The following is a 54133-nucleotide window of genomic DNA, read 5'->3' as shown; positions in this document are numbered from 1 at the left end:
TAGGGTAATGATGGCCTTCCCTGTGACGTGGCGGGTCCGAGCCCGAGGTCGGGCGAGGCGGAGGCTCCTCCGAGGTCGAGGTCGAGTCTGAGCCCTAGGGTCGGGCGAGGCGATGACCGTCTTCCGAGGCCGAGGCTCAGTCCGAGCCCTGGGGTCGGGCGAGGCGGAGTCCGTCTTCCGGGGTCGAGGCTGAGTCCGAGCCCTGGGTCGGGCGAGGCGGAGCTTCCCATGGCGCCCGAGGCTGGACTTAGCTGCTGTCAGCCTCACTCTGTCGAGTGGCACAGCAGTCGGAGCGGGGCAGGCGACGCTGTTTTCCTGTCAGGTCGGTCAGTGGAGCGGCAAAGTGACTGCGGTCACTTCGGCTCTGTCGACTGAGGAGCGCGCGTCAGGATAAGGTGTCAGTCGATCCTTGCATTAAATGCTCCTGCGATACGGTCGGTTGGCGTGGCGATCTGGTCAAGGTTGCTTCTCCGCGAAGACTGGGCCTCGGGCGAGCCGAAGGTGTGTCCGTCGCTTGAGGGGGCCCTCGGGCGAGACGTGAATCCTCCGGGGTCGGCTGCCTTTGCCCGAGGCTAGGCTCGGGCGAGGCGATATCGTGTCCCTTGAGTGGACTGAGCCTTGACCTTAATCGCGCCCATCAGGCCTTTGCAGCTTTGTGCTGATGGGGGTTACCAGCTGAGATTAGGAGTCTTGGGGGTACCCCTAATTATGGTCCCCGACAGTTACAATCCTAAATATTCTAACTAGAAAGGAGAGATTGAAACTTAAGTACTTAATGTAAATGCGGAAGGTAACAGAAAAGGTAGAGATGCAAACTCTCGTGGACGACACCGGTATTTTTATCGAGGTATCTGGAACCACGCATGGTCCCGACTAATCCTCATTGGTGCTTCTACGCAAAGGGTAGCCACACAAGGTCCAAGCACTACGGATGAGTAACTCCGTCGAGAGTCGTGGCCCTTCTCCACGTGCAAGTGGTGCTCTGCTTCTAGCCTCCTCTCAGATGCTCCCCGCTGTCTTCACTATTGAGATTCCAACCGAAACTCTGTGGGCCTCGTTCCCTCCAGTACATGGTGGTGGTCGCACCACAAACTCGGTTGACGTAGTCTCGCAGGACTCTCACCCCACTCGGTACAATTACAATGGCTCACACAAGAGCCGTGGGGTTTTGTGTGTTTTTAAACTCCCTGAACTAACTAGGGATCACCTAGAGCAAGTGCAATAGCAGTCTAACTAACCTAAGAACTTTGCAACACACCTAAGCTAATCATGGACTAATTCTATTAAGCACTTGGAAATGTCTATAATATGTGTTGGTATGTTGCTTGGGCTCCCACACCTTCAAATGGCCAGTTGGGTGAAGTATATAGTCGTTGGAGGAAAGTTGTCGCTCTTTGCGGCACATCGGATCGTCTGGTAGTTGGCACCGTACAGTCCGGTGCACCTACAGTTGGAGTTAGCCATTGGGATTTGATTGTTGGCGTGCTGCAGCATCCACATCGAACTATACGGTCCGATCACCGGACTGTCCGGTGGCTCTCCATCGAATACCACCAGAAACTAGTCGTTGGCGCGCTAGTCGTTGGTGTATCAGATAGTCCGCTAAGTGGCACCAGACTATCCTGTGAGACACTGGACTATCCGCCTAGTGAAGGCAGACTGTCCACGAGTGACTGCACTTTCTTCATGTCTTAGACTTTGCTTGATACTTGGAGATCTTCAATAATTGTCTTCATAAAGTCTTCCTTTAGGCCCCCTTTGGCATCCTAGGATCCCAGGAGGATCCCGGCAATTTCCCTAGGCCTAAAAGTCACGGGCCCAATTACCCCCAGAGATTTTTTTTGGTTTGTTTGGTGACCACGCACCCCGGCCCGATCCGCGGGGCAGCACGAGGTTTTCGGTCCCGGGATCACACAGTCGGGAAGGGTTTCCCTGTCTAAGCCGTCGTCGCCTCGTCTCCCTCTCGAAGCCGCTGCCGCCTCGTCTCCCTCTCCAACCCACAGGTGCCCACCACCTCAGCTCACGCACGACGACCTCCTCTTCCTCACGCATCAGCTCGCGCACGACGACCTCCTCTTCCTCACGCTTCAGCTCGGGCACAGTCAGGAAGGGTTTCCCTGCCTAAGCCGCCGCCTCGTTTCCCTCTCGAAACCGCCACCGACCACCACCTCAGCTCGCGCACGGCGGGCCTCCTCTTCCTCGCGCACGACGGCCTCCTCTTCCTCACCCTTTGCTTTGTTGTTCATTTGTGTGTGTTAGTGTTAGTGAATCTCTTTTTATCTTCTTGCCTTACTGATTTTGTTTACATTCTTGCCTTACTGATTCATTATATTTTTGGGATATATTTACTGTGGTAATTGGTATGATCATGTTTCATACCCCTTTGCAGTAACTTGCTCTTATGATATGTATATTTAAGTTGCATTAGAGTATGTTTACTCCAGCTGAATCTGAATCTGAAACTGCATAATCCTCCAGCTCAAAGTTTGAATTAGAGGATATGAAACTGGCCATAATCTAAATCTGAAATCTGAAACTGCATAGAGTATGTCAACTCTGTTTTTCGTTGGAAGGATTAGAGGATACAATTTTTTTATATTGGGCGTATTGCTGTTGTAAACAGGCCAAGACTGTTACTTCGTAGGCAATATTACATGTAGTAAATGATGAAATTATACTTTGTGATGAGTAGCAAAGATGTAGGCAAGTACAATATTGTTGTTGCTGCTGGCAGCTACAACATTGCTATTTCTAAATTTATGTTGTTGATGACAGCATTTAAACCCCTGAGTATGGTTCCTCATTTTGTTGGCTACAATTGAATGACTGAAAGTAGCGTGTGCTGGTCAAGAGAGACTGCAAACAACGCCTGCACTGCACCCTTCTTGTTTCTTCTACATTTTCTTGTTTCTTCTTGCCTAATTTCTTTGTGCACTACACTACACTACAACCATTTGTAGTTTACTTCTTGTTTCTTCCTATACTGCACTACCTAGTTTCTTATTGTTTCTTCTGCAGTGCACTACAACCATTTATAATTTCCTTATCCCACTTTTCTTGTTTCTTCTTGCCTAATTTCTCGGTCAAGTTACTACTGCACGCAGTTTCTTGGTGTTCAATTAAGCATTGTGCCCTTATTCTGGTCAGGAATTTGCGAGTTGATGTCCTCTTATGTTTATAGTTTCTTGTTTTGTTTATATATATCATGACCAGCTAATTTCTGATTTGGTTAATAGTATATATATCTTCTGTTGTTGCAGGGAGGCAACAGATGGAGCTCTGCAACATAAATACAAGATGTTCAAAAGAAAGTCATTGTTGTGTTAACGTTTTGGGCATACCAAGTACTATTTTTTCTGTTATGAGTCTATCAAACATATGTTAAATTCGTCGCTAATTTCTTATGAGCTATTTCTATGGTCAAAGAAATTTGTTTATTTAAGTGGCATGAATCAAAAAATCTTAGCAGACTTATGTTTGATTTTGTTGATTTTTAAAAGAAAGTTGCTTCAGCGTACAAATTTTGAGGGGCATATTTCTGTTTTTGCGTACAAATTTCTGTTTGATTTTGTTGATATTTTTTTTACTTGTGATTTGATGATGATCACACTTCTAGCAACAGCCCATGTGTGGCTCCAAAGGGCAGCACGACAGCTCATCTGTGGTGCTCCAAAGGGCGTCAGGGCAGCGCAGCCCCGCTGGGCAATGCCCACCCAGGGAATTTGTATGGTAGGAATTTGTCCCCTCCGGTGCTAGGTCCCCTAGGTTTTACTAGCCCCGGTCACCAAATAAGCCCTTAAGGTGTTGCATCCTCGATGCCTCAGTCCAAAACATAATATCATCTCGGGAACTTCGAAACATAGACACTTGGAAGATATTAGTTCACAAAGTTATGTTGGTCATCAACCACCAATATCCTTAATCAAATGGGCTGGGGTCCATTTTCCTTACAATATCCCCTTTTTGGTGATTTATGACAACACAACCAATGCAAGCAAATATAACAACTACTTGATGTAAATATGCAATCTTCTTGCTAGGATGCATGAATGTCCCCACAATATGAGATTATTGACTTAAGCCTCCCCCTAACTCCATAATCCACATACTTTCTATTTCAAACCGAAGCCAACAAGATAACCACTTGATAGGATAAAAAAATTGAAGTTTTAAAATTAGTGGTTTTTGATATTTGATAACTTTGGTTTGCTTTGGTCCATAAAATTCTCCACCTTTAGAATCAAACACCAAAAAGGAAGACATGATAAGCATATAGGAAGCAATTAAATACTTGCCCTCTAAAAAGAATTACTCCCCCTAAAAGAGAGCTCTCCCCTGTGAAATAGTATTCTCCCCCTTTGTATGAAAGAAGACGTACTCCCCTTGTCGGAGACCCTCTATTTAAGAAAAGCTCATGAATACGAGGAATCAGACATGATAGAATAGACTAACTCCCCCTAAAACTATGCATAGGTAAAAGATACATTTTAACTACTTATGCATATATGGTAACACAGGGGCATAAGATAGAAATAACACAATCTATTCAACAATTTGAGAAGACATGAAAGTGATACCGATCATGTAATGGACTACTTGTAGATTTACAGTGGAAGCTTATTGTCTTTCTCCAAGGATTCCATTTTCCTTCAATGAGACTACTACACACATAATAATCTTGAATAGCGGTGTTAGTTTCAAAGACTTAGATTATAGAGTAACCTCCCCCTAAAGATGTGCATACAAGTTTTGAATACTTGTAGGAGACATGCACATTGATTTTGAGATCAAGAGGGGTAAATTATCTATAACCTATACTTTGGCGCATATAATTCAAAATGACGCCAATTGAAAAATATGACTTTAGAAACAAGCAATAGTGACATTTATCTAGGAATTTTAATTAACCTATGGGGATGTGCTTTAAAGCATGTAGGTTTGCTCAACATGTATGAAATTAAAATCAAGCATTCCTACCATATGATATACCTAGCATGAATGCTCATGTAATTGAAAGTAAATACCACATGTAGAACTAGGAATGAAAGGTGAAACTAGATATAAGAAAAAAGGATACACATATCTATATAAATGAAAATACAATAAATCTAGTTACCTTAGTCAAGGGTGGGAAATTTGAGTCCAAAATTTTCATTAACCCACTTGGCAATAGGCTTGATCCAATATGATGCATCCCATGATATACATCCCAATTTGCCAAGTCCCTAAATTCCCCAAAGTCCTTCGGACTTCTCACTTCCCGCTCGAGATCCAAACATTCTTGGTGCTTTTCATGGTTGAGATAATTTCCTTTGGCACCTCGATGCGTCTAACCCCCTTTCCTTTGTTGGCTTGCTTGTTGGCCTTGATGGCTATCACCTTTCCTTTCTTCTTTTTGATTAGATATGGTGTAGCCACCTTTTTATCCACCTTGTTGATATAGGCGTTGGAGACTTTGCTTGTGGGATTTTTCTTTTGCTTTTCTGCGGTCTTCTCCTTGCATTGCTAAGGCTCGTGGCCTTCCTTATGATAGAGCCAGCAAACCATGGTTTCTCCCCCCACAGGCTTGTCCACTCCCGCAGTGGTGTTATACTGAGGAGGTTGGGTTTATTTGGTTTTGCCTTTATTATCATATAAGGCTTTACCAAGGCGAACCGTTTCATGCTTTAATAATTCATTTTCTAAAGCAACCTCATCCAAACATGTTTCTATAACAATATTTTCAACATGGACTTGATTGCAAGAGATAAAATCATCAATTAAATCAAAGCAAGAAGTAGAAGCATCCTTTTTAATTACTTCATGAATTTCAACTAAAGATCCTTCTAGGGTACTACCGATGCATTCTAGCTTAGTAGTTGGCTCATTATTGTGTTTGCTAAGAATTTCCATTTTCTCTAGCAAATTATCAACATCATTTCGAGAGCTAGCTAACTTAGCCTTAAGTTTTTCATTCTTTTTAATCATGCTATCATCGGTAGAGGAGGACGGAGCTTTAGACTCTAATTGCTCAATTTAGTTGTTAGCTCACAAGTCAAATTTGCAAAAGTTTCAAATTTCTCTTGCAAACATTTATAATCATTTTGAGAGCTAAGCAACTTATTTTTTAGAGTTTTAAGTTGACCTTTTGTTTAGTGCAAACATCCGCAAAAAAATTTATGGCTTGCGCATGTTCTTCTAAGGAGGCCTTTCCCCCACCATTACAATCATCTCTATCATCACTAGAGGATGGGATACTTGATTTATCTCTTGCCATAAGGCATTTGTGTGACAAACGTGAAGAGCATGATGAAGAGCGTTCGTCGTGGCTTCTTGGGGGTTCATCTTCGCTTGAAAAATCATCCCAAGTTTTGACGCTTGTAAGCCCCTTTCCTATGCTCCTCATCTTCTTGGGTTCGACCGAACTTGGGCAATTATCCTAGAAATGACCATTCTCCCCACATGTGAAGCATCCTCTCTTTCTTTGCCTTTTCCTGTCAATGCTAAAGAGAAGACCCTCGACCTGCAGGGGCACACCCATTAAATTATTCTTGCAAATCATCCTCGTTACCTTCCTGACGTGTTGGACCATTTCTTCGTGCTTGGAGGATGATGTAGAGGCATGATCATCTTCTTCCTCTTCTTCACTTGAGGAACTTGGACTTAGAGCCTTCTTCTTGCCTATCATATTTTTGCGTTCATCACATGCAAAAGCATATAGCTTTGAAGAAGTTGGCTCCTCTTTACCCATTTTTTGTAACGTCTCAAATGCCACATTTTTCACAATCACAAGGGTTGGGGTTGTTTGACTTAAGTCCTCCAAATTGTCAAGGAATTATGATTTTCCCATATTTTTGTTGAGGTTGAAGGAAATGGGTGACGCCTAAGAGGGGGGTGAATTAGGACTTCTAAAACTTTCACTAAACTAGGCCACAATTAAATCCCTAGGGCAAAACCTATGCAAATAATCAATTCACAATGTGCAAACTAGGTTTTGTCTAGTGTTGCTATCTCTACCGCAAAAGTTGAGTTTCAATCTAAACAATCTAACTAGAAAGACAACATTGAAACTTAAATGCTTAATATAAATGCGGAAGCTAAAGAGAAGGTAGAGATGCATACTCTCATAGATGATAGTATTTTTACTGAGGTATCCGGAACCACGCAAGGTCCCGACTAATCCTCGTTGGTGCCCCTACGCAAAGCGAAGCCCACGCGAGGGCCAAGCACCTCGGTCGAGTAACTCCGTAGAGAGACATGGGCCTTCTCCACGTGCAAGTGGTGCTCCGCTTCTGGCTCCTCTCGGACGCTCCCCGCCGTCTCCACTATCGAGCTTCCGGCTGAAAACACCACGGGTCTCGTTCCCTCCGGTACACAGTGGCGACCGTGACACAAACGCGGTTGTCACGGTCTCACAAGACTCTCGCCCCACTCGGTACAATTACAACGGTTCGCCCAAGAGACGAGGGGTTGTGTGGTTTATCTAAACTCACTCAACTAACTAGGATTCACCTAGAGCAAGCGCTAGAGCGGTCTAACTAACCTAAGCACTTCGCAAAGCACCTACGCTAATCACCGAGTGATTCTATTAAGCACTTGGGTGTATGAGCTCTTGGAAATGTGAACTATGTGCCTTGGTATGTCTCTTGGGCTCCCACACCTCCAAATGGCCGGTTGGCTGAAGTATATATAAGCCCCAACTCAAATATAGCTGTTGGAAAACAGTTCTGTAGCTTTCTACGACGCACCGGATAGGTGCACCGGACATGCCACGTGTACTAGTCGTTAAAGATAGCCGTTGGAGCTTTCAAAGATGGCGCACCGGATAGCCCATGCTCGCTTGTCGTAGTTTGGCCATAACTTTTAGCTCCAAACTCCAATTTCGATGATCTTGTACTTTTTGGAAAGCTTATGAAATTTTCTACATCCCAGAGTTGAAGCCATACCAATTTGAGCAAATTTGGCATATCAGACAGTCCGGTGTGCACCAGACATCCCATATGCTGCTGCAGTTTTATCAGCAATTCTGACTTTGTATTGTGGGCATGACGTTTAACTTTGAACTCCAATTTCGATGATCTTCTACTTTTTGGAAACCTTATGAAATTCTATACATCTTAGAGTTTAAGACATGTTAGTTTGAGTAGATTTGATTTTATGAAACACTTCCAATTCAGTCAGCCCTTCCTCTCAACTTTGTCAACTTCACTTTTGTTTTGTAGCTTTGTATCTCACTTCTACTTCTTGATGTGCTGGACTCTTAGCATGTATAAAGAGTCTTCAATATTACTTTGTAATGTCTTCTATGGGCCTTACAATGTCTTCTTTGAGGTGTTGAATACCCAGAGCCTCAGTCCAATCCACTTCGCATCCTGTGAACTACAACACACAAACACTTGGAAAATACATTAGTCCACAGGTTATGTTGATCATCAAACACCAGAACCTATTGAGCTAATTGGCCCAGGGTCCATTTTTCTTACAATCTCCCCTTTTGGTGATTGATGACAACACAACCAAAGCAAGCAAATATAACAAACATTTGAATGAAATATGCAATCTACTTGCTAGGATCCATGATTGTCTCCATAGAGTGAGATTATGGACTTAAGCCTCCCCCTAACTCCATAATTCACTTACTTCCTATTTTAGACCAAAGAACCAAAACCACTTGAAGAACTAAAATTTTAAATTGGTGGTGTTTGGTGTTTGATAACAATTTATTGCTTTGGTTACTACAACTTCTCCCCTTTGGCATCAACCACCGAAAAGGAAGACATTAAAAGCATGTAAGAAGCAAATAAGACTTGCCCTCAAAGGATTTGTCAATTAATACCAATTTAAGCACCAAATTGTTATCCCCCTAAATGAGTGTTCTCCTTTAGAAAGAATTTTCTCCCCCTTTAGAGACGAAGAAATACCCCCGTGACAGAGATCTTATACTTAGGAAAAAGCATGCGAGAAATGGAGGTGCAAGACATAATTTGAAAAGACTAACTTCCCTTATGCATAGGTAACTAAATATGAGTCAACAATATATGCATTTATAGCAGCATGGGAAGTATGAGATATGAAATATAGTCTATGTATGAGATATGAAATATAGTCTAATCAAATATTGGAGAAGACATGTAAATGATACTAAATGTAGTCTCAAAGATACCAATTGAAAGTCAATGGCAGACCAATGACAGGCTTGTGAGACATAAGAATTCTTGTAGATTTGCAGTGGAAGCTTGTTGTCTATCTCTGGGCACACCATTTTCCTTTCAATGAGACTACTACAAATAATAGACTTGAAAGTGGTATTAGTCTCAAGGACTTAGATTATAGAGTAACCTCCCCACGAAAGTGTGCATACAAGTTTTGAATACTTGTAGGAGACATGCACTTTGATATGATATCAAGAGGGGCAAATTATCTATAATCCAAGCTTTGGCACATATAAGTTAAATGATACCAATTGATGCATTATACCACTTGGAGTATTTCAAAATATGAATTGATGTATCATTTACTTTGGAATGTTAAATAAGCTATGTGCCATGATTTTCATTTTAAACCATGTAGGTTTGCTTAAGAGTATGAATTGAAAGTGAGCAATCCTACCATATGATTTACCTAGTATGCATGCATTTCTAATCAAAAGTAAATACCAATTGTAATATTAGGTATGAAAGGTACAACTAGATATAAGAGAATAGATACGCATATCTAAAAACAGGAAATACAATAAATCAAGTTACCTTAGTCATGGGTGGGGAATTTGGGTCCAAACTATACACTAACCCACTTGACAATACTTGATCCACTATGATTCATCTCATGATATACATCCCAAATTTGCCAAGTCTCCAAATTCCCCGACGTCCTTCGGACTCCTCACTTCCCTTTTGGGATCCAAACCTTCTTGGTGCTTTTCATGGTTGAACTTATTTCCTTTGGCACCCAGATGCGTTTGGCCCCTTTTACTTTGTTGGCTTGCTTGTTGGCCTTGATTGCTATCACCTTTCAATTATTTTTCTTCTTGATCAAATATGGTGTAGCAGCCTTTTTGTCCACCTTGTTGATGTAGGTGTTAGGGATTTTGCTTGTTGGCTTTTGCTTGAGCTTTTGCTTTTGTTTACCCCCAGTCTACGCCTAGCATTGGAAATACTTGTGGCCTTCATTGTGGCATAGCCTACAAATCGTGGTTTCTCCCTCCACAGGCTTGTTCACTCCCACAATTGTGTTATCCTGTGGAGGTCGGATTTGTTTGGCTTTGCCTTTTATGTTGTACAATGCCTTCCCAAGGCGAGCCACCTCTTACTTTAATTGCTCATTCTCCATTGCAACATCATTTGAACATGTTTCTACAACAATATTCTCAACAAGAACTTGGTTGCAGGGGTTAGAATTATCAATTAAATCAAAACAAGAAGTAGAAGCATCTTTCTTAATAATTTCAGGAATTTCAACTAAAGATGCTCCTGGGGTGTTACCAATGTTTTCTAGCTTAGTAGTTAGCTCATTATTGTGTATGCTAAGAATTTCCTTTTTCCCTAGCAAATTTTCAATAGCTTCTTGAGAGCTAGCTAACTTAGCCTTAAGTTTTTCATTCTTTTTAATAAGGCCATCATTGGTAGCTGTGGATGAAGCACTAGACTCTAATTGCTCAAATTTAGTTGATAGCTCACAATTCAAATTTGAAATGTTTCAAATTTTTCTAGCAAACCTTTATAATCATTTTGAGAGATAATCAACTTATTTTTCAAAGTTTTAAGTTGAGCCTTTTGCTTAGTGCAAACATCCTGGAAAAATTTAATGGCTTCCGCAAGATCATCTACGGAGGGATTTCCCTCACCTTCATCATCACTACTACTATCATCAATAGAGGATGGAATAGTCATTATACCTATTGCCATAAGGCACTTGCGTGATGACCGTGATGAATGTGATGAGGACCGGTGGCTGCGCATCCTTGGGGGTTCTTCTTCGCTAGAAGAGTCATCCAAAGTCTTGACACTTGTGGGCGCGTTGCCTTTGCTCCTCTTTGTGGGTTCGGCCATAGTTGAATAATTGTCCTTGAAGTGGCCATTTTCCCCGCAAGTGAAGCATCCTCTCTTTCTTTGCTTTTCTCTGTCAATGTTAAAGAGAAGATCCTCTACCTGCAGTGGCACACCCATTAGATTAATCTTGCGGATCATCACCATTACCTTTCCGACGCGTCGGATTGTTTCTTCGTCCTCGGAGGATGATGGTTGATTATATTCATCATCATCACTTTCTACTTCCTCTTCCTCTTCTTCACTTGAGGAACTTGGAGTGGGAGCCTTCTTCTTGCCTTTTCTTTCATCACATGCAAAAGCATACAGCCTTGAAGAAGTGGGCTCCTCTTCGAGACACATTTTTTGCGACATCTCAAAAGCCACGATTTTCCCAATCACAATTATCGGGGTCATTGTACTCAAGTCCTCCATGTTGTGAAGAATAGTGATTATGCTCCCATATTTTTGTTGTGGTAACAGGGAGATAATTTTCCTCACAATGTCCGCATCACCTAGCTTATTAATGCCAATAGAATTGAGCTCATTGATGATTAGATTCAAACGAGAATACATATCTCTAACAAGCTCATTATCCTTCATAGCAAAAGAATTATACTCATTTAAGACTAGGCAATGTTGTTGCTCATACAACTTTAGTCAAATCTCATTAGCAGTTTTAAATTTAAAAACTTGATTGAAAATATTCATGCTAAGGATTCATACAAGCAATTTTTGGCTCTAGCATTTAAATGAATTTCTTTTTCCTCACTCGTGGTGGGTTTCTCGGGATTCTTGAGTGGTTTCATCCCGTCACGAGTGACTCTCCAAACACCTAGATCAACGACCTCTAGGTAACAAGCCATTCTAGCACTATAATATAGGAAGTTAGTGTCGTCGAAGTGTGGTGTCCTATGGGTATCCATCCCCTTTCTCAAAAAGTGTCAGCTCTTTTAGCGGTGAAACTAAAGCGTTTCAAATGAGCCAAACTAGGCTTTGATATCAATTGAAGGAAACAGGTGACGGCTAAGAGGGGGTGAATTAGGACTTCTAAAACTTTCACTAAACAAGGCAACAATTAAATCCCTAGAGCAAAACCTATGCAAATAATCAATTCACAATGTGCAAACTAGGTTTTGTCTAAGGGTTTGCTATCTCTACCGTGAAAGTTAAGTTTCAATCTAAACAATCTAATTAGAAAGACAAGATTGAAACTTAAATGCTTAATGTAAATGTGGAAGCTAAAGAGAAGGAAGAGATGCAAACTCTCGTGGATGACGCCGGTATTTTTACCGAGGTATCCGGAACCGCGCAAGGTCCCGACTAATCCTCGTTGGTGCCCTTCGCAAAGGAAAGCCCACGCGAGGGCCAAGCACCTTGGTCGAGTAACTCCGTAGAGAGCCACGGGCCTTCTCCACGTGCAAGTGGTGCTCCGCTTTCGGCTTCTCTTAGACGCTCTCCGCCATCTCCACTATTGAGCTTCTAGCTGAAAACGCTGCGGGCCTCGTTCGCTTTGGTACACGGTGGCGACCGTGATACAAACGTGGTTGTCACGGTCTCGCAAGACTCACCCCACTCGGTACAATTACAATGGCTCGCGCAAGATCCGAGGGGTTGTGTGGTTTATCTAAACTCACTCAACTAACTAGGATTTAACTAGAGAAAGCGCTAGAGCGGTCTAACTAACCTAAGCACTTCGCAAAACACCTACGCTAATCACCGAGTGATTCTATTAAGCACTTAGGTGTATGAGCTCTTGGAAATGTGAACTATGTTCCTTAGTATGTCTCTTGGGCTCCCACACCTCCAAATGGCTGGTTGAGTGAAGCATATATAAGCTCCAACTCAAATATAGCCGTTGGAAAGCAGTTCTGCAGCTTTCTGCGGCGCACGGGACAGGTGCACCGGACTGTCCGGTGGTGCACCGGACAACCCATGCTCGCTTGTCGTATTTTGGCCATAACTTTTAGATCCGAACTCCGATTTCGATGATCTTGTACTTTTTGGAAAGATTATGAAATGTCCTACATCCCAGAGTTGAAGGCATAGCGGTTTGAGCAAATTTGGCACACCAGACAGTCCAATGTGCATTGGACATCCCATATGCTGCTGCAGTTTTTTCAGCAATTCCGACTTTGTATTGTGGGCATAACGTTTAGCTCCGAACTCCGATTTCGATGGTCTTGTACTTTTTGGAAAGCTTATGAAATTCTCTACATCTCAGAGTTGAAGCCATGTCAGTTTGAGTAGATTTAATTTTGTGAAACACTTCCAATTCAGTCAGCCCTTCCTCTCAACTTTGGCAACTTCACTTTTGTTTTGTAGCTTTGTTTCTCACTTCTACTTCTTGATGTGTTGGACTCTTAGCATGTATAAAGTTTCTTCAATATGACTTTGTAATGTCTTCTATGAGTATTATAATGTCTTCTTTGAGGTGTTGCATCTTCAGAGCCTCAGTCCAATCCACTTCGCATCTTGTGAACTACAACACATAAACACTTGGGAAATACATTAGTCCACATGTTATGTTGATAATCAAACACCAAAACCTATTGAGCTAATTGGCCTGGGGTCCATTTTCCTTACAGAGGTGATCTTCCTCACAATGTCTGCATCCCCTAGCTTATTAATTCCAATAGAATTGAGCTCATTGATAACTAATTTAATCAAGAGTACGTATCTCTAACACGCTCATTTTCTTTCATTTGAAAAGAATTATATTCATTCGCGACTAGGAAAAGTTTTTTATCACAGACATTGGATGTGTCGTCATGGAGCTCATGCAATTTAAGCCAAATCTCATTCGCATTTTCGAAGTGAATACTTGATTGAAAATAACTATGCTAAGAGATTCATACAAGCATTTTTTTGGCTCTAGCATTCAAATGTATTATTTTTCATCACTCGCGGTGAGCTTCTCAGAATTCTTTGGTGGTTTCATCCCATCGTGAGTAACTCTCCAAACACCTAGATCAATTTCTTCTAAGTAACAAGCCATTCTAGCACCATAATAAGGGAAATTAGTGTCGTCGAAGTGTGGTAGCCTATGGGTATCCATCCTCTTTCTCTAAAAGTGTAGGCTCTATTAGCGGTGAAGCTAAAACGTTCAAAATGAGCCAAACCAGAATCCGATACCACTTATAGGAAAGGTGACGCCTAAGAGGGGGGGTGAATTAGGACTTTTAAAACTTTCTCTAATCTAGGCCACAAATAAATTCCTAGAACAAAACTTATGCAAGTAAGACAACTAGAGAGTGCAAACTAGGTTTTGTCTAAGTGTTGCTATCTCTACCGCAAAAGGAGTTTTGCAACCTAAGTTCCAATCCTAAATATTCTAACTAGAAAGGAGAGATTGAAACTTAAGTACTTAATGTAAATGCGAAAAGTAAAGAGCAAAGGTAGAGATGCAAACTCCCGTGGACGATGCTGGTATTTTTACTGAGGTATCTAGAACCACACAAGTTCCCGACTAATCCTCGTTGGTGCCCCTACGCAAAGGGTAGCCCACACGAGGGCCAAGCACCACGGGCGAGTAACTCCATAGAGAGTCGCGAGCCTTCTCCACGCACAAGTGGTGCTCTGCATCCGGCCTCCTCTCGGGCGCTCCCCGTCTTCTTCACTATCGAGCTTCAGGCCAAAATGTCGTGGGCCTCGTTCCATCTGATACACGGTGGTGGCCACAACACAAACTCAGTTGATGCGGTCTCGCAAGACTCTCACCCCAATAGATACAATTACAACGGCTCGCGCAAAAGCTGAGGTGTTTTGTGGGTTTTTCTAAACTCACGCAATTAACTAGGGATCACCTAGAACAAGCGCAATAGCGGTCTAACTAACCTAAACACTTCGCAAAACATTTAAGCTAATCATGGAGTGATTCTATTAAGCACTTGAGTGTTTGAGCTCTTGGAAATGACTATAATATGTGTTGGTATGTTGCTTGGGTCCCACACCTTCAAATGACCGGTTAGGTGAAGTATATTATAACACCTCTGGTGTTACGATAACTAAAACCTTGGCATGTCATCATTTGCACTTGCATTAACTTGATTGATACACCTAGAATGCATTCACTAGGTCAAAAATTTGCATTGAGTGTGATGTTGTGAGTAAAGTATAGGATTTAGGTTAAGAACTTTGCTTAAGCCATGTGAGGAGGAATCGTCTCTTAAGCAAGTGACAAGTTGGTCGAAAGTATTAAAATGCTAAAGGCAAGACTTAGAACCTAAAGCAACTTTACTTTAAAGGTAGGTCAAGTGGAAGAATCATTTGAGGAACTGGATTAACCTCAAAACCCTAAGTGAGATTTGAAAATCTTGCTTGGAATTGTGGATAAACAAAACAACTCCTAAACCAAGGACACTTTGGACATGAGCTTCATATACTAGAGTTGGATTTGATATTAAGGAGTCACTTGGCTTTTAGGAGGATGGGTTGAGTTGATGAATCTGAGAGCACCTAGACGGGGGGGGTGAATAGGTGATCATGTAAAAACTTGAAACTTAAAGCCACAAAACTTGATTAAGTGTTAGCACAATAAAATCAAGTGGCTAAGGAGAGCTCTTGTGAACCACAATTGACACAGTGAGAACAAGCACAAGAGACACAGAGATTTATCCCGTGGTTCGGCCAAGTACAACACTTGCCTAGTCCACGTTGTGTCATCCCAATGGACGAGAGTTGCACTCAACTCCTTTCAAGTGATCCAATGATCAACTTGAATACCACGGTGTTCTTTTTCCTTTACTCTTTCCCGTTTGCGAGGAATCTCCACAACTTGGAGCCTCTCGCCCTTACAATGAGATGATCACAAAGAAGAACAGATGTAAGAGTGGGAAGAGCAACACACACAAATCCACAGCAATACGCACACACACAGCCAAGACTTGAGCTCAAAAGAATAACACAAGGTTCACCACTAACAAGGAGCTCAAATCACTAAGAATGTCAATCAAGTGCGCAAAGACGGAGTGTGAATGATCAAGAATGCTTAGAGTGTGCTTGGTGTACTCCTTCATGCGCCTAGGGGTCCCTTTTATAGCCCCAAGGCAGCTAGGAGCCGTTGAGAGCAATCCAGGAAGGCAAATCTTGCCTTCTGTCGACTGGTGCACCAGACAGTCCGGTGCACCACCAGACACTGTCTGGTGCAGATCTCTTTCCTATTCTGGCGCAGCTGACCGTTGATGATTTGGAGCTGTTGGCGCACCGGACACTGTCCGGTGCACACCGGACAGTCCGGTGCCCCCATCAGACCGTTGGCCCGGCCACGCGTCACGCGCGGATTGCGCGGCCGACCGTTGGCTCGGCCGACCGTTGGCTCACCGGACAGTCCGGTGATTTATAGCCGTACGCCGTCGGCGAAATCCCGAGAGCAGCCTTTTCACCAGAGTCAGCCTGGCGCACAGGACACTGTCCGGTGCACCCAGATTGAGCAGAGCCTTGGCTGCTCGAGCCAAGTCATTTCCATTTGTCTTTTCTCTGATTCTAGCACTTAGACAAATATGTTAGTACACAAAAACCAATGTACTAAATCTAGAATCATACCTTTGTATTGATTTGCACTTTGTCCACCATTTGGCATAGTTTAACACATAACCATTTGTGTTGGTCACTTAATCACCAAAATACTTAGAAATGGCCCAAGAGCACATTTCCCTTTCAATCTCCCCCTTTTTGGTGATTTATGCCAACACAACAAAAAGCAACATATAGAAGTGCAACATCAATGCAAATGAGAACAAAAATTTGTTTTGATTCAAATTTGGCATATTTGGATCATTCTTCGCCACCACTTGGTTTGTTTTTGCAAATCAAACTCAATTTCCTATCTCTAAGTCAAATTCACTTGTTGAGGCATAGAGAAAGGTATTCCAAGAGAAATTGATCAAAGATTCAAAAACTCCCCCTTTTTCCCATAATCAAACATTCTCCCCACAAGAGACCAATTTTTGACAATAAGAGACATAAGAGTATTTTGACAAAACAAAAACTCTAACTCTACTTATTTCAAAATTCTCAAGTGGTAGCTGATCCATTTCTTGCTTTGGCCTTAACTTCTCCCCCTTTGGCATCAAGCACCAAAACGGGATCATATTTGGCCCTTAAACCCCATTGCCTCACCAAAAATCTTCAAATAAGAATAAAAGGCAATAAGAGTATGGAGATGAACTTGGAGTAAGTTACCCTCTCATCGGAGTGCAGTGGAAGTCTTTCATGGTCCAAGTTCACATTTTCCTTTCAATCCACCTTTGAGACTAAATCTAGTAAACTCAAGCACACAGTTAGTCTCAAAGGGTCAAGTTGTAGCACATCTCCCCCTAAATACGTGCATCACTCACACATGGACTTTTGAGGTCCGGGGAGTGCTTGTACAACTTGAACACCATAAATGAATAACAATATGCATAAAGGAACATGATCAAAGGCATAAAACACATGTATGCTATAAGTCAATCCAAGTTCCGTGAATCTAAGACATTTAGCTCACTACGCAGCCTGCAAAAGGTCTTCTCATCTAGAGGCTTGGTAAAGATATCGGCTAGCTGGTTCTCGGTGCTAACATAAAACACTTCGATATCTCCCTTTTGCTGATGGTCTCTCAAAAGTGATGTCGGATGTCTATGTGCTTTGTGCGGCTGTGTTCAACAGGATTATCCGTCATGCAGATAGCACTCTCATTATCACATAGGAGTGGGACTTTGCTCAGATTGTAGCCAAAGTCCCGGAGGGTTTGCCTCATCCAAAGTAGTTGCGCGCAACGCTGTCCTGCGGCAACATACTCGGCCTCAGCGGTGGATAGGGCAACAGAAGTTTGTTTCTTAGAACTCCAAGACACCAGGGACCTTCCTAAGAATTGGCACGTCCCTGATGTACTCTTCCTATCAACCTTACACCCAGCATAATCGGAGTCTGAATATCCAATTAAGTCAAAGGTAGACCCCTTTGGATACCAGATCCCGAAGCAAGGCGTAGCGACTAAATATCTAAGAATTCGCTTCACGACCACTAAGTGACACTCCGTTGGATCGGATTGAAATCTAGCACACATGCATACACTTAGCATAATATCCAGTCTACTAGCACATAAGTAAAGCAAGGAACCTATCATAGACCGGTATGCTTTTTGATCAACAGACTTACCTCCTTTGTTGAGGTCGACGTGTCCGTCAGTTCCCATCTGTTCCCATTGGAGTCTTTGTGGGCTTGGCATCCTTCATTCCAAACCGCTTGATCAAGTCTTGCGTGTACTTCGTTTGGGAGATTAAAGTGTCGTCCTTGAGTTGCTTCACTTGGAACCCAAGGAAGTAGTTCAACTCGCCCATCATCGACATTTCGAACTTTTGAGTCATCACCCTGCTAAACTCTTCACAAGACTTTTGGTTAGTAGAACCAAATATTATGTCATCGACATAAATATGGCACACAAATAAATCTCCATCACATGTCTTAGTGAATAAAGTTGGATCGGCTTTCCCAACCTTGAAAGCATTAGCAATTAAAAAGTCTCTAAGGCATTCATACCATGCTCTTGGGGCTTGCTTAAGTCCATAGAGCGCCTTAGAGAGCTTACACACGTGGTCGGGGCACCGTTCATCCTCAAAGCTAGGGGTTGCTCTACGTACACCTCCTCCTTGATTGGCCCGTTGAGGAAAGCGCTCTTCACATCCATTTGGAACAACCTGAAAGAATGGTGAGCGGCATAGGCTAACAATATGTGAATTGACTCTAGCCTAGCCACAGGAGCAAAAGTCTCCTCAAAGTCCAAACCTGCGACTTGGGCATAACCTTTTGCCACAAGTCGTGCCTTGTTCCTTGTCACCACCCCGTGCTCGTCCTGTTTGTTGCGGAACACCCACTTGGTTCCCACAACGTTTTGCTTGGGACGTGGCACCAATGTCCAAACTTCATTTCATTTGAAATTGTTGAGCTCCTCCTGCATGGCCAACACCTAGTCCGGATCTAGCAAGGCCTTTTCTACCCTGAAAGGCTCAATAGAAGAGACAAAAGAGTAATGCTCACAAAAAATTACTAATCTAGAGCGAGTAGTTACTCCCTTACTAATATCACCCAATATCTGATCGACGGGATGATTCCTTTGAATCGTCGCTCGAACTTGAGTTGGAGGGGCATGTTGTGCTTCTTCTTCCATAACATGATCATCTTGTGCTCCCCCTTGATCACACGCCTCTTCTTGATGAACTTGTTCATCGTCTTGAGTTGGGGGTTGCACCATTGTTGAGGAAGAAGGTTGATCTTGCTCCTTTTGTTCCTGTGGTCGCACATCTCCAATTGCCATGGTGCGAATGGCGGTCGTTGGAACGTCTTCTTCATCTACATCATCAAGATCAACAACTTGCTCTCTTGGAGAGCCATTAGTCTCATCAAATACAATGTCGCTAGAGACTTCAACCAAACCCGATGATTTGTTGAAGACCCTATACACCTTTGTATTTGAGTCATAACCTAACAAAAACCCTTCTACAGCTTTGGGAGCAAATTTAGAATTCCTACCTTTCTTCACTAGAATGTAGCATTTACTCCCAAATACACGAAAGTATGAAACATTGGGTTTGTTACCGGTTAGAAGCTCATACGAAGTCTTCTTGAGGAGGCGATGAAGGTAGACCCGGTTTATGGCGTGGCAAGCCGTGTTCACGGCTTCCGACCAAAACCTCTTGGGCGTCTTGAACTCTCCAAGCATCGTCCTCGCCATGTCAATGAGTGTCCTGTTCTTCCTCTCTACCACACCGTTTTGCTGTGGTGTGTAGGGAGCGGAGAACTCGTGCTTGATTCCTTCCTCCTCAAGGTACTCCTCCACTTGAAGGTTCTTGAACTCGGACCCGTTGTCGCTCCTTATCTTTTTCACCTTGAGCTCAAATTCATTCTGAGCTCTCCTTAGGAAGCGCTTGAGGGTCCCTTGGGTTTCAGATTTATCCTGCAAAAAGAATACCCAAGTGAAGCGGGAAAAATCATCAACAATTACTAAACCATACTTACTTCCCCCGATGCTAAAGGTAGGCGACGGGTCCGAAGAGGTCCATATGCAGCAGCTCCAGGGGTCTTGATGTAGTCATCACGTTCTTGCTGTGATGAGCATTTCCTACTTGTTTACCTGCTTGACAAGCTGCACAAGGTCTATCTTTTTCGAAAGGCACATCTGTTAGACCTAACACATGTTCTCCCCTTAGAAGTTTGTGAAGGTTCTTCATCCCCACATGCGCTAAACGGCGATGCCACAGCCAGCCCATGCTAGTCTTAGCAATTAAGCATGCATCTAGACTGGCCTCCTCTTTTACAAAATTAACTAAATAAAGTTTGTTGTCTAGTACACCCTTAAAAGCTAATGAACCATCACTTCTTCTAAAGACAGACACATCTACATTTGTGAATAAGCAATTATAACCCATATTACAAAGTTTACTAACGGACAACAAGTTATACCCGAGCGACTCAACTAAAAACACATTAGAAATGGAGTGCTCGGATGAAATAGCAATCTTTCCTAGTCCTTTAACCTTGCCTTGGTTCCCATCACCGAATATGATTGAATCTTGGGAATCCTTGTTCTTGATGTAGGAGGTGAACATCTTCTTCTCCCCCGTCATGTGGTTTGTGCATCCACTGTCGATAATCCAACTTGAGCCCCCGGATGCATAAACCTGCAAGGCAAATTTAGGCTTGGGTCTTAGCTACCCAACTTGTGTTGGGTCCTACAAGGTTAGTAACAATGGTCTTAGGGACCCAAATGCAAGTTTCATCTTCCTTGCATTTTGCCCCTAATTTCCTAGCAATCACTTTCTTATTCTTCCTACAAATTGCAAAAGAAGCATTGCAAGCATGATAAATTGTAGAAGGTTCATTACTTGATTTTCTAGGTACATGAGCAACATTTCTCCTAGGCATATGATGAGTGACATTTTTCCTAGGCATATCTCTACTATGCATAAAGGAAGAACTTGAAGCAATCATGGCATTTGAATCATAAGCATTACAACTCCTATCATGATGAACATTTCTAGAAAATTTCTTATCATAAATAAATGCATGATTTTTTTTGATTATTACTAGCCATAGGAGCCTTCCCTTTTTCCTTGTTGAAAATGGGAGCTCTTTGGCTTGTTAAGTTCTTGGTTTCCCTTTGAAAGCCAAGACCATCCTTAATAGAAAGGTGTCTACCAATAGTGTAGGCATCCCTTGCAAATTTTAGTTTATCAAAGTCATTCTTGCTAGTCTTAAGTTGGGCATTAAGACTAGCCACTTCATCATTTAATTTGGAAATGGAAATTAAGTGTTCACTACAAGCATCAACATTAAAATCCTTACACCTATTGCAAATCATAACATGTTCTACAAGAGAGCTTGATTTATTAGCTATTTCTAACTTAGTATTTAAATCATCATTAATATTGTTTAAGCTAGAAATAGATTCATGGCATGTAGATAGTTCACATGAAAGCATTTCATTTCTTTTAACTTCTAGAGCAAGAGAATTTTGTGTACTAACAAATTTATCATGCTCTTCATATAAAAGATCTTCTTGCTTCTCTAACAATCTATTTTTCTCATTCAAGGCATCAATTAATTCATTGATCTTACCAATTTTAGTTCTATCTAAACCTTTGAATAAACTAGCATAATCTACTTCATCATCACTAGACTCATCATCACTTGAAGAAGCATATGTAATAGTACTTCTAGTATTCACCTTCTTCTCCTTTGCCATGAGGCATGTGTGATGCTCGTTGGGGAAGAGAGCCGACTTGTTGAAGGCTAAGGCGGCGAGTCCTTCATTGTCGGAGTTGGACGAGGAGCAATCCGAATCCCACTCCTTTCCAAGGTGTGCCTCGCCCTTCGCCTTTTTGTAGGTCTTCTTCTTTTCCCACTTTCCGCTCTTTCCTTATTCCTGGTCACTATCATTATCGGGACAGTTAGCAATAAAGTGACCAATCTTACCACACTTGAAGCAGGAGCGCTTCCCCTTCGTCTTGCTCTTGTTGGGGTGCTTCTTGCGACCTTTGAGCGTCGTCTTGAAGCGCTTGATGATGAGGGCCATTTCATCTTCATTTAGCCCGGCCGCCTCAACTTGCGCCACCTTGCTTAGTAGCGTCTCCCTGCTACTTGTTGCTTTGAGAGCAATGGTTTGAGGCTCGTAGATTGGGCCATTCAACGCCTCATCAACGTATCTCGCCTCCTTGATCATCATTCGCCCGCTTACAAACTTTCCGAGTATTTCCTCGTGCGTCATCTTGATGTACCTAGGATTCTCGCGAATAGTGTTTACAAGATGAGGATCAAGGACAGTAAAAGACCTTAGCATAAGTCGGACGATGTTGTGGTCCATCCATCTCGTGCTTCCATAGCTTCTTATCTTGTTGGCCAGGGTCTTGAGCCTATTGTACGTTTGAGTTGGCTCCTCTCCCCTGATCATTGCGAACCTTCCTAGTTCGCCCTCCATCAACTCCATCTTGGTGAGCATGGTGACGTCGTTCCCCTCATGCGAGATCTTGAGGGTGTCCCAGATTTGCTTGGCATTATCTAAGCCGCTCACCTTATTGTATTCTTCCCTGCACAAAGATGCTAAAAGAACAGTAGTAGCTTGTGTATTTTTATGGATTTGTTCATTAATAAACATGGAGTTATCCGAACTATCAAATTTCATTCCATTTTCTACTATCTCCCATATACTTGGATGAAGAGAGAACAAGTGGCTACGCATTTTGTGACTCCAAAATCCGTAGTCCTCTCCATCAAAGTGTGGGGGTTTACCAAGTGGAATGGAAAGCAAATGAGCATTGGAATTATGCGGAATACGAGAATAATCAAAAGAAAAGTTCGAGTTAATCGTTTTCTTTTTCTCCTCGTATTCGTCGTCCTTTTGAGAAGAGGAAGATTCGTCGCTGTCGTAGTAGACAACCTTCCTGATGCGCCTCTTCTTCTTTCTGTCTTTCTTCTTTTGACTCGAGCCGGAGTCATTGACTTTGTCGTCCCTTGGCTCGTTGAAGATGAACTCCTTCTCATTGTCGTTGACCACCATCCTCTTTTCCTTAGGATCCATCTCTTCGGGCGATTAGTCCCTTTCTTGAAGAGAACGACTCCGATACCAATTGAGAGCACCTAGAGGGGGGTGAATAGGTGATCCTGTAAAAACTTGAAACTTAAAGCCACAAAACTTGATTAAGTGTTAGCACAATAAAATCAAGTGGCTAAGGAGAGCTCTTGTGAACCACAATTGACACAGTGAGAACAAGCACAAGAGACACAGATATTAATCCCGTGGTTCGACCAAGTACAACACTTGCCTAGTCCACGTTGTGGCGTCCCAATGGACGAGAGTTGCACTCAACTCCTTTCAAGTGATCCAATGATCAACTTGAATACCACGGTGTTCTTTTTCCTTTACTCTTTCCCGTTTGCGAGGAATCTCCACAACTTGGAGCCTCTCGCCCTTACAATGAGATGATCACAAAGAAGCACAGATGTAAGAGTGGGAAAAGCAACACACACAAATCCACAGCAATACGCACACACACAGCCAAGACTTGAGCTCAAAAGAATAACACAAGGTTCACCACTAACACGGAGCTCAAATCACTAAGAATGCCAATCGAGTGCGCAAAGACGGAGTGTGAATGATCAAGAATGCTTAGAGTGTGCTTGGTGTACTCCTTCATGCGCCTAGGGGTCCCTTTTATAGCCCCAAGGCAGCTAGGAGCCGTTGAGAGCAATCCAGGAAGGCAAATCTTGCCTTCTGTCGACTGGTGCACCGGACAGTCCGGTGCACCACCGGACATTGTCCGGTGCAGATCTCTTTCCTATTCTGGCGCAGCCGACCGTTGATGATTTGGAGCCGTTGGCGCATCGGACACTGTCCGGTGCACACTGGACAGTCCGGTGCCCCCATCAGACCATTGGCCCGGCCACGCGTCACGCGCGGATTGCGCGGCCGACCGTTGGCTCGGCCGACCGTTGGCTCACCGGACAGTCCGGTGCACCACCGGACAGTCCGGTGATTTATAGCCGTACGCCGCCGTCGAAATCCCGAGAGCAGCCTTTTCACCAAAGTCAGCCACCACCGGACAGTCCGGTGCACCAGACTGAGCAGAGCCTTGGCTGCTTGAGCCAAGTCATTTCCATTTGTCTTTTCTCTGATTCTAGCACTTAGACAAATATGTTAGTACACAAAAACCAATGTACTAAATCTAGAATCATGCTTTTGTATTGATTTGCACTTTGTCCACCATTTGACATAGTTTAACACATAACCATTTGTGTTGGTCACTTAATCACCAAAATACTTAGAAATGACCCAAGAGCACATTTCCCTTTCAGAATCACTTGACGAAAAGGAACCACATTTGAAACCCTAAACTGACCCAAATGAGGAATTCAAGATCTAGTGAGACTTGGGCAAAAGTCATACACTAAAGTTGTAGAGCTTGGAAAAGAGAACAACTTTCTTATTTGGAGATTTCCAACTTGTGCCGAAAAATTTGGAGTAATTTTCAAAAGTTCAGATTTGGTCAATTTGGATTCAGCTCAAAACAGTTTAATTTACCTCTTTTTGAACCCTAGTAACTTTTAACATGAGGACTTTTGGTAAAAGGTTGCTATAATAAACTTGTAGAGTAACTATAGGAGAACAATGTTTATTAAGTGGATAGCCCTAAAACCATATGCAACTAGGAGAAAAAGTAGTTCATAGTGGAGCTGGCAGATTTTCAAAATTTCAGATTGTGAGTAGTAAATGAATCTGGTATTTAGTGTTGTGAGTGCTATTTTGGAGCTTATTTGTGCCTAACCTCTAAGGTTTTGGGCTGTGTTGTTTATAGAGAAAGTGAAGATCATATGATGGTGAACAACTTTCATTTAGAGGGTATAGCTTTATCCTATATGAAAGTGGGGTAAAGTGCACCCAGAGATCAGCTGCTAGGGTTGCTGTAACTAAACTTTGTGTAGATCACTGAAACCTGAAAATCAGTGTTGGGTGCCCAGTTTGAAGCTCTTTTATGACCAATCCCTGAGGTTTTGGACTAAGAAGTATATAACAGAGTTGTAGACCATAATAAGGTGAATACGTTTATTAATGTGAGATAGACTTAGTGCTAAGTAAAATTGGGAGTAAAATACCTCCAAACTTTCTCTGTCAGACCAAAGGTATGAGGACTTAGTTGACTGTTGTTGAGAGTTTGTGTGTTTTTACCCACCTTTGGAGCTCTGTGGTAAATAATCCATGGAGATTTTTATTAAGAGCTCTATGTGAAAGTCAAAGACCAACTGAAGGAGAGCAAGTTTCGTGCAAAGAGTTGGCTTGCTACTGTGTAGAATTTAGAGAACAAGGAGTGCCAAAACTTCGTGTCAGGCTTTTGATTAAACTGCAACTGTGTTTCAGTGAGGTTTGCTCAACTTTGAGGTACCATAACATTTGCTCTATGGGTTTCTAGTCTAGAGGTGTTATACCAAGTCGGTAAAGCTTTGTCTAAGGAATAAGTTTTATTATCCAAGGTTGATATGTTGTCACATAGAACTATGTGATACCAGGGGCTAAACAGGGAGGGTGCAATAGAGAGGTGAGTGCTGCTTCAGTCGACCAGTGCTGAAAGGGACAAACTAAAGAAGATCTCCTCTCCTTGTTGTGGTGTCACTTGGTTGCATGGGTGGAGATATGGATGGAGTGCATGACTCAGGTTCTAGAGGCCTTATTCTCCACTATAAATATCAATTTTAGATTATTTTAGAGCAGTGAGCAGTGGAGTGTTTAATTATTTTGTTTGTTGTCTATAGTAGGGGACAAAAGGGGATTCTAGTGAGTAGTGTTTGCGATATGTATGAAGTGTATAACTGATAGATAGAGACCCTATCCTCTGCTGGACAGAATATCAAACCCTTGAACCTGCTAGAGCTTATCCCCAACTGATATTTGTGTTGTGAGTAGACCAAGTTAAATGTCCCAGCTTTGTTTGTGTGCTGGTGTTGGTCTTAGTGCATGGGAGCCATGTAGTGAAGTCTTGCAGTGCTGTCAACCTGAGAACATCTCTCCCCTGAGTTTTGGACAAGTATCAGAAAAGGATCAGGGACATTTACTTACAAGGTGAGTGCCCGTGCGTTGCAACGGGAACATATAATACAATGATAACTTATATACAAAATGTGTGTTACATTGTTATAAAAAAATGTTTCATAATCTATACACAAAGATGAGATTTCTGCAAAGAATACCATGCCACATCACTAAAATATGAATGGCTCACTTATCCCTCATAACAGCAGCCTTATCTCTGATTTAAGTTTAGGCACATTACAAATACTCAAACCGCTCAGCAAGTCCTTTTGCCGCTTCTTCAGAACACCAGATGTTATGGCATCCTACTTCTCTGCTACCTCATCACTGGAATTCTCAAGCCAACAGGTACCACCTCTTTGACTCGAGTGCCCATGCTCGTGTGGCGTCGCCTCGCCGCACGCCTAACTCGTCTAGGCGTTTGGAAGGGGGTGGGTCGCCATGTCTCGCCTTAACGCCTTAATAACCTTGGTCGGGGGCGACACCAAGCCAGCGGCCATGCTGTGAGGCGAGGGGGTAGGTCCATAGGTGGGCGTGAGTTTCTTTCCATGAACTTAGTGGCCAGGTACTCACAAAACTCATTAAATCATTGTCCACCATAGCAGAGACAACCTATAATTGAAACAGTATAACAATAAACAATGGTGATTATGAAAATTACTATGTACAAATAAATACAGATATTCAAAACCGAAAATAAAATGAAACCTTTAAGTAGGGTGAGATACTGTTCTTGAGATAATGATTTCTTGTGCTTTCCCAGAGAGCAGAACCACCGGCATGGGCTATAACCAAAGCATCAGCCATACGATTAGAAGCAAGACACTGGTTAACTGCCCCTTTGTAGTCTCCAACCACCAACGCATGTTGAATGCTTTTGTCAATTGATGGATCTGATGGCACCGCATCTCCAGAAACTTCCTGTTCTATATGTTGACCATTTGTAGAAACTAATTCTTCAGCCAAGCTAGCCTCTAAAGGTTGAGGATTGTTGAAAAAATCATCCCCATTATCAATAAGAAACTGGGCATCCGCATTATCGGTTACTGCAGCATGATCAATATTAAGTGTATCTGCCAATATTTGGCTCAATTCATCAGTTGAACTTGCAGGCGGTGCCTGAGGTGGTTCGAAGCCAAGATGAGCAAGCAATTTTGTCCTTGCAAAATCCCCGTCCTCAAACATAACCCTTAAGAAGCCCCAGGTTTCTCTCTCCTCGTCAGATCTGATCAAACATGCATCACATAAAGTTAGTCTCCATGCAAATATCAGTATTAGTTCTACTAAAGAAGCACCTACAAAGATTCTTGTGATTTTTTTTCACACAGAGCACGTAGCGAACTTTTGTCGCCATTCTGAATAGCAGCTTCAAATTCAGTTGATCGGCTCACCAGACTTTGCTCAATCACCAAATTGTGCACATGTACCTATAAAAAACATAACATAAACACAGGAACTTGAAGAGGAGCAGAAAACAGAACACTGACAAAGAATAACTACCTCAGATGTAGATGTTTGCGCACCTTGGGTGGGTGCCACCGGATGGAAAGAAACAAGTTTACCACCGAAACCAAAAGATGCACCGGTGGGGCATTTCAACCATTTAATCTTGTACAGAGTTACACACCATAATATAAGTATGAGTAAGGAAGCAACACATCGAATTTGAGAATTAACACTTTTAACCGCCTGTCGTTTTATTTCAGTTGGATCTAATAGAATGTTTTTCAATTAATAAAGTAGTGAAGCTGAACAGCAGGGAACCAATGACCGTTTAAATTCTAATACTGTGATTCCAGAGTTCATGAACCCACCCAAAAAAAGTCTGAATATATGAAAGTTACACTACACACCAAGACCAATATTCCTTCTTCTCAGATGACATTTGTACAAGATGAAGTACATAATTGTAGCACAGTTACATGTGTAATAACATTTGAGTTATAGCTTAAAGTTACACTCTTTAGTCTTTTGTACACACCAAGGTCAATGTTCCTTCTTCAAAAAAAAATTACAGATGACATTTGTATAAGCTGAATGTACATAATTGTAGCACAGTTACATGGCCAATAACATCAGAGTTATAGATTTCATACTGCTATAGTAAAATGGCGATAATTTTAAACTTTAACAACTAAAAAATTGATAAATTGGTATTAGCACAAAACTACTATCGCAAAACATTTTGGATTGCAGAAAGAATATTAACAAAAAAACTACGGAAATCTATGAATAACATTTTCCTGCACAGATGCTTACGCTGAAACAGAAAGGTGCATCCTTTCAATCCAAATTTCTTCACCACAATCATTCCAATCAAGAGCACACTACCTTTTAAGCTAATCAGTATCAGAAGGTATATCTGGAACCGAGGCTGTATGGTGCACCAGGTGCTGCATCCCAGGTTTCAACTCCCTCTCACAAAAATCCTCATATTCTTGCCTGTCCCCTGCCTTCATCCTCACCTCCACGACCACAAGGCTTGGTGTGAGCTCAAATACTTCAGCCCCGACTGTCAATGGACCCTTTTCACTTTCTCTCGTGCCTTCCAAGCTAACCCACCAGTCCTTCCGCCGAACTACAAAGCTCTTCACCTTCGCGATCTCCTCCAATTTTGTTATAACGCGTCGGCGGCACCCTCCTTGCCGGCCCACCGGAGGAGCGCGAGCGCCCACTCCCAGTGCCCCAAGAGCTCCAGCGCCTTGAGCAGGGACATGATGTCCGCACGGAGAAACTCGTCGCGGCAAGAGGCCAGGAAGGCCGCGAGCGTGGGGAGCAGGTGCGAGGAGATGGCGAGCACCAGCGCCTGCGCGGCGGGGGACAGGAAGGAGTGCGGCGGCGTCGGCGTCTGGTGCGACCGCCGTGGCGCGGGGGCCGGCGCGGTGAGGTGGAGCGGGAGCGAGGAGGGGGACGACGGCGGTGGCGCGGCCGGGAGGAGCGGGCCCCGATCTCGCGATGCATCGAGTATGCCGCAGAGGGAGCGGGCCCCAAAGAGGAGCAGGCGCTGTAGCCGAGCTGAGGGCGCGCGGTGGCTTACTGCGGGGAGCAGGGGTGAGCTCCGACACGTCGAGAGGAGAGACGGGGTGGGGCGAGGGGTTTCGGCCATGGGCGATTAGTGAGGGCGTGCACAGGGAGCGTGCGGAAGTGGCAGAGTTGGCGGGAGCGGTTGAGGTCGTGGGAGTGGAGCTCGTGCGTGCAGCACCGTCATGGAGGCAGAGGTTGCCGAAGAGGATGACAGGCGTCGTGCGTCGTTCGCATAGGGAAGCTGGGCTGCATGTGGTAAACAAATTGTTATGCGAGGGACGATGGGCCGCACTAATCGCTGGGTCACACGAACCGCTGGGCCTCACAAATCGCTAGCACTGTTATAGGGTTTGTTTGATTAGTGCCATACCGGCTATTGAAAGAGTTGGAACGTGTCTTATAAGCGTTTTTGTGGATAGCCTGTTGCTCAGTCCTACCTCTCCTGCTCTGGTGCGACACCAAGATAAGCTTTTTGCGCGGCACGGTAGGAGGCCGGTGGAGGCAGAACACGTCAAAGGCAGACTACTATTGCAGCCTTAATAAGTAGTAGAGATTTGTGAAGAAACTAATCCGTTTCATAGAAAACGGTGCATTACTTTGTGAAGAAACTAAATTGAGCTAATTTAGGCCAAAAATAAACTACTTGGTGACAAAGTGCACCGCTTATGCATGTACTGGTAGTCAGGGAAGACTATAAACCACAAGCAAAATATCTCTGATTTATTATTAATACTGATGTTCCATTAAAGTGTAATAAACTTTGTGTACTTTTGTCAATTTGAATGAGCTTAACTCCCCTAATTCAAGGGGTACAGCTATGCAAGATGAGCTGTCAAAAACCAACAACCCATTCTACCACATGTTGAATTTCATGTTACGCATACAAATACAATAACCCGCCAACATAAATGGTAATTTACTAAATACTTTTGTTATATTTGCAAGAAGATTTGACTCGTGTATGCACTGTTAAGACATTAGTGTAAGTTTAGAACAAAAATATACCATGCAGGTGTTCTCCTTCTATATTTGTTATCATCACTTATGTACTTTTCTGAGTTAACCTTGTACTTATACGTTGGAGGAAAGTTGATGACCCCTTCGGTCCATCCTTCAAATAGATGCCCTTCTTCACCTCTACTTTCAGCTATCATTAAATGGAATGGAAAGATGAGCTAGGATTTTTGAATAAATGATATTTTGCAATGTGACGATAAAACATAAAAGCCTACCTGGTCTTTCCCAAACAATTCGTTCCAATCCTGCTTGGATATGAGTTCGTGTGTCTTCTCATATGGTAAGTTGATCCTATAGTTGAGATCACCTAGCCATACATTCCTTCTAAAACAAGCTGAACTGCAATGCGTCACCAAATATAGCTACCATGAACTGAACTGGTAAACTATGAAAGCAAAAGTTCTAATAGCATTGCAATATTCAAGAATGGCTAAAGATAATGCTTTGTTCCTTTCAACTATTAAAATAAGTACCAAATGAACTAAAAAGTATAGGTAACCAGAAACAATATATAATCTATTACTCACTCATGATCATATATCGTTTTAGGCATGTTGACTCTCGAAACTGGATTAAATATTGTCCTTCGGTGGATTTCTTGAACATCAGCATTCCTTTTTAGTTCATCTCCTTCCTTTTCTCCATAGGTCAGGTGACAACATATAAAGCAAAACTGTGTTTGGTATATGGACACTTTAATAGCACCCAAAAGTTGATGACCCCTTCAGTCCATCCTTCAAACAGATGCCCCTTCTTCAGCTCTACTTTCAGCTATCATTAAAGGGAATGGAAAGATGAGCTAGGCCTTCTGAATAAAGGGTATTTTGCAATGTGACGATAAAACATAAAAGCCTACCTGGTCTTTCCCAAACAGTTCGTTACAGTCCTGCTTGGATATGAGTTCGTGTGTTTGGTATAAGGATTAATGACATGTGAGAACCGATTAAATCTCCAAAATTATTTCTGTTTGGTTGGCCCGTATAAAGAAAAGAAAACCCTGAAAAGTTACTACTTCCCTAACAAAGTTTTTTCCTATTTTACCAAAACAACACAAAAAGTGGTGCAACAGCACTTCACAGAGAAAAAATCACATCACTTCTGTGAAAAAATATTAAATATTAACCATAGATGTAGGAATTACCAAACAACATAAATGAAATGAAAAGATCTGAATCACAAAGGCTGAATGATGGAACAGAATGTCAAAGATTTGTTACGACTTACATCTTTGAGGATAGAGTTGTCATGCATGTCTGAACCACAATGTTGTCTGCACTGAACTCGAACTTTTCGGAGAATCGTTCTAGGTGATCAAAAGCTACCTTTGACGCCATCTCATCACCTTCATTCTGGCTGGTAATTCACTGGCTGCCCAACGATAAAAAACTCTGCAAATACATCCTCCAATTCCCCTTCTAGCACCCAGCTCCTGACCATCTCAAACAACGACGAGCACACCCAGCGCAGTAATCGGCCCGCAAACTCCTGAAACATTGGATCTCCGTGTTGTGCTTGCCCATGGATCACACCATCCATAGCACCACTGCTCAGTCCCCGGCATCCATCAACCAGAAGAGCCATTAGGCGCATTCTCACTGCAGGCTCAGCAAGCCACACTGTTGTCCGGTGTACCTGCAACCGAGAAAGCCGCGCCCACTCGAACACAGAGGCAGGGAGTGAACTAATCTGATTTGACAAGAACAAAAGAGATACTACGATTGGAAAGAAAATGTTATCTGTCAAAATCACAGTAAGTAACCATTTTTGTAATTGCTACTTATTTCAAAGTATTGTAGCTACAAGAATGAAAAGATTGCAGTTTAATGACATGTCCAAAATATGGATAGCAGAGACAGAGATGCAGTACTACACACGCTCCTTAATGAGGTTAAGATCATTAGTGTTTGGCCGTACAAACATGACGACATCATTAGCATCGACAGAGATGTGGTACTGCACACGCTCCATTGCAAGAGGTTGCAAAAATTCCAACTGAGTGGCCCAGCAAATGAGTGAATTCAGAACATCGATAACCTATATAAGCCGCATGTGGCTAACCTTGCTTCAGCCACATCACAGTGATACCTATCAATGGTAAAAGTAAACCAAACTTTTACATTGACAAAATACACATAAAGGACTTGGTTCATACATGAATCTTAAAAACAGGGAAGGTATTATATACTACCTTTGGTTCTCAACAGATTGAATTAGCTTTTCCATATAAATTTCAGTTATCCAAGTAGAAATTATGAGCTGCATGCAGTCTTGCCATAACATCAACTTCGTTTGTTTTGCTGCATCAGATTTTTATCCAAATATAAAAAATGTGAACTCACTTTTAAAGAAAAAACATTTTAGATATCCTTTCCATTCAATAGAATCCAAATTTAACCCATATGATATACAGTGCATGTATTCATTAAGGGCCATATAGAGTATGTAACATGTATACTATCATTGCAAGAATTCTTGCTCAATCCTTTCTCAAAAATATTGACAACCTGCATTAAGAATAAGTAGGCAACATATAGAGGATCATTATTGTATTCTCTTGATAGACAGTTAAAGTCAATCAAAGATCCTTATAAAAAACTGAATCGAAGATAGCTTCTAAAATCCTAATTCTACAGCCACAAAACAAAAAGGCAATTGTAGTAACTTAAAGTGCCTTCTAAGATTTTCGACAATGTTTGTTGAACACCTTCTCCAGATACATCTCTACTAACATTTACGCTCTCTTCCAAGACATTCTAAAGAAAACAATGTTAGTAAGTCAGTAATGAACTTGCCTGTGTTAATTATGTCGCATCAGCTATAACGAATGTCTCCAGAATTTGTATGTAAACGCTTAAGCTATCATGGTACATGTAGTGGGCACAAGACCTGAAACACCATTATGTCCTCCATAATAATTTGGATGACCCTAGAGAGGTCCTGTTGTGTGTCCAGAACCTAGGCCACCTACAGCTCTGCAAGTCTTTGAGCTCCTCGAGTATCATCGCCTCAACTTTTGGGTGCTTGCACATCATGTAAAAGAACCATGTGAGCTTGACGACAATGAGGTCCTTCCCAGCAATGATGAACCCCACAACCATTTCACGGAGGAAGTCTGTCTTTTGCTGCTCGCTCATACTGGGATCCCAGCTCAATTTCGTGTACATGGATAGTACATCTGCCTGGCTTTTGTTGCTCCCCCATGCCTTCCGCTTGTAAATCTCCTCGTAGATGAACTGATCGACCACAACCTTAACATTAGCAAGCTTCTTCTCTGTCCCGACATTGAGCCACGACAGGACCTTCCACAGCTTTGATGGCACCATGTGTCTAAACAACATTGCCTCATCCGCTTCCTTAGTGGCATAGCCAAACACAAGCATGGAGGAAGACACTGATAAGCATAAACATTTAGATCAACAATTTGGAACCGCATACGCAGAGAGAGAGAGAGAGAGGAGAGACACCTCTAGTCTATGTGACCTTGTGGAAGAAGACAATGATGCGGCATGCCCCACGCAGCAGTGGCTTCGTTTCTCCTCCGACGCTCCCAGCACCACCGATTGATCCCACAACTTGCAGACGCGGGGAGCCTCCTCTTCGGGCCGCGCTCCAGACGTGCACGGCACGGACCGCGTGCTAGAATTGCCGTGTCGTCGCTGTGTGGCCCCCTGTCGTGAGGCTGCCCAGGAAGAGCTCGGTGGTGGCGGCGACGAGCAACGCCACCTCACTCCCCATCTCATCGACGCTGACCCCATCCTCTCTAGCGTTCTTCCATGTCCCCTTCCGCGTCCGCCGCGACTGTCGGGTGCGCCTCTCGCCCCGCCGCCCTCGCTACTCCGTGTGGCACTGCAGAGAGATGTGCCACCAGATCCACATCGATAGATTGAGGACGTCGATGCCCTGCGAGCCGGCCGTGTCGTGAGGAGGAGGACCTCGTACAGATCCATGGCACACAACCTGTTACGCGTCGCCATCGTGCTGCGGATCCGGTCTTCTCCCTCGTGCGTGAGGCAGATTTGGGCAGCGATCGCGGACGAGGCCATTGATTGCCAGGGGGAGCACATCGTGCGAGGTGCGTCGGGGGGAGCGGTGGCGCGGTCGCATTGCGCGAGGAGAGTGGCGGCGAGGTTGGGGCAAGCGAGGGGGGCAATGAGGGACGGTTGGTGAGAAGGAGAACGAGTGGACGACACACACCGAGGGGGCACAGGGAGTGACGCACGAAGTCGGGAGTGGAGATGTAGATTGCGGGCGTGGGGGCACGAACGGTGGAGATTGACCGAAGGCAGAACACGTAGATGGCAGAACCAGGAGAGGCAGACTACTATTAGGTTCTTAATAAGTAGTAAAGATATGCAGTGCCTTAGGGCTGGTTCCAGTGAAGCTTTTCTCCTTGTCTCGAGCTCTGGCTTTTGTCCCTCGTGTAAGCATGAAGTTCCTGAGATCAAGTCAAGATTTATTCTCTCCCCAGTCCTAGGATTTGCCCTGTCTCTGAACCTTGCACGCCATTGCCTGAAGTGGTGACCAGCAGTGTGCTCACCTCACCGTGGCCAGGGTGTCTCGAGGATTTGCATGCCCAGGTGAGGCTTGTTCGGTAATCCATATTGGCCAATGAAACTCACTGAGTTGATACTCCTAATGCCACCGCCAGATGTGATCCAGAACGTCATCACGCCGCCGCAAGTCGTCGCCATGGTCAGCTTCGCCGTTGACCGTTCAAACTGCGTCGTCCCCGGCCGATCTAACGCACGCACTGAGGACTTGGAAGGTCAGTGAAGCTCTTTGCGCCCTTAAATTTGAACGCTACTGCATTGCTACCACGAGATCGTGCTCAACGGATTGACTATTCTGCCACCGCCGTCGGCAGTGTGGTTCCAGGACCTCCGCGGTCGAATTGAGTTGATACCCGTGTTCACCATAGTGTAGGGGCCCTGGTGGTTCCATCGACGTCTCCTACGATGCACCACGGTGGCCGGTCTGGTGCCTGCTCACCGGAGTAGGGCGACGGGGATCATGGTCGAGACCTTGTGAATAAAGCTAGACTGAGGGAATTAAGTGTGAGAGTCAGTGACACGAGCAATAGTGAAGTGAGCTCGGGTTGGTTTTGTCTGGGCGGCAGGGGCCTTTGCGCAATAATGCCAGTGCGGGAGCGCGGGCCGTTCCACGTCTGCCTGGTATCTGGGCTGAGCAAACAGTTTAAACCCAGAACTGTTCACAGTTTTCTTTTTCTTTTATTAGAAAGCTCAAAAATTATGCAAGAAATTGTAGAAAAATCCAAAAATAGTAGGACAAATTTTGTTAGGTTCCTAAAATCAGGAGCTTCTGTTTAGATTTGGTTTAAGATTTTTATGACAGTTCCCAAATTTTGGTAGATTAAAAGGTGCTTTTGGAAGGTCTATTGGAATTTTTGAAATAAGAATTGAGCACCAAAAATTATGGAAATTGTTGGAGAGTTTTGTTAGAACAATATAAGTACTTGGTAAAAGTTTGGAGGTGTTTGAAAGCATTTTGACCAGAAAGCCTTGCAAGGTCCAGAATTGATTAGATAAAACCCTAATGCAAAATGAATTAATGCTTTGGAAAAGAGGTAAGTTTAGTGAAATTTGGTCGTTGGATGAAGGAACCACAAAAATATTAATCCCTAAGTAAAGATCTGGTTAAGTATTTGAGTAAAGGAACAAGAGTATCAAGTGGAATCTGGATCCTTGGTGTAGGTTAGGTGTAACGTTTAGAGTTCCTCATGTTAGAAGGTATCCTGTTGTTTATTTAGTGTTATGGGCACCTTTAGAGCGGTGTAAGTCTTGTAATGCTTTAAAATATATTCTTTGCAAACTGCATAAACATAAACATCCATGATCATGTCATTTCATGTAGAGCTCCCAACAAAAGTAGTGAAGATTCAAGAAGTGGTTCCTGAAGGTCTATTAAACAAGGTCTACTCTAGTGCGTGTTCATCCAGTGGCTGGGAGCTATCTAACTGGTTATCGTGGTAGAAGGATCTTGAATCTTCTCCTACAACATAAGGCAAGCCCCGGTACATGCAACCCCTTGTATTTTTAAAAGACTTTTATATACTTCAAGTCTAGTGAAATGTGCATTAAGTTTATAGGAGTTGTTTGAAAACCATTTGACGCATTGACTACCTAGATATCCATTCCTTATAGATACTTCTTTGGAAGTACCAAATATTGTTTACAAAATTTCTTAGCCCGACTAGAGGTAAATCTTGTAGACAGAGTTTGTTCTTTGCAATAATGCCTAGCTCAGGGTTTATCCTTAGGAAGGATGGCTCTACTTACAAGGATATTTTCACAGGATCATTGGGAGATCTAATGCAAGGTTTCCTTTGACGTTTAAATCATCCTAAGGTAAACAAATAAATCCTAAGGATGTAAATATTTAAATCGAGACATGGGCTAGGAACAGGTGATGTTCTGCCTTGGTTGCTTAAGGATAATCTTGAGTGTAGGCCTGATGGTCAAGGACTATTTTAACTAGCCACATGCCCTGGTATAGGACAGGGTATGCTTGAACCCGGCTATTCCATACATGAAAAGACAACTGTGCACTGGGCGTGGGAGATGGTGGGAGTGGCGTGTATCCTTCTAGCATAGTAGCTAGATTGTAGGGTAGTGTGCTCCCGGGTAGCGTGGACCAGTTCACGTTTTGGAGGATCTGTGAGAATGGTTGACATATGCAAGGGTTAAGTGCTACATATATCGTGTGGTTAGAGATCCTCAGCTGAGTAAATCGATTCGGATTGCCGTTATATCCTCGGATAATGGAGACTTGATCACTGACTTGCATCGTAAGTAAGGATGGAATAATGACAAATAAAAATAATGTTGTATTGATGAGATGATAAAATTAGACTAGATGCATACATGGTCTATTAATACTTAATCTAGCATTAAAATGTTGAAAGTATGGACTCATTTTAGTAAGCTTTTCTACAAACTATTAAAGTTGATTCTTGCTAGAAGCCTCTCCTTGATTCCCAAATCCAACATATCCTTGAGAGTATTTTTTTAGTCGGATAAGACTTACAAAAGTACACTTCGTACTCAGGGTTCTTTAAACCCAATGTTGCAGGTGATCAGGAGTATTCTAGGTGTTCCTGTTGCATGAAGCTTTTCCAGCCCTGAAGGAGAGCTAGTTAGGTTTATGTGTGACCTTAGGAGGGTTACTACCTTCCTGGTATTGTAATATGTTATGCACTATGAGTACTACCAGTACTTGTAATAATTCTTGCTATGTAATAAAACTTGAGTTTTGGAAATGTAAAGAATGTTTGTAAAGTCTTCCGCTCTATCTCCAATGTATGTGTGTATCAAATGTGATTACTGTAATATACCTTTTTTGTGGGAGATCCTTGGGATTATGAGTTCAAGTTGATGAACTTGATAGCCTTGTTAAGTTACCTGGTACACGTGCATAGCCATTTGAGGCCATTAAGGCAAGGATTGGTGCATGTGGGCCTGATAACTTGGGAGGGTTATCACAGCATGGTATCGGAGCGATCCCCCAATAGCATGGATATTAAAGTAATCCTTTGATAAACTTCAATAGGATTTAGAGTCAAAATTATTTTGGTAAATTTAAGAAGGTGTAGTCAAGGCCTGATAGTGAAAGTGCAAACAATATATGGTTAAACTAAGGACTATAAGGTGGCTTAGTTTAAGATGCTAACCACTAAGCCACAACCTAGGGGGAAATTTGCATACATGTGTGATGTTATTTTGGGCCATTCACTTGGATGGTCATGTAAAGGCTGATGCCCAAGGTAAGGTGAGATGTGTGAGCATGACCGAACAAATGTAGGTTTAGGGGAGTGCTCAATTGTGGCACTAGACTATATACATGTTTTATCTATGTATATATGAAGGTTGTGATGTGGAGTATTTATTTTTCTGGAATTCAGTACCACATGGATGTGTATGGGTATACAAACATGGGAATGTTGAGAAGTGTAATGTACTTGTAACGACACACCTGCTCTCAAGTAAGAAGGTAAGTTACCACAATGGGCTGCCCTGTGGTTAAAGTGTGGTAGTGGTGCCTATGCGTGGCTCAACGCTTAATGAGGAGCTAGCCTCCATATGTGTATTTCAGATAAACTAGGCCACCTTCGCTGGATCCAGCAGCAGTCTCCTTCGGCATCTCCCAGTCATTAACAAGGGGCCATACCTTATAAGAAATGTGCTCCTGAACCAAATCTCTGCTACCAATGTAAGTGCACACTGCGTTGAAGGCCATCAAACAGGCTTATGCTTCGTTTCCACTTGCGATCGAAGGCCTCCTGATACCGAAGTGTGATCATATGGGTGCTGGATTATGCCCCTCACATCCTCTCTTTTACTCAGATCATTTTTAACATAAAACCATTGCTTCATCCATGAGCCCGGCCATTTTTTCCAAAATGTTGGCACATGACACCTCACATCAGACCAGTACACAAAGCTGTAGCATTCGAATTTGTTATGATATTGCTCTTTTCCAACTGCCTTCATCTGGTAGGACAATTCATGAATGTTGCAGAAGCAGTTGGCATCTGGCTCCAGCCCCTAGCTCCTCATATCCCAAATAAAAACTCCGGCTTTAATCAAAGCTTCAGGAGTAAGCTGATGAAGGTATATCTCAAATATCTTCAACACTTCGACTAGCATCTTATGCAAAGGAAAACAAAGCCCAGCCTTCATAAAACTTTTAAATACCACCACTTTGTCTGCTTCAGGAAGAGGAACAGTACTCTCTTCTCCAGCCCTCACTATGGATATATCATGGAAATATTTGCCCTTCATCGTTTCAATTGCCCTTTCTTAACGGTGGATTTCCCGAAAACAACATGACTTGGCCTCCATGGTCGATCTTCGGCATCTTCGTTCTCACTCTCAACATCAAAACTCTCGCTGTTGCTTGAGTCCCCAGATAGCCCAGCTAACATTTCATTAGTGATTTTCTCAACGTTGGTCCTCTCCATGGCTTCATAAAACTAGCAAGCACGGGGTCCACGCTCTTCTTCTCTTCGGCCATTGCAGCAACGATTACAACAAAAAGTCAAAGCTCAAAACACAATTGCGAGCGGAGAGGTAGAAAGCTAAAACGACAAACACGACACAAAGCTTGATAGCACGAAAAATATTTTCAGCACAAGCCCTTGTATATATACGCAAAGCACCACTGACCGGTGGGTCCTGCAATGTAGAATGTTTCGCTACTCTAGCGAAGGGAAGGTGTTTTTTTGGACCTTTGACTGAAGGCCTTCATTCATTTCGCACTCTGAATTTGTTACAAAGAAACAAACTAATACTACGAGGGGCTACTGTTGGGGGCCTTCTTCTTCCGAAGGTCCTCAAAACACGGCTAATCATTTGCTTTCAGCACATTACTGAATATTACAGGACCTTCATCATCAAAAAAGCTTCAGCACAACACAAGAGGAGTGAAGCAAGCTTCGTCTGACAAGCTTCATCACGGTGAAATGGGTAGACAACATGGCTTCGTCATAATGAAAAGGAAATACAATGAAGCACGCTTCATCAAAGCAGGCTTCGTCACGACGAAACAACGGGACAGTGCGAGGAGAAGGTGTTGCTCAAGTTATTAAATACAAATGGCGATGTTACCCTTATAACATTTTGTAAACTTTGTATGTAATCATTGAAGGCATAAATGTAATAGCGTACAGACCCTTATGTTTGCCTATAAATAGATGAACAGTACCCCTGTATTATTCACGCTGGATTGTAATCGCTCTCACGTCAACACCTTCAAACAAGCCGAAGATATCAATGTAATATAAATTATGTTAATGTTCATGATATGTATGTATATCATGGAATAGATATATGAATGAATGAATAACATATATTAACTCTATGAACTATTATTCTCATGAATCATGAAGGTGTGTCCTTCATGACCTTCGTTTGAAGATCGTTATATCCGAAAGGAGATAATGCCTCGAAGGATGAAGGTCCTTAATGCTTAACAATTGTGTTGCCTTGTTCTTAATTCACAGCATTTGATAACAAGTGACCAACAGAAGGGTCGATTACCTTTGGTGAATCGTCCATGGGGAAGGGAGTTGCTACGGCTAGTGGTGATAAAGCCGATAGCAAAATACCTGACCCCAAGTATTCTATGCCCCAATAGTGCCCATCAGGTCTGACATGATCTAAAAAACACAAGCTTCAACGCTTAAGAGCAAAAGAAAGCAAAGAAAAGGAAGTTGAGGGGGTATTCAACGAAACACATCGTATCTACCCTCACAAACAATGGAAAATTAAGGCCGTTGTAACACCCCTGGTGTTACAAGAACTAAAACTTTGGCTTGACATCATATGCATTGGCATTTCGTTATGCATGATACACCTAGGATGCATCCACTAGGCTAAAATTTCAAAACAAACATGTGATGTGATGCTTGGGTGATGAATTGATGTGGTAAAAGAGGTCCTTGACCCTAGGCGGGAGTGTCTCACTCCAAGGATTAGAAGCTTGCGGTCTTGTGAGATGAGCACTAAAGGATGATCTCAACAAGTTGGTAGAAATGTTCAAGAAATGTTAATCTTAGAGAGCTTAATTGCCACATGTACCCTAGAACACTCGAAACCCTAATTTGGAACCCTGAAACCCTAAATAGTGCTCTATTGGGTGATTTCAAGTTCTAAGCACTTTTAGTCAAAGGTGTATACATCAAAGTGATAGAGTAACAAAAGTTAAGAAAATTTCATGTTTGGGTATTTCCATGTTTTGTGGTGAAACTTGGAGTAATTTGCAAAAGTGTATGGGTCACCCTAATTTTGAAATCTGAAAACAGTGTGAGTGAGCCAACTTTGGACTTCTGTATATTTTGATCCATGAAGGGTTTGCTATAAGTCATTATAGCAAAGTTGTAGAGCTAATATAGTAGTCTAAGTTTGATTAAATGACTTACCCCTAGAACTGTATAGAAATTGGGGTAAATTGCCCTAGAAGTCGGGCTGTCAGTTGGGTCTTGCATTTAAACTAGACTGTTAGTGATTTCTGATAGACTTTGGAGCCGAATTGTGCTTAATCTAGGGAGTAACAGATCAAGATCCTTATGGCAAAGTTGGAGCTGGTATATAGGGGAACAACTTTGGTATAGTCGAGTTGGTGGTTCGCTGAATGAAAATCGAAGAGAAATGCCCCTGAAGTTGCTTTTCAGACGTACTGAAAGGAATCGACATGGTACAGTATTTGAAAAAGATCAAGGGCGCTGAGCACCTCACCGCTCATCGGAAAAGACCACGGTGAGCTTGGCGTGGATAAACGTTGGGGGTGAAAAGATGGGGGGAGGGCAGTGAATGTGGTCCCTAGCACCGGTTCATCGATCGACATTTACTGGCTCTGCGACGTGGCCGAGCGGACGATGCCATCGTGGCCACCGGTGATCTTGGTTGCGCCACGCCATAGACAAGGTTACCACGTCGCAGTAGGTCGGGAGAGATGACCAATTACCACCCTGAGCCCTTACCCCATTGAGCGCCACGGTAGATGAGCTCCAGTGACTCATCTCTTCACCGACGTAAGCTTGCCTTCGTCCAAAATTCGGAACACCCGTAGCCGGCCTCTATAAATTGAGTGCCCTCCATGTTCCGCATTCTTGTTATGCGCCCAGTGCACGACTGTAATACCCAATTTGTAAAAGGATGAAGATTGAGTTGATCTCTTTATTCGTGTGATTTCTATTTAATAGCACATGAGAACCCCATATTTAAATTGAGCAATTAACTAGTGACATCCAAAATAATTTGTGCATCATGTTGGTGTTTATGTGTTTGTGCATCTATGGATAATAATAATAGTAATAAAATACAATAATGATCAAATAAGGGTTTAAGACCTAAATTGAATATTAGAATTTGGTAAGAAAAGGAAAATACTATATAAAATAGAGAAATAAATGTATAAATAAATAAAATCCTCCCATATCAGTGTGCTCAATTTGTATATAAAATAGGTACAAAGTCATAGTTGAAAAAAGGGAAAAACAAAACAGAAATTCAAATTAATAACCAAGGGGATAGGAAGCGGTTGGGCCAAAAACCTAGAATTCGGCCCACGAATCACAGGCGCTGCCTCCGCTGACGAGCCGAGGCCACTTCTCAGGCATCACTGACGCGTGCGCGTGCCGCGGTCTCACCGGTCGTTGGGCCCTGGGACGCTTTGACCCCACTCGCGCCGTGACCGTACCCCGGTGTGTCACTGGCAACTGGGGCCACCGAATCGGGTCTCGTCGAGCCACTATCTCAACAACCACGACGATTTTTCTGGGAGCCAAGCGCCGCACGTCCGCCGAATCCCCAACGACTCACCGAGGAACCAGCTGGGTCCACGCAGCCGGGACTTCCTTGGGTACTTATTCGACGTGGTGCCCTTCCTAACGCGCTTGAAACCACCGGCAACTCTGTGATCGCCCACCCGCCATCGTGGACGGAAGGAGAGAGAGAAGGGGGAGGATAAGAGGGTTGTGCGTGCCGTCGTGGGTTCCAACCGTAACGCTGGGGGACCTGAATTGTACCGGCGTTGGTGTGCGTGTGCGTGTGGCGGAAATCACCGGATTGGCTCCGTCGCGATTCGGCACTGCCGTAGGGGAGAGCTTCGTCGCAACACCGATGAGTGCCTTCCTACCAGTTGGCTACGTCCTTGAATACGTTTGGCGCTAGATCTCGTGTGATGTCGGGCACATGGCACTACTGGCGTGCCTCACCGGCGCGGCCCTCGGGTTGTGCGCGGCGGCGGCGCTGTGCGCTAATGACACCGGCGTGCTGGAGGTAGAAGACGCCCTAGGACCGTCGATGTCCTGATGGCTGGACATGATTAACATCTGCGTTTCCTTCGCACAAACGGTCAGTGCCGTCGAACTTTGATCGTGCGGCCGCCTAGGATTACCGGGTAGGTAAATGAATAGTCTGATCCGGGTGGTCGACGGGTGATCCAACGGCCTGGGGTAGATTTCGGGTGATCGAACTAGAGCCCTTGATCGCGGATCCAACGGATGCGATTCCATACCGGTTCACACAAACGCCAGGAGATCTGTGCAGTAGATTTCTAATCGCGCGGTCAGTGTCAACCGGTACTTCTTCGTGGGCGGCGTTTTGCAGAAGCGTACTCAGACTATTTGAGAATAACCCCACGGCCATCATGTGTTGAGGAGGGTTAATCTGAGTCTCGAACACTTTATAAATTAACCCCTGAACTATCTATTATTATTGAGCGCAGTCCATACCTTTAATAGAACCTGAGAAATTATTTAGGAAATGATTTTTAGCACAAGATTAATTGCAGAAACTTGATTAATTCCTAGAAAATTCATTTTAGCTTCTTTTTAGAGCATCTCCAAGAGAGGCTCTAAACATGGTCCTATTTTAAATATAGGGCTCAAAACCATAAAACATCCTTCCAACAGCGGCCCTATTTTATAAAATTTCATCAAATGGTTATAGGGCTCGGTCTCTCGGGTCCTAAATATAGTACCCATATACTGGAGCCCTATCCTCATTTCCACTTAATCTACAACCATTTATTTCCTAATATCATGATTTATTTCCTAAATAGCATTATTTAAGGCCTGACTATTGGAGTAAACATTTCTTTTGAGACACTAAACATTCTAAATATGGTCCTATTTCAAATTTTAGGACTCTATTTTAGAGTTTGTTGTTGGAGATGCTCTTAGTCCATTCTAGTTCCTGTAATTTTGTAATAATATTGTTTAGCACTTAATGCCACTGTTTTAACATGAAACCCATATTAGTATTGATTACTCAATTAATTTTGTACCAAGCACATAAATACTTCAGAAATTCATAACTCGCAACCTGTAACTCCGAATTTAGTGATTCTTTTTCCTACGATCTTGTTTCAATGCGTAGATTATTATTATGTATTATGTATTTATGATTGGTGTGATGTTAATTTCTGCTATACCATGTTTGTTTGTACTGTTGCGAGTAGACAAGCAAGCCATAGAGGATCCAGGTGTTCAACAGGTAGAAGTTGCTGAGCAGGAGCTCATTGAAGGCAAGTTGTGCCCTTGAAAACTTTTATTTACCCAATAATATTCTTTATAATCATTTTTATCATGCATAGGCTTAATATTGATGGGACCCAATAGGTCATCCTAGTCTGGTTATCTTTTCACCTTGTTTACCCCTGAATTTTTGGGTAGTCATTGCTATTGCTATATATGGTTTTGGCGGTTGAGATAACTATTACACTTGATCATTCTTTATTACTGTTCTATTTCTATTCATGATAAGACAACTAAGTTAATTGGAACATCGAGCTTAACTTGAGAAACACGTGCAATCACAAGGGTGGTGGGATGCCCTTGGCTGACTAACTAGGAAAGCTAGTGGAGGACTATGATCTTATTACTGTTCTATTTCTATGCACATTATTCCTTACAACTTGTTGAGCTATGATCTTTTGTGAGCTCACCCTTGCGATATATAACCTCCCCCCCAACAGGAGAAGAACATGTGGTCCAGGAGGAGTCGTACAATGAGGAGTACGAGTTGATCTAGGTGGCGTCTCCCAGTCATCTTTGTGGTGCCAAGGAATAATACTTAGGTGCCGTTTGGTTCACGAAATGTAACGTAAATGGTAATGTTAACGATTCACACTCGAATACCGGCGGTAACAAATTTGAATAAGGAGGTATCCATTTGTAGTGTGGTATCGATTACGGTTGGACTTAAACAAACATGATCTAACGTTATTGGTTACCTATTACGTTACCAATATGTGAACCAAACGGCACCTTAGTTCATTTTATTATTATCATTTATTTTTGTAAGACTTCCACTATGTAATAATGACATTTATGATATTTGTGACATTTATCTCTATACACTTTGTCATTATATGTGATGTTCTTCTTTGGCGCACATATGAGACGCACCCGGCTTTATCCCTTAAATACGGTTGTGACAACGACTCCTCGCCTCAATCCATCCACCGTAGCCCGCGAATTTGGAATTTCCCCCAAATCGATCACTGTCACCACCGTGAGGCATCTTGCTGTGGCCAGAGCTCTCTGAGGTAACCATGGTCGAGCTTGTGGGTGTTTTAGGTTCCATTACGTGTGGTGATGCTCATCGGCCCATCCGGTTGAACTCTAACGTAGCAAGATCCCCGAAACGCCGTGTCGCCACCGTGGAACGCCGTCTCGGACACTCCCCTCGTCGACCCACTGCTCTGTCCTTTCGCATGTCTTCCAGGTCATTGTCCTTGAGTCTTGGTGAGTTACTGAAGCTTATCGTACTTCCAATTTGAACGCTACCACGCTGTGTCACTGGGAACGAGTTCGTAAAAGTTTCGGTTCTGCGGGTGCTCATGGGCCGAGCTCTAGGATAGAGTTCATGCCTGCTTTTTTATCCTTAGAGTAGTGCCAAGAGTTGAATTTGGTGTGAGAGAAACTTTGAGCTCGAATTATGGGGTGTGGTGGCCTACGAAAGTTCGCCGGAGCAATTGTGTCGTCGTCCGTGGTCGGGGACCCAGTCGTGTGAAGGAGAAAGAAAGGGGGGATTTCTTTGTAAATGTTTGTGACTCAAAAAACAATTTCTTGTATTGGTCTTCGGTTATTCAAATACTCAGGGGGTTCCATGCAAAAGATCTCCCGCGGGCGCGGATGCAGGCGCGTTTCGCCGTCCGCGGGCCGGGCCGGACTAGTTTCAGCCCAACCCTGTTCATTGTTTTTCCTTTTCTTTTTGCCATTAGTTTAGGAAATTTATTAGAAATGGTAGAAAATTGGTAAAATCATGAGACCAATTTTGTTAGATTCCTAAAATCAAGTAGTATTTAATAAAAATTATTCCATGATTTTTATCTCAAACCTGGAATTATGTAGCATTTAAAGGTGTTTAAATAAAGTCTTTTAGAATTTTAGAAATAGTTTAGTAATTCAAAAATCATAAAACTTTTTGGGTAGGTTTAATATGCTGGTCAGAGACCCTGAGTCATGTTTGAAATGGGTTGGACACTGTTTGACCAGAAAACCCAATAACTAGCTTGTATAGAACATGAGGAAGAATCCGTAGTAGAGGAATAAGTTATCTCCGAGATCGAGAATTCTCCAGTGGAGAACAACTTTTATTTCGACATTTGCAGTGTGGAAACAAAAACTCCTACAACACAAGGCAAGCCCAGGTGCATTATCCCTTTCCTTTTTGTTTTAAAATCTTTATCACCTTATATGATGCATTAGGTAGTAGGAGTTGTGTGCTAAACAATTGATACATTTCCTTCCTTGGAAAATTTGGTTACCATTCCTTGTTACCTGATTTATTTAAACAAGTTTTCTGATGCTTAGTCCTGCTATAGAAAACAAAATGTTTTGATTTGAAAAAGGTGATGCTTCACACTAGATGGGGATTTTTTACAAAGAAAAGACTTGTGATGGTGAAACATCTGAAAAGTGTACCTCTATCAGGTACCAAACTTTGGGTTTTTAAATAATAAAGATGAGACCGGGCGGGTGACTTGCATGAGAAGGAAGTCTCGGTGTAGTGTCTCCGTCTGAGTTGTTTAAGGACTGAGCCGATGTAGGCTTGATGATCGAGGACCTTTTAGCTGGCCACATGCCTCGTCATGGGTAAGCTTTGCCTCGGTTGGACCAATACCAGAAAGGCTACCACGCAATGGGACTGGAGAGATGGCAAGAGTAGCATGTACTCTCCGTGGCAAGAGGTTAGACGGTGGAGTATATGTGCTCTCAGTTGGCGTGAACCTATTCTGGTCTTGAGAAACCCGGGTGCGAGTTGACATATGAAAGGGTTAAGTGCTACATATGTCGTGTGGTTAGAGATCCCCAGTTGGGTATTAATCGATTCGGATCACCGTTACTTCTCGGACATAAAGACTTGGTCACTGCCCTACACGTAGCAACAAGTGAACTGAAGGGGCGATAAAAGATGGCTAGTATAGGCCAAGTGCATGATCTAAGAATAGAAGAGAATCTAGATGCAGGTAATTACTTAACCTCATGAGTAAAATGAATTCTTAAGGATCCACTCATAGTAAGCTTTTCAGCAAAAAGAGTCTTTGAATCTTGATAAGCTTTACCTTGATTCCCAAAGGCCAGCATATCCTTGAGAGTCTTTTTCCTTAGACGGGTAAGACATGCGAAAGTACACTCCGTACTCAGGGTTTTCAAACCCATGTTGTTGTAGGTGATGAAACTACTGAGTTTTGCTGTTTCTGCTCCAAGGTTGTCCCGAAACAGGAGGAGGAGAACTAAGAACTACCTGTGGAAGGTGTTTTGCCTTCCTATCATAATAAGTTTAAGCACTCAGAACCTGGTTATGTAATAATAAACTCTTTCTACATTATACTTATGAATGTAAATTATGTTATTGTAATCTTTTCCGCTTACTCCGATGGTGTGTGATGTCTGCGTTATGGGATAAGCGCTCTTGGGCGATGTGATGGAGATACAGGTAATCGGACCTGCCGAGCCATTGATCGCACCTGCATGACTTTCTGAGGTCCTTAGGACAAGGACATCTGTAGGTGGGCCTAATATCTTGGGAGGTTCCGTGACAGCTGGTATCGGAGCAAAGCCCATTCCTTCGGACATTACTTAGTTCTTCAAAAGATTTTAAAATCCTTACCTTTGAATATTCTTTCATTCTTACCTTGATCTTTCCTTATAGCAACTTATCTCTTGAGAAGTCGGGCAATAGAGTGCCAAATAATAGGTTATATATATAGGGGGTATGGGATCAACAAGTAGTTGGTTCCATAATCTTAGGTCATGCATGCATCATATTTAAACAATACTAAGTAATCTTCCCCTCTTATAGAGACATGGCACGCACAAAGACTACCTAGTGGAAGGCGACCAGGCCTCAGGGTGTACCTCGGCACCAGTTGGCTCCTCGATATGAGGGGAGCAGTAGCGGGAGTAATGATCCCATAGGGGATCTGGAGGCTAGAGTTGAACGTCTAAAGATGGAACTGCGTCATGGAGGCAAGGAGCGTGCGTGTGATAGTCGCCGCATCGCCGAGTTGTCAACAGAGGTTGAACATTTGTAGCGGGAGGTTGTGGAGCAGGATAGATCTATAGCCTAGGATTGCAAGGCAACTACCCGAGCCCGGGTGAAAGAGCTAAGCGTAGCCCTGGAAAATCTGCAAGTGTATAATAATGCTCTGCACGAGGAAGTGCACGTGTTGTATGACCAGCTACATCCGAACGTGCCACTAGAGGTTGCGGTGATGGGAGCTAGTGCATTAGGAGCAGATGGCGGAGGACCTTATGGGGAGTTGGATCTCTTTGGAGCCCCACCTTACATGAACATTGCAGATGATCGTTCTCCTGAAGCTAGCAGTGGAGCAGGAGCAGCCAAGGACGCAGATGACTAGATTATTGTAGTAGTAGGCTATTTCCTTATGTAATCTAAATAAGGAAAGTGAGTTGTATAAGTTGAGTATGTATAATTAGAACAAGCTTGGAATAATGTAACAGAGGCTGTGTAAATGTGACATGTAATAAGTAAGTATGTTTTCTTCTTCAGATGTCGTCCAGAACTCGTGCTCATGATGGGGTTGGAACTTCCCGTAGTGGGGAGGAAACTCCGATCCCACCGCCTGTACCTCCCACGCTGGCAGAGGCTATTGCTGCTTCGATTAATGCCACTGCTGATAATACTCGCTTTCTTCGAGAAATGGCTGGAAATCAAATTCATCAGCAGGGAGGCAAAGGCCAACACCAAGTCCCCAGATACACCACGTATATGGAATTTTTAGAAACTCGTCCACCTATCTTCATTAAAGCAGAAGAACCCTTGGAGGCAGACGAATGGATTTGGGCTATGGAGCAGAAATTTGGACTGATTCGGTGCACAGAGACCCAGAAGCCCCTATTTGCTGCCCAACAATTGAGAGGTCCCGCCAGTACCTGGTGGGCAAACTTTGTAGCTGTTCAACCTGAAGGTCATCTTGTTACGTGGGCAGAGTTCATGCAAGCATTTAGGGAACATTATATTCTAGATGGTGCTCTACAGATGAAATTAGAAGAGTTTGTTCGCTTAAAGAAAGGAGGAGACTCTGTGATGCAATACCTTGCCAACCATCTCTTCCATTATGCTATAGAGCAAGTTGACATAGACCAGAAAAAGAAGAATTGTTTCATGAGAGGTCTGAATGGTCAGCAACAGCGGAAGATGGCCACCTGTCTAGATCTCACTTACAACAGCACTTTCGGTGGAGGCAAACGATTCAGGTCAGGAAAAGATAAAAAGATTTAGGTGTGAAGGGGGTGAGGGATCCTCTCAAGGATCCGGGAAGTGGTCAAGGTTGATGATCCGTCCCTTTAACCCAAATCGCTCTTTTCCTCATCCACCCTCCTATCCTTTCAAGCAACCAGTCTTCATCCGTCCTACTATTGCCCCTACTCAAAATAATCAGCCGAGTGCCCCTGGTACTCGTTTCCCCGCCTTACCGAGTTCATCTAATAACTGCTTCAACATTGGGAAGTCTAGGCATTTAATCAAGGTTTGTCCCTATCTGAAGCAAAATAAATCAAACTTCCAAAAGGCTTCTGGAAGCACATCTCAAGGCAAGGGAAATGTGGCAAACACTCAGGCAGGCAAAGGTGAAAGGAATACTGGACGGGTCTACTATACTCAAGTGGCTACCACCCTGGAAGGTGAGCTTGTGATGATGGGTACGTTTTCCGTTGCTAATCATCCCACTGTCATTCTTTTTGATTCTGGTGCATCGAATACTTTCATGAGCAAAGCTTTTGTTGAGAAGCATTACATACCTAGTATTGAATCAAAAAAGGGTCTTATTATTCAATCACCTTGGGGTCAAATTTTTACTATGAAAGTAGTCTTCCACATACCCGTGAAGTTAGCAGGGTATGACTTCCCCACCAATACGATAGTTATAAAATGGCAAGACGTACATGTGATTCTGGGTATAAATTGGTTAGCCCAAAAATAAGGCTATTATTAATGCAAATCAAAGGACTATTCAGCTAAGTCATGGACAAGAAGAAGTCAGGTTATCTATCCCTGTATTTGTCACAGTCAAGACGACCGGGCGAGCTTTTGGAGCCATAGTGCAAGAGATACATGACATCCTGGTTGTGTGTGAATTTCCGAATGTATTCCTTGAAGATTTACCCGGATTACCTTCTGAGAGGGACGTAGAGTTTGTGATTAAGTTGAAACCTGGTATGACTCCTATTTCTAGAAGATCGTACTGTATGCCTCCCAATGAATTGGCAGAACTAAAGACACAATTACAAGATTTGCTGGAGAAGTGATTTATCAGACCAAGTTCATCGCCATGGGGATGTCCAGCCATCTTCGTCAAGAAGAAAGATCAAACCCTACGAATGTGCATGGACTATCGACCCTTTAATGAAGCTACCATTAAGAACAAGTATCCCCTTCCTAGGATCGATCTTTTATTCGACCAACTTACTAGAGCCCGAGTATTTTCTAAGATTCACCTCAAATTGGGCTATCATCATGTAACACTCCGTCCAATCCCTGGACCGACAGTACTTACTCCTGACAACTCGCTAGGATCATATATTGTCCCCACAGACCAACACAAGTCTTTTGTGTGCACTTTGTCCTCACTCATGCGCACCCGAGAAAACTTCCCGGTCGGTCACCCATCCCAAATTGCTCCAATCCAAGCACGCTTAACTTGGAGGTTCTTTCGAGAAAGACTTACGAAAAAGAAGATGCACCTTATTGGTATGGATACTCTATTAATTCTATTAAGCCTTGGGCCAGGATATCACCATCTCAAGGGCCAGGATATCACAATCCACCCCCTTAGAAGACCGACGTCCTCGTCAGTCAACCTCAATCCAGGAACCTTCCCTCTTAGCCATATCTGTGTGTCTAGTGTCATCATATGTCATGCCACGTGACCACTCCAGACCCACATGCGCCATATACCCGAACCCCCTAACCCACACACGCCCATGAAACCACGAGGGTCAGCTCTGATACCAATTCTATCACACCCGGGTTCTAGGGGCACCAAAACCCAGTCACGAAAATAATCACCAAGTGTGCTGGGACCAAGTCTCACACATATGATGACTCATGGTACAGAAACAAATGTCACATCATTTATACATAATGAAGTTCTGTAAAAAATAGTTAAATAATTACATCATGCAAAGACAACGATCCAGCAACACAAAGTTGACTGGGAGACGACGGCCTAGACCACTCATGAACTCATCACAACATCCTTCATGCGCCTCATCCTCTGGTACCTGTCCTTGACCTAGGGGGGTGTGAGTACAGCAAGGGTGAGCTCACATACGTTCATCGCTCAACAAGTTGTGGGGAATAATGTGCATGAACTCATCAAAGGTGGGAGCTCATGTGAAGTGTAAGGCTTACCAAAGGAGATGGTTAAAGCTGAGCATTGCTTTTAAAGTTGGTCAAAATTTTATTTGCAGTTACTAAGTATAAGTAGATACCAACCCAAATGAGTAAGAGATCAAATTAATAACAACACCAAATCCCTCGTTCGAAAAGTCATCGCAACATGATTGACCCGAGAACCTCCCTATATGCAACTCCCCTACTGCCCTTGCCCCTTTTGGGTAAGGTAGTCCTCCACTAGCTTTCCTAATTAGTCAGCCAAGGGCGTCCCATTCCACCCTTGTGGTAGCACACGTTTCTCAAGTTAAGCTCCATGTTCTAATTAACACAATGATCTTGTCATGAACAATAATTAAAACAACAGTATAATTGGAACATGATCATAATGCAATATTAATCCCAAAACTAGGTAGAGCAATAACAAAACTACCCAAAAGTTCAGTGGTAAACAAGGTGTGGGGTAAATAAGTCTAGGGAAACCTATTAGGTCCCATCAGATTAACATGAGCATGTCACAGTGATTAACAGGAACATTATTAGGTAAAGAAAAGTGATCAAGGGCACAACTTGCCTGAGGCTCGAGATTCTAGGTACCAGGATGATCTTTAAATTCTCGTGACCTCACTGTTAGTCGTAGCAATACAAACAAACAGGGTATAAGCAAAATTAACATGACACCAAACATAAGCACAAACTGTATGATAATATTCTACGTGCCATAACGAGATCGTAGGTTCGAGAACCACTGAATTCGGAGTTACGGCTGAATGGATATGGTTTTCGGAATATCTACATGATGGAATATTAATATATTATAAATTGGTTAATTTACATCATATGAGTATACATACTCTAAATAATTAATTCCACCTTAACCTAGATTATATCTTGGTTAGAAATCTTATTTTAGTCAAATTATCATCATGGACTAATTTAACCTTGGTTAGAAGGATTAATCTACTAAATATAGGCTAATCCATTATCTACTTAAAATATATTTTACGGTACAACAATGTTGTCACTGGGTAGGATATTTTATTACGAAGCTAATGCAACTTGAACGGTTTAAATTGGGGTTAAAACGGTCAAGTTATGATTTATCTAGGATTTCTAGGTTTAGTTTTACAACAAAATCAATTTCTATATTCAATTCACCATTTATTTTATCCATGTTGGATGGTGTACACTAATGCTTGAGAGTTCAGGGGCTAACTCGTGAAAATCAAGACCTAAGTGTAGTGATTTTTATGCATACGGGGATGGCGGGTTTATTTTTCAGAAACTCGGGGTCTCTTATGCGAAAGCACCACGACGAAGAGGTATGGGCTGATCCGTGCCATTGGATTAGAAGCCCACTCCACCGATCGGTCGGATTATCGTCCCCACAGACCAACACGAGTCTTTTGAGCGCACTTTGTTCTCACTCATGCGCACCCGAGAAAACTTCTCGGTCGGTCACCCATCCCAAATTGCTCCAAGTCAAGCATTCTTAACTTGGAAGTTCTTTCGAGAAAGACTTCCAAAAAGAAGATGCACCTTATTGGTATGGATACTCTATTAATTCTATTAAGCTTTGAGCCAGTATATCACCATCCCAGGGGCCAGGATATCACACATCAGATAAGAATTCAACCCAAGGATATTCCTAAGACGACTTTCACAACTCGATATGAATTATTCAAATATTTGGTTATGTCCTATGGCGGAACCGCCGGAATTATTCCAGCTTAAGTGCCCAAGTCACGCCTTAGAGGCAGCAACACACTTAAATTGGAATAACCCGTCAGTCCCTCAGATCTAGTCTAATAAAGCCACTTCCCTGGGATCGAATACCACTATCTCACTCGATGGTGAGTCAGAGAGAGAATACAATAAAGCATGAAACCACAAATTAAGGTACTAGAGTTACTACATAATTCAGAGTTTTAAATACAAGGGAAACAAGTTCATAAATAAAGTGCAGCGGATAATCGATAACGTCGAATGCTAAGGAATAGAGCAAGGCCTAGCCCACTACTCCTCCTGATCCTCTCCTGCCGGAGCAGCATCCCACTCGACCTTCAACCCGGTGGCAGGGTGGAAGGCCAAGTCACACCATCAACCATGTCCTGTAGTGTACCTGCAAAAATTGTGCCACAAGCAAGACTGAGTATACTAATACTCAGCTAGACTTACCCGGTGTGAGGAGTCTACTCCTCTACCTCTAGACCATGCAGCTATTTGGCTGATGGGTTTGGTTTGCCAAAAGCACTAGCTGAGTCTAAAATCAATTTTAGCTTTTCCAATTCTAGCATCATTAATTTAGCTAGGTTTGCTCCTTTCTAAACATACATGGTAACAATCATTTAGCACAATCAACATGTTATCTCAAGTAAAACCTCATTCCACTTTTTACTCAATGCAGGACAAGGGGTCAAGCAGTCTCATTAGCTGCGAGAAGCAGACAATTCGAATCGAGTTTTTAACCTTGCAAGGTAAACCTAAACACAAGACATGTAGGGGCACTCCATCCCCACACACATCAACCGTCCCCATCGATTCCCCATTCGCGGCGAGGGCTCACCGCCTTGGCATACAATGCTCCACCGACCCCGGATACCGCCGTGCAGTGACCGCACTTGTACCCACCATAGCTAGCATGG

At 43.0% G+C, this 54133-nt stretch overlaps 1 protein-coding gene across 1 annotated transcript; it reads right to left on the bottom strand.

Moving 5' to 3' along the window:
* Positions 1–26520: 26520 nt before the first annotated feature.
* LOC103636930 (protein transport protein SEC31 homolog B) lies at positions 26521–27693 on the bottom strand. Its single transcript, XM_008659231.1, has 4 exons — positions 27562–27693; positions 27361–27488; positions 26770–27286; positions 26521–26673 (listed from the first exon to the last, which is right to left on the bottom strand). The coding sequence occupies exons 3-4, from the start codon at positions 27244–27246 to the stop codon at positions 26521–26523; spliced, it is 630 nt and encodes a 209-aa protein (XP_008657453.1). The 5' UTR covers positions 27247–27286; positions 27361–27488; positions 27562–27693.
* Between the last annotated feature and the right edge of the window lie 26440 nt (positions 27694–54133).

This window comes from Zea mays, chromosome 7, assembly GCF_902167145.1.
Source record: "Zea mays cultivar B73 chromosome 7, Zm-B73-REFERENCE-NAM-5.0, whole genome shotgun sequence".
Classification (NCBI taxonomy): domain Eukaryota; kingdom Viridiplantae; phylum Streptophyta; class Magnoliopsida; order Poales; family Poaceae; genus Zea; species Zea mays.
Note: the sequence above shows the minus strand (reverse complement) of the source record. Positions and strands in the feature narration are given on the sequence as shown.

Bases quoted from the DNA above. Each gene is read 5' to 3' on its own strand.
- LOC103636930 (XM_008659231.1), bottom strand. From the start codon at position 27,246: ATGTTTGAGGACGGGGATTTTGCAAGGACAAAATTGCTTGCTCATCTT. The intron at 26,674-26,769 runs GTTTCATTTTAT...TTTCAATTATAG, and splicing joins GTATCTCACCCTACTTAAAG to GTTGTCTCTGCTATGGTGGA.